Here is a 72,089-nt window from a genome sequence, read left to right on the forward strand (position 1 = left end):
CAGCAGATGGGGTGAAGGAGGACAGTCCTGGAGCCCTCAGTGGCTTCTCAGGCTTTTATTGGGATTTACCAGGTACACATCAAGCAGGGGTGCTGGGGGGCAGTGGGGGGATCCTGGCAGGCCTCCCAGCCCCCCGCAAGTCTTCACTCTGTCTGAGCGCCCCCACGTTCTCTCTGGTTCTGCTTCTGCTGGCATCCCAGGGACGCCGCCCTTATAAGCTCAGTCTCTCAGCCCAGGTGTACCCACTTACGCATGCCCACACCCTACTCCAGGGGCCCGCCATCAGGCATGCACTGGGATGGCAGGGATCCCTCATCAATCCTAATGGCGGGAGGGCAGAAACGCCGGATCTCATTGACTTACCCTACAGCTCCATCCCAGCTCTGGCCACCGCGGGGTCGCTCCTCCTTAGCAGGCGAGCAGCTTCCTCTCCTCGGTGACCTCCAGCGCGCGGGCCGCCATCTCTGCTCCGCTCTTTGTGATTGTTTCGGCATCTTTTCTTGGGAAGTTATAACTAATTCAGGGCTCATCAGCCAGCAGAAATAGTTTAAATTGCTCTTTCAAGTGGGAACCGCCTCTCGCGGGTCATTTCATTTACTGCCAGGGGTGCCCTGGCTGTGCGGGTGCCCCCCCAGCGCGTTCCTGCCCTTTTTAACTCGGTTTCTGCGTCTGCTTTGGTCCAGCCCCAGAGGGGGAGCTTACACTTGGGAGGAGCTGGTGCCCATTGGTGACCTGCCTGCCAAGCCACGAAGATGGATTTGATCGCCCTCCACCTGTGCAAGCCAAGCAGGCACCTCTGCGCTTGGGATTGTAGTAGGTTTGCCTCCGTTCAGAGGAAACCCAGGGATTTTTTACTTTACCTGAAACTTCCCAGTTTGGGTTTTTTTTGTTTTTTTTTTTTTTTGAGTTTTCATAATTCGCCACCCTGGAAAACGTTTGAGACAGGGTTCTGCCCCATTGGCTAAGTTTTTAGTTGCCCTCAATTGGCAATTGTTTAAGAGGTTTAAATATATGGATTAAGTTGTAAAATTTGACTATGGAAGATAATTAGAATATGATATTGCACTGATAAGTTTCCTGAATTTGATAGTCACCACTGAGTCATGGGGGAGAATGTTGTTATACTTGGGACATGTATGCTGAGGGATTTAGGGGTAAATGGTTTTGATGTTGGCACCTTATTTCAAATGGTTCAACATAATATATATATATAATATATATATATATTATATATATATATATAGTATACAGAAGCACACACACACACACAGAAAGATCATGCAGATACGGCAAATGTTAGTGATGGATTAGGTGAATGACCTAATGATGACGAAGGTGAGTAGTACATATTTGCAGCTTTTCTGTTGGGCTGAAGTTTAATTAGTTAATGAAGGTGAATCAATGGTGGTGCCGGAGATGCTGGCCTGGCCTGCAGTCCCCACAGTGCCCGTTGGTGTGATTTGCATTTAAGCATCTACCCTGGCCCTGGGGATGCACCTGCTCTTTCAGTCCCTGTCCCTGGTGGTCTGTGCTCTCTCTGTGAAGGATTGACACACACAGCTGACACCGGTATGAGCCAGGCACTGCTAGGGACAGGAAGGTGGGGGGTAAGCAGACGTGGTCCCCATCCTCAAGGAGCTGCCGTGTCACGGAAAAGACCCTACTCCACGGGCCCGCCTCAAAGTACTACAAAGAAATGCAGAAGGAGGCACGTTTGGGGGGCTAATCTATTTGGGGGCTCAGAGAAGCCTTCTGGGGGAAGTGGTGTTGGAACCCAGAGTTGGGGGATGGTGGGGATTAGCCCGCTAAGCTCCAGGCCAAGTCAGTGCTGGGTCAGGGCTGGTGCTGCCAGCTCAGTCCCCACCGCTGTCCTGAGGCAGGGAGCCCAGCATCAGGCCTCTGAGAGAGGAGTCTCCGTGTGCTAAGCCAGCCCGTTCCAGAATTTGTCTCCTGCAGCCACTGACACTAATTACTCTAGAAAAAAGCTAATTAAAAATACTTCTTTCCGGTGCTTTTCACGTCCATTTGAGCTGAGGGACAAGATGTCCCAAACGGGGCAGCTGGCAGCCATGGAAGGAAGGGCTCACCATGGACGTCCAGAGAACAGTGGGAGGGGCAGATTGGGTCTCATAGGCCACTCGGAAAACTCCTTTTCCTTTATCCTGAGAGCTCTGGGGAGAGCATAGAGATAATGTTATGGTTAGCTTTGCATTTTTTTTAAGTTATTTATTTATTTGTTTGTTTATTGTTTATTTATACAAGCACTGGGTACAGTCAGAAGCACGGGGGGGTGAGAGAATCCACCAGAGCCAGAGCGGGGAGCAGAACAGGCAGACTGATGAAGAAATACACTGCTGAGGGGAGCAGCGGGCGGCAGGAGAGGTCTGCGCGCCATGTGGGACCCTCCTCCAGTGGCCGGGGTGCAGCCGGGCATCGAACTGGCGCCGCAGAGGCTGTGGGCAGCTTCTCAACCCAGCGCTCAACCGCTGAGCCACCGGGGAGGCCCTAGCTTTGCATTTTTGGGGAAAAAAAAAAATCCCTGGAGTTGCAATGTAGACAATGAGTTGGGCAAAATGCAACTGGTAGTGGGGAGAGAAGCTGGTGTCTACTGGAGCAGCCTGTGAGCAGGGCTGCCCTCCTGGGCCGGTGAGGGGCTGCACCCTTAGAGAGAATTGAGTGGGTGTTAGAGGTGGGTGGGAGGTGGACAGGGCAGGAATTGGTGACTGAGTGGCCTGTCCTGTCCAATCATCCTTTTACTGAGAAACGTCACTGCTTTTCCTTATAGTTTATAGATCTGGTTCGAAAATACTTATTTTTTTCAAAAATAATTTGCAAATATGCCCACTTACATAGCAGTGACTAATTGTCTTGCTTGTGTGTGCCTAAGATGAATATTCCTTGCACCAAAACAGTAGTGGTTTATCTGATTCAGTAAAATCATGCTAATTAGAAATTGGGATCTACCCATCTCACATGTACTGAAAACTTAAGATGTGGGAGATAGAAACTAATGTCGAGTCAAAACAATGTACTGCACTGATGACATTGCATATTAGACAATAGGGTGTATATATTGGAAGGTATTAATTTCAACAAGGAAGAAGTCCTGCATGATGCAATCACAATTCTGACAAATAAATGCCGTGTACTTTTCCATGCCAAGGATGATTTACAATTATATTGATACACGGTTCTCTGTGATTTATGCCATCCTGTTAGCCGTGGAATTACTTAGCAAAATCAGTTTGGCTTGATGTAAGATTTTTTTCCTTGCCTAGAAAAAATTTTGACCTGAAGAAAAGATGACATTAATTTAGGAATAGTGGAGTTATCATTGAGTTATCAAAATAAATCTGAAGACATAAATCAATTCTACTGCACGGAGAATGCTAAATCGATAAGTCCAGAAGATTTTATTGATCCCATGGCCATCACTCAAGCCTTCTTCATTAGATTCCTCGGCCATAAGTTTAATTGAAATGATAATGTAGATAACTTTGGGTAAATCCACGAAACTTGACTTTGATACGGGGTTGTTCAAGGTAATGGAAACAATTTGGCTCTGCTGGCTCACTCTCTGTCTCAGATTCAGGAGGGTCCCCAGGGGGAGGCTTTATATCATCCTGTCTCCTGGATTTCTACTCTGGAAAGATGATGGTTCAATAGTTTTGAAGTCACTCCTTTAAAATATTACGTTAAAGACTATGAACAAACTGGTCACAATATAAAGGGAATATTAAAAAATTACTCGTCGTTAACACTACCCTAACCCTGGCAACTATCACACTGACTTGTGACTTTATTTCTGTTATTTGTCTCTCTCACTTAAAAGATTATAAGCAAACGAGGGCAAGTGTCTTTAATCTCAGTATCCCCTAAATCTTGTTAAATGTATGAGTGTTTTTCTATAGCTATCATCAGAACTCTTAACTTTTTTTAAAAAAGATTTATTTATTTATGCATACAAGAGTTGGGGTGCAGGCCAGAGATGCAGGGGGTGAGAGGATTCACCAGAGACAGAGTGGGGAACAGAACAGGTAGAATGACTGAAATACACTGCTGAGGGGAGCAGCCGGTGAGTCAGGAGAGGTCTGCTGCGCCAGGTGGGTCACCTCCCTGGCCAGGGATTGAACTCATGCTACAGTGCCTGCAGGCAGCTTCATAGTTGCGTCTTAACCCCTTGTGCCACCAGGGAGGCCCTCTGTTAGATTTTGCTGCATAACAAATACCCCCAACACTTAATAGCTGAAACAATCACCGTTTTATTTGCTCATGATTCTGTGGGTCAGAGAGGTGGTTCTGTTCTCAGCGGGGACTGGGTAGTCTAGGATGACTTCACTCACATGTGTGGCAGTTGAAATGATGACAACTGCAATAACAGCCACCTGTCTCTCATTACCCAGCAGGCAGTTTACAGGATGGCAGAAGAGTTCCACCAGCAAGAAGGGAAGCGATTATCAAGTTCTTGTGCAAGTACTTGTCAAGCTTTGCTTGTGTCGGTTTCTATCAGTCCTTTGACCAAAGCCAGTTACTTGCCAAGCCCACGTTTGAGTGTTGGAGAAATGGGCTCTACCTGTGGATAAGAGAAGCTGCAAAATATTATGGCCATTTCACTTCCCTGATAAACTGCAGAAACATAAAATTGTATTTTATGCCTTTTTGTTAGGCTATAGATACTTTCTCTTGTCACATTTTTTAAAAAAGCTAATATATTGGATATTTACAATGTGCTAATTGCTTTAGATGCACAAACCATTTAATATGCAGACAGCCCTCAAAGGTGGATAAAATAATAATCCTCATATTATCACTGAGAAAATGGAGGCTCAGAGATCTTAAGCAGCTCACTCCTGGTCACACAGCTAGTAAGTGGGGGAGTAGATATTTTAACCTGAAAGTCTTTATTCTTAACCTGAAAGTCTTAGAATTTTCATAATGGCAACTGCTTCCCTCTTGGTGGATGTTTAGACAGTGAGACTTTGTTGAAGTTGTTGGAAATATCAGGAGGAGTTCCCAAGCTGTGTGTGAGACTGGTCCTCCACTCCCATGCTTTCCTGACCCATGGCAGCCTCTAAGTCCACCAAGTAAGACATCTTTTTGGTAATTTTGATGCTCACGTTTCTCCTAAACCATGGAAGCAAAGGATAGTAAGATTCTGTCAAGCCCTAAATTAATTGCATCATTGCAACTGCTCACTCTTGCCTGCCCCCTCCTGACACGTGGGTGTGTCACCCGGAAGCCCTCTGCACCCTGCACTGCTGCGATTTTGATGGAGGTGCCAAAACATAGGAAGACGCAATCTTGAATCTTCTGCCCCTTCCTGGAGGGTGGGTGGGGGTGGGTGAGGCTGAAAGCTCCAGACTTTTAATCATGACTTGGTCTTTCTGGTGATCAGACCTTATCTAGGCGCTATCCAGGAGTTAAACAAGAGTAGCTTCATTAAAAATAAAAGGCAATTCTATTACCCAGGAAATTCCAAAGGATTTAGCTCTGTGTCAGGAACCAGAGACCAATATATATTTTCTGTCATTTCACAGCAGATGACTTCCCTCAGACCTCAAGTCCATGTACAGGAATGGCTCACATGCTGGGCTCTCAAAAAATCCAGTCACTGCAGCTGTGTTTTTGGGTACCATTTAGGGGTGTGCCAGGGCTGGTCCATGTCAGCCTGTTCATCATGCTAGCTGGTAATCAAATTTTCAGGAATTTTCTAAGCCAGTTGTTCAGCACAGACATTATTAAAAATTAAAGTATATAAACTTACAATCAAATAAATGATATTAAAAAGGTAGTAAATACTCAAAACACAGCCCTTCTCATTTATTTTGCATTCTGCTGCTTTCTGTGATCTTGAAGTTACTTATATCAATTTCACCACCAAGGTGGAAAGGTGGTACCTGGTGAGCTGTGTTTCTCCCCATGTGCAACCCACGATGTTGTACTGGTAGCTTGGAATCAGCCCCTGTGGGAGTATTCACATCCCAGAAATCTGCAAATGCTACAAATCAAGGCTTGCTTTATTGTTTTGATGATTGCCTGGATGTAGGAAGACAATGGAGAAACTGCATAATGCATATTACATATAAAAATTGTGTCACGTCTATACCTGTTAGATTGATAATAGCAAATATTGAGGAAATTCTCTTAGTATTTGAAATTATTACCTAATTCAGCGAGGAATTCCCTCTCTTTCCTTGTACTTGTTAATGTAGAGGAAAATATCATCTAACTTTCATGTGTAACTATACTCATCTGTTAATTGTAACCATAAGTTGACTATGGATCCAAGAATTGAGAAAAATCAATGAAACTGAGTCCATGGCTATGTGGAATTTATCATCAAGGGTATCGTATAATTTATTATTACCAATAACAGGCCTGTACATCCTTTATATCAATACTGTTTATATTAACTGTACATATGTAGTAGTACACATATATGTGCATATATATGCTTATAGCCATATATATCTACCTAGAGATTTATCTCTATATATATGTACACATTTTCTCCTCCAGAGAGAAGCTGCTGAACATTTACCTGCATGCCATTGGCATGCTCCACCCTTGCTTACTGCTCACATGCAAGAAGTTGAAGGATTCTCCTCTTCAGCCTGGATGCTTGAGAAAACCACTTTTCTACCTGCTTGCTCAAAGGGAAAATGGCTTCCTTATCACCAGAGGTAAGAATGTAACACAAGAGTTGAGAACAGAGTTGGCAGTTCTTGGGTCTCCGTTAAATGTAGGTCTTGGTCATCACAAAGGAGCATTTTAGGATTTTTGCATTTACGTTTATCAAAGCAACACTGACAGCAGGCACTCATATGCTTTATTATGTACAAAGCGCCGTCACGTTTATTAGCTTACTTCATAGTTCTCGAGATTTCTCTGTTTCTAGTAATTCAGGTGCAGCTGGAGGTGGGGACTATTTATCACAGCTTCAGTTGCTAGTAGCTTATTCCTCTCCAGGATGTTGTTGCACTTACCTGCTATTTCCTGTACTCTTTATTATACTCTATCTACAGAGAATTCAGGGCAGGAAACAAAGCCCTTGGAGGGGTTATTAACGTTCGAGTGGAAAGAGTAATCCTACTTGCCAAAAGTGAGGATGATGTAGTTGTCTTCGAATCTATTTCTCTCCCTGGGGTAACGGATGAAGAGGATTACAGATGGGGAGCATACAGCTGCCTCAAGCCTTATGGGGAGAATGCCTGACCATTTGCAAAATGCTGGACCTGTCTTAGCTTTCCTTACATGATAAATTAAAAAAATATTTTCCATTGTTGTGTGATCAACATCACAGCATGTGAGTTTTTTTTTTTCTGGAAAATTCTGCATAGAGTTTATATTAATTCATTCCATTGTTACTCATTTCTAATCATCCCTGCCTGTGACAGCAATTAGGCGTGTTCTCCATAGCACACGGGGCACTGGGGCTGCGGCTACTATCCAGTTAACACGACTGATTTTCAGAGCAACAAGGGTTCTTTCAGACCCGAAAATGGGGCTAAAAGAACTAATTTGATGTTCTCCGATGAACAAACTAAAATAGATTGTTATCAGAGCCTAACTTTACTTTATGCTGTGTGAGCTTGGATTGTCTACAATAGCATCCTTGGCATGCTTGGGAATGCAAAACCTCAATTTCGAAAGTAAGCACAGAGAACAAAAATAGTTGGGAGCACAGCTTATCCACAGAACTAAGTCCAAGTGATTAGGGCCAACAAATACAGCTGAAGGTTGCAGACCGAAATGCTGTTTTCTACAGTGACAGTTGCCAAATATGTTTTTTGCTTTGCTTTTCTTCTCTACTTATTGATTACCTTTGTGAAGGAGAGAATATTGACATGTGCAGAAGACCGTAACGAGTCGAAATAGTTTTAGATGGAGTATCTTTGGCAGGTCTTTGTGTTCTGATTTAAGTGGGAACCACTGTGGGTTCTGAAATAGCTTCTATAACCAGTTTCATCACAGACCTAATCATCCAAAACATCATTCCCTGTAATTTGACTGAAGAGCAGCGAGACAGCGAAAGCTTCAATTCTTGAAAAGGATTTAGCAGCCAGCAGCTTATGCTTATTAGAGGCTCTCTCCTCTCACACCCTCCCATGCCCCTTGCTTCACTCCTACCACGACTAAATAAATCCAGAGGCTGGAATCAAGATGGAGGTGGGAGGAGCAAGAGAAAGGACCAGAACAGAGCTGGAGGAAAACAGTTTGATTAAAAAAATATTAAACAAGACTTTAGTGTCCTACAGATGTTCTCCTTTCAAAAGACTGAAAACTTGAGACTTGAGTCGCTGCTTTTCAGAGGACAGGTAAGGACATGCCCTCAGGCCTGGGGCAGTGGGAAGAATCCAGTCTTCTTGGGACCTGGGTCCGGAGACCTGGCAGCCTCTTTACTGTGTTACCTCTGAAGAGACCATTAAGGTCTCTGAGCCTAGGCCCCCTTGTGTTTGCTTTTAGCCCTTTCCATGTCTGCCCCCAACCCCCAGGTAAATCCTTCCCCTTTTAAGATTAAGAGCCTTTGAAGATTTTGCTCTCACATCAGGTTGTCTTACTTTTTATGCTTTGGGTTTTAGCAAATTTATGATCTTTAGAAGCTGTTTTGGTGCTATCTACCAAGGTTGGATATCTTTGGAATCTATGAACCAAAATGCAAGGAAAGAACCATCCTTCAGTAAGTCCACACTGTCACAAGCTAGCCCTCATTTTGATTACATACACTATAGTTTAAATAATAATAATAATAATAATAATAATAATAAAAAAAGACATACAAAACCAGGTGTAGCTGCACCTGCCTCTCCTTTGCATATATTGGCTATGCATTAGTCGTTGCCTTCCTCTAAGAGATAGTTCTTGGCCTATGCCTGTGTTAACCCAGGGTGACCCCTTTCTCTTTGCTGCTCTGTCCTCACCTTCATTTGACCTCCTGGGACTGCCTTCACCTCTCCCCAGCTCCCCCATCTGCAGGAAACCATCTTTCTTCCTTCATTTCTTCAATGCACCAGTGACAAAGCCCAAATGGAGCAGATTTGCATTATGTGTTTGGAGATCTTTGGGGTCCTTATGCTGCAGGATGGACACATTAAATTCAGAAATCACATTCTTAGAAATTTATCAGTGAGCCTCTACTGTGGTGCTACATGATTATGGGGGGACCGATGACTAAATGGAGCATTTAACAGCTATTCTTTATTGCCCTCCCTCTCATTAGCTGCTGGAAGCTTAGAACAGAGATGGGGGAGGGCATTTCAGGGCCTGAAAATGGAAGGGAGGGAGTTGCCTCTGTCTCTCTTAACAATACTCCCCAACACAAAGAAGCCTTTAACAATTCCTTTGGCTTCCAACATCTGGTTAAGGCAACTGCCCTGTAACTCTAAGGCAAAGTCTTGAGGTTGCCCCCTGTTGTGCAGCCATCCCAGGCCAGGCAGGGTCACTGTTTATTTGAGCTAATGGAAAAAGAATCTTGGAGCCTTCCGTGTTTCTGACATGCCTTTAGTGCTGAAGCAGGGACAAGATACAGAAGACTAGCAGGCAGGGAGGCAGTTAGGCAGCAACCAAGCCTCCTGGTCCCTGTGACCTCCCACTTCTTGGCCAGGTATCTGGAGTCATAGGGGCACATGCCTGTGTTTGAGCTTCCAAGTGTTTTTTTGGCAATAACACAGTATCCCATGTGGATAATGCAACCTGGGAGGAAAACAAAGCTGCATGTGGCAGCTGCAGAGGCTGGTGGTAGGAGGTGAAAGAGAGCCTGAGTAACTCCATGTTCCTTACACTCCCCTTACCCCATTTTCTCCTAGTTCTTTTACTGTTTTCATAAAAGCTCTTTGGGATGTTTAATAATCTAGTGACAGATGTGGAGACTTAACCACCTTAGGCCCCTTGATTTTCTTGGAGGGATAAGGAGACTTCTCTGTTGCCACTCATCTGATCTAACTTATCTTCTGATTACACTGAAATTCCTTCTTGAGGAATTATTTAGGCCATAGTAAGAAGACAGCTTAGCCTGATTGGGGGCCCATCAGGCTCATAGAGGACCCATCAGCTTGAAGGTCTTAAGTGACACCCACCATGAGCCATGGAGCAGAACCTGGCAGGGTTAGCTGGCACATGATTATAATGACTTCGCTGAATAAACTTGCCATCATCATCTTATCGGCAGTCAAGTGGAAGCGTGCGAATCCTTGTTAGCCACAATTAGGCGATGTGGATGGTTAACAACATTTTCCATCCCACAGGAGTCATTTTCATTAAAAGTCTAAATTGATTACATTTTTTTTCAACAAGAGCGCTGGATTGACAGTGGCTTTATGGGTTTTCATGTTGATGGCTGGTTTAAAGTAAATGATTTCAATTCTTCTGCTTGATTTTACGTTGGGGTTTATGTTGGGATCTATTTCCTATATGGTTTCTAGCCTTCCAGCTTCCTCTTCTGCCTCACCTACACTTGGATCCTGCCCATCAGGCTGTCTGGGTGTTCCCCACCTTCCCCCAGAGCTACCTGTTCCCAGCACTGGTTTCTGGTCTCCCTCCCACTCAGGTCTGTAGTGGGGCCATCTTACTTCTGGCAGCGCGGGGCTTCTGGGAGGCTGGTGGGTTCTGAGCTGACTTTGAGCTCCTGTCCCCCTCCTAGGCACTGCTATTGTGTCCCCCCATATCTACCAGTTCTAGGTGCATGTCCAAGGATGTTTGAAGGATGCAAGAACGAGGGGTGAGAGACCCATATTCTAAAAACATAGGTATTGTCTTTCCTTTCTTGAGAGCTGTCTTCATCTGGGTCCTGGGAGAAGCAGAAGCTGAGAGAGGATTAAACTTCCAAGGATTTCATTAGGCCTAAGTGCAAGAAGATGGGGGGAGAGTTGGACAGGTGGAGAGCGGGGGCAGTCAGACTGTGATATCAGTGGGTAAATGAGGGAAGGCACATGGGGGTAATGTTCTAGACTGGTGTGCTGGTGACGGAGCATTCAGCAGGCTCTTGGGGAGTCTTAGAGCCAAGCCGGCCTAAGAGAGACCTGCTTTGGCATCCCCTCTGCACCCAGGCTTTGCTGAGAGCAGCTGGTAGGAAGTGTGACCTCCATGCAAAGATGGTGCCAGCTCTCTTTGTGCAGCAGCTGGTGTCCCTGGTGAGTGATGCAGCCTGGAGTTGGAGGTCTGCGAGGTGCTTTCCATGGCTGCCATTAGCCATTGACCAGAACTAAGCCAAATGGCTTAGTAGTCACTGTGCTACATTCCTCTGGGGCACAGTGATGGGATCTTCCTGCTTAGCAGAATGTTTCTATCCCCTTTAAGGATGCAGATAACATCCATGTGTGAGGAACACCCAAGGGTCATTTTAAAAGTATAAATCAATAAACCAGGAGAGAGCAACTATTCTAGGGACGGATCACTAGCCACGTGATAAACTGTCTCCAGACTGTCTGGCCCCCTCCTGGACCTGAGAATGAAGAAACCCTCCCCACGCCTATGTTGTCAAATTTCTTTCTTCATGTTGTCAAGTTCCTTTCTTCCCTGTATGACTTTCCTTCACTCACCCTTACTCACCTTTTTTTTTTTTTTTTAAAGATTTAAAAAAAATATGCACACAAGAACTGGGGTGTAAGCCAGAGGTGCAGGGGTGAGAGGATTCACCAGAGACAGAGTGGGGAGCAGAACAGGCAGATCTACTGAAATGTACTGCTGAGGGGAGCAGTGGGCGAGCCAGGAGAGGTCTGCTGCACCATGTGGGTAGCTCCCTGGCCAGAGATCAAACTCATGCCGTAGTGGCTGAAGATAGCTTGATAATGCTGAGACTTAACCCCTGTGCCACCAGGGATGCCCAGAGGAGATAGTTTCTTTAGGGTACTAACTGCTGTTCCCGCGTGGTGGCACCGCACATCAATGAATGGCTTCCCTTGTGGAAACAACCTGTGGTTTCAGAGTCTGGCATTCTAACTATGTGTGATAAGACCCAGTTAAGTAGATAACACCCTGGCTGGTGGCCCTAGTTGAAGACAATTTCCCCAATCTCATAACCCAGGAGCACCTCCAGAAAATCTGCATGACTTAGAGTCTAGCCTTAGCGCTGCCCACAAAGGGGAAGGACATCCCTGCTTTTCTCTCAACCCTGTTTACTGAGCAAATGTCCTGTTCTAGGACTGCTGGCTTTGTGAAGGTCTGTCCTTTCAGGTAGACCCCACCTGCCACTCACAGCAGTGCGGCCTCTTGTGGTTGGGGAGGGGGCCTATTCAGAACAAAATTGCCCTCCTACCTCCTACATAGACATTTGCAGGAGACCTTTCATCCACCGCACCCTGATCTCCTGTCCCTTATGGTGCTCACACTCCAGCCAGAGCTGCTGTTAAATGCACCATTGCTGGGTTTTGCTCCAGAATCCTGACTCAGCAGGCCTGAAGTGCTCCATGGATGAGTCCAATGCCGCTTAAGCCTGCAATTTGGTTTGTCAAGCTTGTGTGCCTGGCTCTATGCCTATGTTTAGAAGGATGGGCTCAAATTGGCACAGAGCTCAGCTCCCAAAGAGAAACATAGAAGCCAAGGTCAGAGATGAAGGACAATTGCAAATAGGAACATGAGACTGTGGTGTCTGCTTCCAAATTCAGGAAACTGGGGCAGATTTTGTAATGGGTTTAGAGTACTGATTGGTGTCATATTTTCCATTTGAAATCTAAATCTAAAAGTCCACAGCCTATCAAAGAAGGTTCCAGTGGGGAAAAAGGGAGATGGAATGACTTGGGGAATCAAAAGTGATATCTAAATTTTGGGGTTTTGCACCAGAATTGATATTCCCTGTACTAAAATGAATTCCTCTTAGATGATATTGAATTTATTTGGTGCAAACACATGCTAGGGAGTACACATATCCTAGGGGGTACCTAGTGTAGTATGTAGACTAACAATGATTAGCAACACCACTAAACAACCTTGTAAATTCTTTAATGCAATTAATTTATTAGTGCATTACCACCACTTTTAAATGAGACATGCTTCCATTGTTGGTGTGAACATAAAACTGTTGAAATAAGAATTTACTGTCTTTGAATTGGCATTTTGCAATGAAGTTTTTAATTAAAAATTAATTACTTTATGGAAAACATTTACTTAATTGTATTTTCTTTAGTGGGATTTTATCTGAATTATCTGGCATGCGAAGGAAAGGAACTAGGTTCTGAGTTGAGAAAAAAAGAATAATGGAGAAGTTTTCTACAATAATTTTCAAGGATTGCTTGGAGAAGACTCATCAATTTTATTCTACATCTGCTATACAGATACTTTAAAAAATAAAAATTAGATGTATACCAAATACATAGCAGTATGCTCTTCTGGATATTAAATCTGTATTTTTCTCTTTGAGGTAGAGAGGGTCAGAAAGCTACTTTGGTCATCTGAAGAAAATCAAATCTTTGACTCACTGAAATGATCATCTACCCCACCCCATGAAGAGATGTGGGGTCCCTGTAGACACTGAGAAACATGGTGAGTGATTCCATTGTCCAGACAAGGGGTGTGTGTGACCTGACATTTGGGATCAGGGTCTGGGAGGAGTAACCAGGGTTCTGGGAGGAAGTTTGGGGACAAGAATGTACCTGGGGCACTAAGGTACCAGAAACAGGAGAGCTGAGCATACTGCCTCCTGCAAAGCAGGGCTGGTTTCAGTCCAGAGAGAGGGGGAAGATGGAGCAGAGAGGGAGGGCTGTGATGATGGGCATCCTGCCACCTGGTACCGGGTTCTTGGCTTGTCCCTCCCGCCTGCTTGGGCTGTGCTCCCGGGGTTCTCTGAGGGCCCTCTGCAGGCAACAATGCCTACTAACTCAGCAGGTAGGGAGAGGGAAGCGCAGTTGGAGAGAGGGTAAAATGTGCAAGCACTCCCTGGGGCAATGAATGGTCATCCTTGTGAGGCAGAATTTTCTAATCACAAGGGGGATTCTCTTTGAGATAAAGATCACATGGACTTCCCAGGGGTCTGTGACATGTGAAAATTTCATTTGTTTGGGGTGAATTTGGTATGGTCTTGCCTGGGGCTGGGAGTGAGGGGTAGGGGGGCAAGGATGGTCAAGTATATGAAAATGAGCTCACTTCTCACACTGCCGATGATGTGTTTACTCTGCTGAATCCTGTTGGGTCTCATTGCTCCTGCTTCTAACGGATTGCAGAACTCTCTCAGGGCACATTAAAAAATACTGAAATCAGGTGCATTATTCCTTATGCTGGGTTTCATAAAAATTAATTATGGGAAAAATATGTGCTGTGACATACGTTTTTATCTCACTAAGAAAGGAATCCTTGCAGCATTTTCTCTTGTGACTAGAACTCAACAGTTCTCCTTTGTGCAGTAAAATGGTATTATAGTTGTGGTCACAAGATCGTGTGTAATTACAAGCCTGTTGAGTTCTGCATTTAAGCCCAGTTTCAGGGGGTGGAATGTGGAACTCATCTTATTTCAATCACACAGGATTAACTCGGCTTTCACATTTTGCATAAGGCTGATGCTAGTTGGTTAATGCTTATTCTGAACCCCAATGTGAAGAAATATCAGTTCCATTCAGGATAATCAGCCAACATGCACTGGTGCTGTTGGACTGATGTTTGTGGAAACGGACAGTGTCCTTTCTGAGGCCGGGCTTATGCCTGGCAGGGACACTTCCAAATCGTTTTGGTTATCAAAATAGTCTGAATATTGCCTCTGATTTACATCTTTATCTTTTCCTTCACACATAAATTGGATTGGATAAATTCGGCTCGAGTTGTGAGCCGAAAGATCTCAAAAGTCCAGTCTTGAAAATAAGTGCCAACAGCCATGTCTAAAATTTATGGGCAACTGAGGAAGTGCAATGGACTGACAAAGAACTACCTCCAGGCTTCATCTGATGAGACAACTGTGTATTGTGGAAGAAATTGATTTAGCTATAGCTCTTTAAATGGACAGACTAATGGATTGGCTACCCAACTCAAGTTGGTTGTACCTGGGTACCTGGGAACATGAATCAATAACATCCCTCATATATGACAATTTCTTCTGGGGCCATGTGGTCAACCATATCCTGGTCTCCTAATTCTGTGTTGGGCCAACTCAGTAGGCCCCTCTTGTGGAGCCTTTGAAAGGAGCACACCCTTTCCTGGCTGTCTTGGAGTCCTTAGTTCTGAATATTATATTCTACCCTGAATTTTTGAGATGTACTTTTCTGCCTAGCAGAGCTGAGAACTGGGAAGAAGATGGGATTTTTGTAAGAGGGGTGAAGTTGGAATTTGCACATCTCTTATCTAGTTTCCAGGACCGTTGAAAACTTCTTGCCTAAACAAAGCCAGTCATATGCTGTAGATCTGTACTGATCTACTATTCCTAACATATTCCATTCATATAGTTATGAATTTAATAATACTATTAATAATAATAATGATGTTAATGATAATAGCTGCCATGTAGCAGAATCCCAAATCCAGAGCAACTGGTTTCACATACAGTATTTCATTTAGTTTTTAGAACAATGCCCCTATAAGTAGGAATTATTTCCCACCTAGACAGATAAATAACCCAAATCTTTGAGAGATTTGTAACTTAGCCTAGCTCTGTCCAGTAGCTCATGACCAGCCTTGCCATCACATGGCCTCCAAAGAACCCTGTCCAGTGCATTTTCCAAAATGAGGTTGGAGTAAGTGTTTCATGTGCTCTGACTTGGCATGCAAAGTTCATATTTCCTTTGAAATTCTCTGTTCATTGCTCCAGTCCAGGTTATCTTGGACACAGAAAGTTCTTCAAATATTTAGACCACCTGTCACCCACAGAATGTTCTGAACCTTGACAGTCTCTGATGTATTCCTCTGCTCGCATGGAAACAGCTTTATCTGGCTTATAATTAGAAGTGAAATAATTTTAAATGGCTTCCACACGGTTCAGCTTTCAAAGAGGTTCCAGTTACATATAACTTCACATAAACAGATAATCAGAGGCCGAGCTGGAGAGCACAGTTCCTGCCTCCTAATTGGCATGAAACAGTGACATCTGCTCTGCATGAAGACTGGGTCAGGACGTCCCTCTCATCTGTGACCTTCTGTGGTTGGGAGGGACTCCTGGATTATATAAAGACTTCACAGGGGCATTAGAAAATGAGATGGAATCAACTTGAACAGAAAACCTAATTGGTTTGAATCCTACCTTAACCATCAGTAATTATTTTGGGATTGATTGTCTGTCTTAGAAAATAAATATTTCCCTTCTAAAGGTAGAATTTTTTGTCTTGCTGCCAAGTCTAAATGATTTCACTTAAAAGACTCCATTAGAGATGATTCTGATATGAATCTATCTACTTTTCTTATTTAAGATGAATTTTTCAGGTTGGGGAATATGGGTCATCACATATATTCAACGCATTTCAGCACAACCCTCCCTCTGTCTCCTCAGCACACACAGCCTTTATTATAATTATTTAAAATTCCAAAACTGAATAGTGGTTGTGGATGTGGGAGAATTGTGTAAACTACAAATCCTGTGTCTGAGATTCCTCTTTAGACTGTCATTGGTTTTGCGGGAGACCAAATTATTCCAAATGTACTAAAATATAAGGTCCCCACATACCTTGTTGCAGAAACGTTTCAGTTCCTGAGCTGAAGGCAACTCTAAATGAGGTCTGGGGACTAGTGTGTACTTGTGAGAGAGGCAGAGGAAGAGTCTTTTTAGAATGTTGATCTAAGTTTCTGGCATTACTGCTCATACCATATTTCTCTCCTCTTAGCAATTCTAAATTCTATCCATTTTTTGTATAATGGTTTGGGGCCTTATCTTACCCATAGATTCTGCCCAGTCCGATCTTCATGGATTTAATTAACAGTTAATTAATGCTGTCCATTTAAATTTAATATTGGACTATGCAGCTACTGAAACAAGGCCTTGGTCTAGATATGCTCTGTGGGACTGCAAAGATGAATCAGGATCTTTGCCTGGAGTTTTTAGTCTACTAAGTTAAGCTTAGTTAGTGATGGAGAGGGATACAAATAAACTGACAGAAACTATACAGTGTGTTAAGGTAAAAAGTAAGACAATGGCCTCCCTGGTGGCGCAAGGGGTCAAGCACCACACTATGAAGCAATCCACAGCCTCTGCAGCATGAGTTCTATCCCCGGCCAGCCAGGGCGCTACCCACATGGCACAGCAGACCGCTCCTGACTTGCCTGCTGCTCCCCTCAGCAGAGCATTTCAGTTAGTCTGCCTGTTCTGTTTCCTACTCTGTCTCTGATGAATCCTCTCACCCCCCACACCTCTGGCCTGTACCCAGCTCTTGTATGTATAAGCAAATAAATCTTTAAAAAAAAAAAAAGTGAGACAATACAGTGAAAGCATGGGAAGGACAGAGAACCTCCACAGGGTTCTTTCCAGTGTAAAGATTCTTCAAAATACGTATTGTTCACTTGATCTAGGAGAAATCTGTCTTGGACTTCTGTTTCTATTTCTTTCCTAGTTTTGTGGAAGAGGGCCTTCTAAAAGGATGTTGACAGCATGTTTAAAATGGGGCAGGAGGGCCTCCCTGGTGGCGCAAGGGGTTAAGCACCGCACTATGAAGCAATCCACAGCCTCTGCAGCATGAGTTTGATCCCCAGCTGGCCAGGGAGCAACCCACTTGGCACAGCAGCCCTCTCCTGTCTCACCCGCTGCTCCCCTCAGCAGTGTATTTCAGTCAGTCTGCCTGTTCTGTTCCCCACTCTGTCTCTGGTGGATCCTCATCACCTGCATCTCTGGCTTGTGCCCCAGCTCTTATATACATGAATAAATAAATCTTTAAAAAAAAATAAAATGGGGCAGGAATGCAGTCAGCCACACCTGTATGCATGACAGAAGGTTATTGGTGTTTATGGCTTCCTGCTCAAGCAGATATAAGATCCAGAGATCGGGCGCCAGTCAGAAGAGGCCTTGAGGTTTCTTGGAGCCTATGACTCGTCTTGCATTTATTATGTTTGTGACCTTCCTTTCCCGAGGTTTCCTCCTGGGGATTTAGGAATCAAGGGCAAAGCCCTACTTAGGTGAATGGGCTCAGTGTCCCTTTCTCTGTGGGCAGGAAGATGAAGCTCCAGGAGATAGGGCCAAGCCAGAGAGAAGAGCGAGGTTCTGCTGGGAAGGAAGAACCAAGAATGAAGGTGAGCAGGCAAGTCCTGGGGACAGGTAAGCAGGAATTTACCTGGTCTCAGAATAGGCAAGCTATTCTGACACAAGCAGGAGAGAGCACAGGGAGGTTCTGAGGACAAATCACTCCTGGGCTGGGGGAGCAACAAGGTTGGTTCCATGCGGAAGGTTGCATGTCATTTGAGCTCTGAGATGGTCCAGAGGTCTGCCTGTAAAATCTAAAAGAAGAGAGTTTGAGTAAAGACAGAAGGGCAGGAAAGAATGAGGTGAGACTGTAAAACAGCACATTGATGGGTTTGGATGTGAAAAGGAAAGTGGAGTAAAGGCGGAAAGCAGGCAGGAGCCAGGCCATGACAGCTAAGAAGCTTGGAGGAGGAACACTGAAACCTGTGAGGGTGCTGGGCTGTGCTGTAGGGAGGCTAATCTAGTAGTGGTTTGGAGGAGAGTTTGAATGGGGAAAGAAATCAGGAAGACATTAATCTATGGGAGATTGAGGTAGTGGCTCTACATGAGTCAGGATTAATTTTTTCCGCCTATATCAGTAACTTCAACACATTGAAAGTTTATTTCTCTCTCATGTAAAAGAAACGGTGATCAGTCGTGGAGAGTTCCAGTGTAGCTCTGTTGTCAGCAAGAGCTGGTCTACTGTGGCTCTTTGCTTTGCCATCCCTGGGATGCTGCTCTTGTTATCAATATCAATTCGAAAGCAAAGTAGAGGAAGGTTGTAGAGGAGCTTATTTTTTTAAGGAAACTTCCCAGAAGTTCACACAACACTTTTATTTACTCCCCATTGACCAAAACTTGTCACATGGCCGTACCTATTTGGAGGGGATTGTGGGAAATGGAATCTTCTAATTGGTGGCCACATATTTAACTAAAAGCAAGGATTCTTTTATGAAGAAGAAAGGGGAGAAGGAATTTTGGGGAAGGCAACTGGTAGACTCTGCCTCCATCTGGGTTTAAAGAGTGGGAAAGAGGATAGAGAGGGACTGATGATGCTTGAATTACTCAGTGACAGAATGACTGGGCTTGATAAGTGATTAGAAATGGCATAAAAATAAGAGAGATTTAGAGCCTGGGTAAAGTGAAGCTGTGGAAACCATAGTTAATATGTACCAGGCGCTGTTCTAAGTGCTTTCACATGTATTTCACATTGGTTCCTCCTAATGACCCTAGGGGGTAGGTTCTACTATTATTATCTCTATTTTGCAGATGCAGAAAATTGGGCATGGGGAGTGTTGCTTGTGCAAAGTGAAACAGTCAGTAGCAGAGACAGTTTGACCCCAGGCAGCTATTTCCAGAACCTGTGCCCTCAACCACTAGGCTTGTGGTGGCGAAAAAAAAAAACCAACAAAACAACAAAAACAAAACAGAGAGGCCTACTTAGTTTCACAGGCTCAATTCTTTTGTCCATATTGTCTCCCCTTTCTCGCGAGTATGTTGAACTGTAGTCCTCAGTGATAGATGGTAAAGAAAGCTTGTTAAATTGCTGTTTGCCTGTTGACTTGGGAGAGCATTGGGAGAGCTGACAACTTGTTCCTGTTCATTGACAAGTCCAAGCTTTGGCCTGGGGTGGGCACGGAGTACCGGCAATGCCTTGTGGGGCCCTGAGGTAGCCTTGGGGGTGGCATCCCAGGAGGTTTCCCACTTAGGCAGGAAGTAGACAGCTAAGACTTTGTTACCAATCCAATGGGACAAATGAAGAAAGAACAACCAAGAAGGAGCCTGTGGGCCTGGAGCCTTGTGAAGTTCATGCCTGGGAAAGCCAGTGTGGGGAGTCAGTGAGGGTAGATTCAGGACTGATTCAAAACAGGAGCTCCAAATATGATTTCTGGGGGAAGGGGTGGTGGGTAGCTCTGTGCTCCAAGGGCTTGGGATATAGTTCTAGACAGGACATGAGTGATTGTTTTATAGCCAAATATAACTTGGGTACAATATTCTCAACCTGCCATTTCTGTTTTGCTGAAAGTATGATTAAGGTCAAGGCCATGCCAGGGCTAAAGACCAAGAATGGAGTAATGTCTGCAGAACGAAAGGCAATTAGCAAATTCCTTAATTACAGTTGGGTTCCTATTTCTCCAGTCAATTCTAATCGCTTGTTAGGATTTAACTCAGTGCTTTAGACCTGCAGTTTGTAATCATAGAGTCCATAAAATCAGAAGCCAGTGATCATGGGATAAAGTAAGACCTGGCTTTCCCTTCTGTAAAAGGTTTATCACAAAACTTATTTCCTGAGATTATGGGATTCAAAGAATTCATATGTGAAAGTGTTGGCAAGCTCTCATTTAGTTATTTATTACATTAGTGATAATGAGTCCTTATTAGTCATTAATGCCTCCTAGTAAATGATTCTGTACTTAAATTGTATGCCATCGTTGGACTCCACTGCCTTCCATTTCTCACCAAGGTATTGCTTTGTGCTGGCACCAGTAATGACAGCTTGGAGATTTTCTTAGGCACTGAGAGATTAATCTTGACAAGATGCAGAAGTCTCAATTTTTTTCCCTCTGTTCTTACTGGGCATTAGCCATCATCGCTGGGATGTGACATTTTCTTCTTATTCTGTTGGGGATTTTAATTTAAATATATGTTTAGAAAATATCTTATGGAAAAGATGTAGTAAGTAGGAAAAATGTTTTCTCTGAACAAATCTCACATTGGCATGAACCTCGATGTTTTCAATATATAGTGTCTCTATTCTAGGTTGTTACCAAATATTTCCATCTTCTGTTCCATGTCTCCTCCCTTTCCCTCAACCAAGATTTAATTGAAAGAGACCTAACTCTTCTGTAATCATTCTGTCCTAAAGCTACAGATAGGAACAAAATGTAGCTCCAGCCTCAATAAGCTCTCCATCTGAGAGAGATGACAAACTTAAAATAAATAATCCTAATAACATGAGACAAATGCCATCAAATAAATATATACAGGGTGCAAAGGTGGCATTTCAACAGGAAGGAACAAATGCATTTGGCATTTTAACAGGAAGAAAATGCATTTTGGCATTATGCCTGTCTACCCAGAACTCATTCATCACCCAGAAAAACTGACTCTCCTTGCTGGTGTGTAATGTTGATTTAACAATGCTTTTAACTTCCGAGATTAAGAAATAATTTGGGTTTTTGTTAGTTCAGTCCCTTCCTTCTTTCATTCATTGTTCTTAACCTCGAGTTTATGTCTTTGTAATGAAAACACATTAGGTTACCCCTCCATCACATTGTCTACGATGACCTTTCTATGTGTTGTTTTTATTTTTCCATTATGAATCTTTCCTGGGCATAACTATGTTCCTTTCCTGAACATCTAACTTTGCCCCCATCAAATTTTTGAAAATTTAAAAGCTTGACAATGTGCTTGTTGGCAAGGCTATGGGGAAATGATAGATTTTTGGTGGGAATGAAAAATGGTACAACTTCTATGGAGGGGAATTTGGTAAATCCTAATAGAACTTTATGTGCATTCATCCTTTGACCCAGCAATATGACTTCTTTTGAGAATATATCCTGAAGATATTCTTCCAAAGACATGAAAATACAAATACACAAGTTAATTAAATTATAAATATAGATACTTGTATTTGTAACATTACCATATTTTACAAATATGATATTATACCCAAATATCAAAAGGTAGCACTACTGTTAATCACAAATTATTGGAAACCTCGAGTCCCAAGCATAGGAGATTGCAGCTGTACACAAGAATGAGCAAGATTCTGTCAACCAACATGGTAGGATTGCTGGGAAGTATTAAGAGAAAAAAGTGAAGTGAAAGAGAACATATGTACTAGACTACCTTTTGTTTTAGAAAGAAGGAAAATCAGAAAGAATATTTGCTAATCTTTGCAAAAGAAAACTAGGGCAGAAGAGAGATAGAAGGGGTCCTACTTCTCTGAGTACAACTCTTGGCTTAGCTGTGACCTTCAGAAGCATGTTAATGTTCTACATATTTAAAAGTAAAATTAATAAGGATGGGAAGGGGAGAAAAATCCCTAAAAGTAAAACCAAATGGAAACAAATCACCTAATTGTGTTTCAAATCAATATCATGACCACACAGAAGAGAGAGAGAAAAAATGAAATGACTAATCCAAGTTATTTATGAATGTAGTATTTGATTATATACCCTCATTCTTAGGTTGGGGCATGGTGTGTGTGTGTATAGGAGGGAAGTGCACACAAATCCTGAAGTCTTTTTAGCAGGCTTTGTAGGGAAAAGCAATTCTGAAACAGGGATTGAGCAAATGAGTGGATATATTGTTTTTGGGAGCCAGAATTCTTATAGGGAATAAGGGGGAAGGCAAAAAGGATCCTGGGAGGTATCAGTGTGGACCACATGTCTTTAAACATGTGTTTATGCACATTTGCATATATATTTGTACATATAATGCTCATTCATGCATTTATTGCCAAGTTTTGTCTTTTGAAAGGACCAAGAAGCAGTAATATCTCAGTTACACTGAGCTCACCTAGTGCCCAGATCTTGGCTTCTACACCATTCCCCTGAAAAGGAAACCAGACCTCTGGGAGAAACAGCTGATTCCAGGGCTAGGGCAGGCTGGGTGTGAGATGAACTGGAAACATTTTGCTGTGCTAGAAATCAGGAAAGTGTTCTCAAAGAGATGGGAGTAAGTCACAAGGACACAGGTGCCAGCTTGAATGGATTCCTACTGGTTAAATATGGGACAATTTGAACACTAAGATAATTAAGTACAATAATGAATCTTATACATTAAAACTGAGAAATCATGAGTCCATACAGATAAACAATGGGAGTATTAAGAATAAATATATAGGGCAGAATGCAAAGCCCTTGCTTACAATGAAACGTGGAATGCCATGTGCAAAGTGAATTGGGGGTAGGTACTGGAGTTGGAAAGTTATCATTTTGCAATCATGGTAAAGATTAGATCAAGCAAGAATCATCAAATGCTAATAAATGTAGGAGTAAATTTAGATGAGGGGCAGGATATTTGTATAGCCTTAAAGTAATCTCCACAGACAATAGATGACTAATTCCAAGGGAAAAAGATAGTAATTATACTGTGGAGAAATTTGACATTTTGATTGATTAATTAGAATTTGCATCAACAATGAAATCAGAGAGATGTCTTGTGCCTCTGGATATGATACCCTGAGAAGGACACAAGAGCACCTATTTAGGGTTCCAGCAAAGAGTGAATAACTGGAATCTTGAGGAAACATTAGATGAATTCCAAATGAGAAACACTCTATTGAAAATGGGGAGAGGGGAGCACTACACTTAAAAATGTCATTACCATGGGTGACCAAGAAAGGCTCTGGAAATGTTCCAGATTAAAGAAAAATAAAGAGATGTGACAGGTAAATGTAATTTCTGACTGAAGATTGAATTCTATAGTGGAGGGAGAATTGCTTTAAGGACATTATCAGGTCAGCTGACAAAATTGGGAGCTGGACAATATATTAAAATATTGTTCCATGTTCAATTTACTGAAGGTGAAAACCATTTTAGAGTTAGGTAAGAAAATGTTTCTATTTGTAGGAATTGCCAATTGATGCATTTAGGGGTTAAGTGGTCAGATGTATGTAACTTTCCCTAAAATGATGAAGAATGACCAAGGAAACATATACATTTCCCCCCCTCTCTATATATGGTATTATATATAAATAATGCATTAAAGGATTAAACAAATACATATGTACACACACACAGAGCGAGGTGGGGGGGAGAGAGAGTGAGAGAGAGAAAGACTGTCAGCTAATAAACAAATGGCTAAACTTAGCAATAGGTAGATCCAGGTAAAAGAAAAGCGGGCATTCTTTTACTATTTTTATTCTTGTAACTTTTCTCTAAATTCAGTTATTTCCAAGTAAAAGGTTAAAGAAGCCCAGCACTATATATCCTGCTCTGGTGCAGGAAACTTTTTCTTTTCTTTTTTTTTTTTAATATTTATTTTTTTAAAAGATTTTATTTTTATTTGTTTATTTATACAAGCACTGGGTACAGTCAGAAGTGCGGGAGGGTGAGAGAATTCACCAGAGCCAGAGCAGGGAGCAGAACAGGCAGAAGGACCGAAATACACTGCTGAGGGGAGCAGCGGGCGCAGGAGAGGTCTGCGCGCCGTGTGGGACCCTCCTCTGGTGGCCGGGGAGCAGCCGGGGACTGAACCGGCGCTGCAGAGGCTGTGGGCAGCTTCGCAACCCAGCGCTCAACCGCTGCACCACCGGGGAGGCCCAGGAAACTTTTTCTTAAGATCTGTTCATTGGTTCTGATTCCGGGCACCATGCTGTGGTCTGGCCACTTGTTAGAGTAGGTTACATCGGTGATTAAGGACAAAACCATTTTTTTTTTCAGGTCATGAAGCCCTTTCTCAGCAAATGACAGAAGGGCTCCTCCAACTGAAACACATGTGTTGGGGTGTGTTAGTGCTGATGTTTCCTTTACCTCCGTCTGCCAGATGGGTGCCCCGAGTTTCTCCAGGAACAATGGAGTTTGACAACCACTGCTCTAAATTGAACTGGGCTTGGTCCAGTTGACCTTAGTAACCCCTGAGAGAGAAGGACTATTCTCGGACTGGGTGAAAACCTCAGGATTACTTCAGAGCGGTCAGCTTGTGCTTTTGGACACATCCTAATGTGCATGACCAGCTCCTTTCCTGCCTCTCCACCAGGTCATCCTGTCTGTGGCCTGAGGGTCACACCCAACAGCTATTCAGGGGCAGGTCCCTGTATGTCAAGCCCAGTGATTGTTTCAAAGAATCTAGTTGTTTCTGAAGAACTGTGTGTGGGTAAATCATGTGCAAATCTAACCACATTTTCTCATAGCTGCTTCAAGGTCACTTGGGGGTTATTTGCAAATATCTGCAGTGCCTTGCAGATGGGATTTGTATTTATCTAATCTTTTTTTCTTTCTTTTTCTCTCAGGTGGTTAAGAGTTTTAAACACATATGATATAAAGGAACTTGGCGTTTAAAGAAATCTTTGCAAACTCTTTTGTAAAGTGACTTAAACAGCCCCCACATTAACTGCTCTAAAAATTGGAATCTGGGCCTCCCTGGTGGCGCAAGGGATTAAGCACCACACTATGAAGCAATCCACAGCATCTGCAGCACAAGTTCGATCCCCGGACGGCCAGGGAGAAACCCACATGGCGCAGCAGACCTCTCCTGTCTTGCCCACTGCTCCCCTCAGTAGTGTATTCAGTCAGTCTGCCTGTTCTGTTCCCCACTCTGTCTCTGGTGGATCCTCTCACCCCCTCATCTCTGGCCTGTACCCCAGCTCTTGTATGCATAAATAAATAAATCTTTAAAAAAAATAAAATAAAAATTGGAATCTTTGTATATTTGTACCTATTTTAAAACTCAAACCCAGTCAACTGAAATCTAAGAGTTTGGTTTTTTTTTTTTTAGCAAATCTTGGAACATTGTACATACAAATTAATTTTGTTTAAGATGTGGCCATCTTACTGACTTGCCTCAAATCCCTCAGGCTGCTACCTGCCCCATTGTTCTTGTCATAGGAAGACAATGACTGCCTCAAAATCGAGGGCAGAGATGGCCCTTGGATCTCATCTCTGTTGACTGGCAGTGCTCTCCTGGAGTACGAGGTTGAAAGGGATTCTGGGATAGCATCTGCACTTGGTGAAAATGAATGCTGTGCTTGACTTGTGATGTCTGCTTGGGGTGGAATGGGAGGTTACCCACATGCATGCTATGCAGGTAATGTTCCTGGCCTAAAGGTAACTCTCTGGGGCTGTGCTCTTGGAAAGAACATGCCTCCCCACTGGCCATGAGCCCTGGTCTGCTTATGTACTTTCTCACTAAATGAAGAACTTTGGTTATGGAGCCTGATAGTAGGTGTGGGAGGAACCAGAGACCCTTGATGATGTTTTCAGGTGTTTTCTTGTACACATATAGCAGCTGACACCACAAAAAAGTTCTAGTGGAGGGTATGTCAAAAGGCAGTGCAAAAAAATCTCTATACCTTGTTTGCATTCAATTAGTTGGCATGTTCACTTTGAAATTCTTGTCCTATACAATTCTTGTCCTGAAATTTCTTGTCCTATACAAACGCAGGGATTTTTTTTTGTAATTCAAATTGCAAAAAAAGTTGGCTATGCCTTTTCCTCATCTGTCGCTAAGGTGCTCGGTCCTTCCAAGGAAGCTAAGGCCGCGTTGGGGTGAGCCCCTCACGACCAGCACCGCGCTCGGCAGCGTCTGTCTAGCCCTCGCCCACACCATGGCTTGGGTCTTGGAGCTCGCCTGCATCTACTCGGCTCTCATCTTGCACGATGACGAGGTGACGGTCACGGAGGATAAGATCAATGCGCTCATTAAAGCAGCGGGTGTAAATGTTGAACCTTTCTGCCTGGCTTGTTTGCAAAGGCCCTGGCCAATGTCAACACTGGAAGTCTCATCTGCAATGTAGGGGCTGGTGGGCCTGCCCCAGCTGCAGGGGCTGCCCCTGCAGGTGGTCCTGCTCCTTCCGCTGCTGCTGCTGCTCCAGCTGAGGAGAAGAAAGTAGAGGCAAAGAAAGAAGAATCTGAGGAGTCTGATGATGACATGGGCTTTGGTCTTTTTGACTAAAGGTCTTTTGTAACACGATCAATATAAATTTTAACTCTTAAAAAAAAAAAAAAAAAAAAGTTGGCTATGGCAGGGTCCAAACTCTCCCGGAACCTTCCTCAACACTGAGGCCTGGGAAGCAGAACAGAATTTAGATTCAGTTCCTCTGTGGAGCTATGTGCCTGATCTTCACAGATGGGTGGGGAATTCTCCTTTAAACCCCACAGTGTTTGTACCTCTCTTGTTAGCTAAGCAGTGCTGTGCCTCCTTCCTGCTGAGATGCCCCTGAGCCAACACCACCCCCTCCCACCCCATGATAAGAACCTTTCAATAAACCTCTAATCAGTAAACATTTTTGAAGGCCAGTTATTATGTCTTTCTATTGTTTCCTCACAGTTGCTGGCAGTGTTGCAGAGCCTCTAATACCCCAGTATGTGTCTGCAAAGTGAATTGGTTCAAAAAGAGTTGGTTTTGGAACTATTTTTCAGGATAAGAATAAACAGCCTGCTGAGTGCTGTTAATCCAGGCAGTTGGGATGGAACTGCTTTCTCCAGCCTGCTGAGCCTTTCCCCACTTCTTTCTGGTGCTCTGGGATTCCAGTTACGTTTGGAAATCTGCAAAGACAACTTCCTGTAGCTGACTAGTTGGAGGTGTCCTTAGTACTGGAAGGCAGGTATTAAAGGCAACACTCAGAAGGGCTCAATGCCAGTTTTATTCACAAACAGCCCTGAATAAAGAAGACTTTGTGTGAATGTTGTCATATTTCCCAGTAACAGGCTGGAGGGAGCCAGTGTGGCCCTCCCTTCCCTAAGGCAGAACATAGCTCCCCCTTTATATACTCAGACCCTGTTTACACCCACACTTGTCTGGGTATGGTCTAGATTTGGGGCCAGACAAGTAAACATGAGCATGGAGGCGAACATGGCTACATTGAAAGAAGTTGTGGGTGCAAGTGGGCCCTACGTGGGAGCGGTGGAAGGTGCGGGCAACAGAGAAAGGGAGGTTTGAGCCACACTATTGAGGGTGGAGAAGGGGGGAGGGTCCTCATTCTTATTTTAAAAATGATATTAAATGACTCCTTCATGCTAACCCCTCCTGCATCCTTTTTCTTTTTCCTTTGCTAAGGAATTTGTGAAGCTATTGTAATCAAAAAGTTGAAAATAGAAGAAAAAATACTACATTGACTTGGATAGATACTTTCTTTGATGAAAATAAATTGGAAACACTAAAATTTGAGTTACAGAGAATTTTTTTGTTGTTTGTTTTTTTTTAAAAAGATTTATTTATTTATTTATACAAGCACTGGGTACAGTCAGAAGCATGGGAGGGTGAGAGAATTCACCAGAGCCAGAGGGGGAACAGAAAGGGTAGACTGACGAAATACACTGCTGAGGGGAGCAGCGGGCATGACAGGAGAGGTCTGTGCGCCATGTGGGATCGAACCTGTGCTGCAGAGGCTGTGGGCAGCTTCATAGCCCAGCGTTCAACCGCTGCGCCACCAGAGAGGCCTGAGTTACAGAGAATTTTCATGTGATTCTTCCTTCTACCTATTGTCCCAATTTATTCTATTGAGGCAGGTTATCTTGACAGGACTACGATTTGAGACCAGTAAGTCCTCATTTAACCTTGACCTCAGATTCTTGGAAATTGCAACTTTAAGTAAAACAATGTGTAACAAAAGTGGGTCATCTTTTCATTCATTCAATGTTGGGTGGATTGCTTTTTTTCTCATCAACATTATAAGCTGTTGAACTTAATGATATAATTTGGGGACCGATGTGCCTTGAAGAGTTGAAGAGAATAATTTTCTTGTTTCTGGGAGATGTAAAAAAAAAAAAAAAAACCAACAAAACAAACCTAGGTATTTAATAATTTTGAATCCAGATAACTTAAGGATAATAATCAACTGGACCCTGAATTCAGAAATCATGTACCGAACTTTACATGTTTCAACCCTGTCTGCCCCCCCAAACTCACATCCACCCTCTTTCCCCCTCACTCATCGGGCTCCAGGCCTTAAACAGACTATGCACTTCCCCACCTCAGGGGCACCTGGAGTGCTGGTCCCTGTCCAGGAAGGCTGTTCCCTTCTGACCCCTGCAGGCACCAGGCTGGCTTCTCCAGCTTAAATGTCATCTGACCCAGGCCTTCCTGGCTCACTCCCCTGGAGGGTGAGCAGGACTAAGAATCTCCTTTTTTGTTTCCCTCAGAACAGGCACCAAAATTTATAACTCACACACGTTATCTTCTAGTGTTTGGTTTTCTTGGAATGTAACCTCTTTGAAGGCTGGGACTCAACTTCACCAGCGTGGTCTGCCCTGGATACTGTTGAAGACACGCCCTTGTGCGGGGTGGAGCGTGTGCATGGCGGAGCTGGCAGGAACAGAGCACAGGGGCATTTGCAGCCAGAGGCGCCGGGGAGCCAGGCTGGCACCTGGGGGGTTTCTGTCAACAGTCTTCCCGCCCCCGCCGTCAGCCAGGCTGGGTGGAAAACCCAAGAAGCAAGACCAAGCTCCTTTGACTCTGGTGCTCTCCACGTTTTAGTGGCGAGGTCATGCCAGTCAGTGAGGCACAGGCTTCACGCTGTGTCTTTTCTGGCAAAATGTGGGAATGCGTGTCCTCATTACTTTTAATGCTCAGAGTACAGCTTGGAGTATTTCCCGGGAAAGGCGGCCTTTTATAGCAGACACTCAGCAAACCGTGAAGGTGCCTTCTCCGCGAGGTGTGGTGCTGGAGCAGAGGCACAGGGATAAAGGGGAAGGCTGTCGGCATGGGGACCAGGAGGTAAACAGTTCTGATACCGGGTGACAAGCTGCTCCCCAGGAAGCCACATGCTGTGTGGGGAGGACAGTGCCCGTGGGATGAGCCGGGAGGGATTTCCAGGAGGCTGCTGTCAGGCTACTTCCTTAAAAGAGGATTTGGTGACCTCTACTGGGGATGTGCCCTCCAGCCTGGCCTGAGCGAGTTGGTGCAGGAGAGGGGAGATTTGCACAGAGCCAGGGAGGCTCTTGAAAGTGAAATATTGATTCTGAGAGAGGAAGCTTGAAGGAGATTTGATTAAAGGTGAAGGGATTTGGATGACCAGTAGCTGGAAACAACTTAATGACCAGACCAGAGAGTGGAGCAGGCGGGTGGGATAGGGATGGGGACAGGCGAGGAGGGGGCAGCTTCCTGGAGTGGTCAGGGGAGGCCGGGCATAGCTGGTCAGTGGCTGGGGTTTGGATGGAGCACGTCCAGGGTTCAGAGTGTTCTCAGGAGCCAGGCACGCATGTGCAAAGCCATCTAGCCCTTCACTTACAGTCAGCACTGGAGTAGCTAAACAGGGGGGTCGATGAATTAATTTAAGACATCCCCAGAACATGACGGGGCCATTAAATGTGACGGCATAGTGTTTTTTTTTTTTTTTTTTAAGATTTATTTTATTTATTTATTTATGCAAGCACTGGGTACAGTCAGAAGCGCGGGAGGGCGAGAGAATTCACCAGAGCCAGAGCAGGGAGCAGAGCAGGCAGAAGGACCGAAGGACACCGCTGAGGGGAGCAGCGGGCGGCAGGAGAGGTCTGCGCGCCATGTGGGACCCTCCTCCGGTGGCCGGGGAGCAGCCGGGGATTGAACTGGCACTGCAGAGACCGAGGGCAGCTTCGCAACCCAGTGCTCAACCGCTGCGCCACCGGGGAGGCCCGGCATAGTGTTATTTATCTTGAGCTGGAAAGACATTTGAGAGATATTGATGGGTAGGAAATCAGATTAAGAAATAATACTGAAAATGCACAAAGGTTCAGAAGTTAACACAAAGTGCTCACAGTGGGGAGAGGATTAAGAACCCCACTCCCCCATCTTTATCTTTTATGTGTTGCATTAAAATGGCAACTAGAAAATCAGTCCAATTGTTTCTATTTTGGAAGGAAAAATCCAGAGTTATTAAAGAGAAGGTCAGGGCTAGAACCCCAGTCAGGTGAGTAGCTTAGGCAATGGCATGTTGCCCATTCGCGACTTTCCAAGGATGCTTCTGAGAAGTGGGGTTTTGGGTCTTGTGAGTTTGACTCTATGTGGGGAGATAAACTCTTCTTGGGGTTTGCGCCTCAATGCTGAGCCAAGGGTGGGGTGACTCCCCCTTTTGTGGCTCTACAATAGGCCTGGCAAGAGGAAGCAACCTCCTGGGTCCTCTGAGTTGGTAACTCTCTATCTGGGCTGCAGTTCCTCCCTACGGGAGCTTAAAATAACCCCTGTGCCCAGGTGCGACCTGTCAGACCAATAAATGCCACGTGTCTGGGGGGAAGCTGGGGTAGAGGGCCAGGGTGCTGCTGTTCTGCCTTCTAGGTTTGGCACCAACTGATTAGTGGATACTAAATGAAAAATAGGCAGCATCATAAATTTGGAAGTATTCTTAAGTCCTGCCAGGCCTGAGTGTTGATATTTGAAAGAGAGTATCCCTCATTCATCGGCTTCCACTTCTAGGGATGTCTCTAAGCACAGAGCACACAAAGGATCTGGAAGGCCTGGACTTGATTTATTTCACCTGGTGTTGCCAGTCCTCTCCAGTCATGGAAATCTCTTGCCGTGGGTGACCTTTTATCTTGGGTTACAGCCTCTGGCACGAGAAGCCTGGATCTTTCTTGCATGCCATAGTTTAGCCTCCCTGTGGAGACACTTGGTGATGTCCCTAGGTCACAGTTAAGGCCTAGGCACACCTCTGGGCAAACAGCTGTGTAGGTGAAGGGGAGGCACCCCTAATCTAGAACTTGGGGGTAAGCCTAGTGCGTGACATGGGACAGTGGGGAGGGGACCCCCCGGGCTACAGAGTCTGGTGTATGTAGAGCAAAAGGAGGTCCAAAGCACAAACTGGGTAGGGCCCCAAGAAGACTAAAATCCAAACTTTCTGTCTCTCAGTCAGAACCCCCCCAAATCTCCCTATTCTCCCCCTCACCCCCAGTCAAAGACATTACCTCAGGCATTTTACGATCTTTGAATAAAGGAGCATTGCCATGATTAATGGGAAGCTCTGACCTCCTTATCCCATTTTCTGTTCCTATCTCCATCAGCTAAGAAGACACCCAGAGCTCTAAATATCATTTGGTCGTAAGGAATGTTTAGAATTGAAGAGCGGGTTTGACACAATTAAAAGCTTCCAGAAGGCTGTTATGGCGCCAATTATTTACTTAGCGATAGCAAGCTATTTAAATTTCATTATGGAGTAGAAACTAGGGAGATAAGAACAAAATATGGTCAGGCTGACTGTGACCTCAAAACTCCTGCTCCTTTGGTTCATAAAAGATAACAGAAGCAGAACATTCTGGTTCAAGGATCGTTTTGCTAAAATGTGCATTCTCTTAAATGGAATTGTTTCTTAATCTCTTTGTGGGCTGCTAATGGGGCATTTATCTGGACATTCCAAGGCAAAGTAAATCTGGCACAAATAGAATTGCTGATTTGGGGAAGGGTCTCCCCCAATTTTGCAGGTGATTGGATGATGACTCAGTCACTCCCCACCTTGAATGAAATGGGATTTACAGTTGTAAAATCAAAAACATGCCCCATCTCCAAAGCAAAGAAGCAATGTTCAAAGAAGTGCAAGAAAGCAAGCAAGCAGTGGTCTCTCCTTCCTTACACACACACACACACACTTCTAATAGAGGAATATGTTACATACAGCAAAACTTATCCTTCTTAGTGTTTAATTTTTTGGAGTACAGTTGTAAAACTACCACTAAAATCAACATGTACAACAATTTCCATCACTCCAAAGAGTTCCCCAGTGTCCTTTTATTGTCAATTTCTTCCTTCTACCCAGTTCCTGGCAACTACTGATGGGCTTTTGTCTCCATAGTGCCGCCTTTTACAGAAAATCCTCTGAGTTGGGCGTCTCTCACTCAGCATCATACATTTGAGGTCCACCCCCATTGATGCATTGTTCTTGCTGAGTAGTATTTCCTGGCATGGGGGGCTGGAGTCTGTTCACCCATTCAGTTAGAGGAGGTTGGAGTTGTTTCCAGTTCTTGCCAATTATGAATAAAACTGTCATTAGCACTCATATGTAGGTTTTTGTGTGGATATGTTTTCATTTCTTTTGGATAAACACCTACAAGTCGTATTGTTGGGTCACATAGTAAATTTAGGTACAACTTTCTAAGAACTTTATGTTTAATGTGATTGAAATTTATCCATAACTTAAACTTTGTATCTTTAACCTTATAAATAAGCTGTTTTATATTTTAATTTGTTTTTGATTTAAACCATTAAATAAAATAAACTGTTTTTTGACTTTATAAAAGGATGTCATGCTTAAGCAATCTTCTGGGGATTATTCCCCAACTTTGTTCCCATTAAGATTTATCCCTATGGTGACATCTAGCTAGGAATGAAACATTCTGGTAGGTTAATACACCATGGTATATTCATCCCTTCTCTTCTGATGGGCATTTGGTTATTTCTAGATATTTTAAAATTGTTTTGTAGCACTACTGACAGGATTGTGTATGTCTCCTGTTGTATTATCTATTGTTGTGTAACAATATTATAAAAACTGTAGTGAATTAAATAACAGATTCACTATCTCAGTTTCTGTGGGAGTCTAGGCATGGCTGAGCTGAGCCTTCCCCTTCAAGTCCTTTTAACACTGCAGTCAAGGAGTGGCCCAGGACTGTGGGCTAATCTGAGGCTCAACTGGGGAGGGAGTCACTTTCAAACTCATTCGGTTGCTGGACTGAGGGCTTCCATTTTCTGCTAGCTATCAGCCAGAGCTCACTCTCAACTCCTTTACATGTGGGTTTCTCCAATAGGGTGAGTTTCTTCACCAAAATTAGCAAGAGAGAAATCTGCTAGCTTGACAAATGTTCTAATTTTATGTAACATAATCACAGAAGTGACATCCTGTCACCTTTGCCATATTCTATTGGTTAGAAGCAAGTCTTGTCTCTACTCAAGAGGAGGAGGTTGCTGGGGGTGTGAATACCAGGAGGGAGGGATAGATTTGTCTGCCTCACTTGGTACACATGTGTACAATTTTCTCTTAGGTTTATACATAGATGTGGAATTGCAAGGTCTTAGGGAACACTTTCTATTCTGAATAATGCTCTTTATTTAAAGCCTTTTTTTTGGGAGGGGTAAATATAGTTAAGTCAGCATTCTCTTGGTTAATATTTGCCTAGTATGTTTTTTTTAATAAATGATTTAATTCCTGTTTTTTTTTAAAAAAAGATTTATTCATTTTTATACAAGAGCTGGGGTAGGTCAGAGGTGCAGGAGGGTGAGAGGATTCACCAGAGACAAAGCGGGGAGCAGAACAGGAGGATGACTGAAATACACTGCTGAGGGGAGCAGTGGGCATGACAGGAAAGTTCTGCCGAGCCATGTGGGATTCTCACTGGCTGGCCGGGATTGAACCCGTGCTGCAGAGGCCACCGAGAGCTTCACAGCGCTGTGCTCAACCTGCTGCGCCACCTGGGAGGCCCTGCCTACTGGGTCTTTTTCTATTCTGTTGCTTTCAACCTTTGCATATCCTTGTTTCTGAAGCATGTCCCTTGTAAAGAATACATATCAGAATTAAAAAAAAAAAATCCAATGTCAGTTCTTGTCTTTTAAGTGGTGAGCTCAATCCATTTACCTTTGCTATAAGAAGTGACACATGTAGACCTATTTTTATCATTGTAATTTTTCTGCTGGTGCCACTTTTCCAATGCCTTCCTTTAATCTTTCTTACTTTTATTTTAAATAATATATCTGTATCTCTGTAATTTTTTGCCTAAGGTAAAAATTTAGTATTTCCTGCTCTCTCATTCATCTATCCCTATCAGGTTGATACAGCATAGGCTTTTAATTCTGATTGATGTAGATATAATTTTTCCTTTTCTTAGTCTTTAGCTTTCCCTTTCTTTTTAAAAAATATTTATTTATTTATGCATACAAGAATTGGATGTAAGCCAGAGGTGGGAGGGGTGGTGAGAGGATTCATCAGAGAGAGTAGGGAGCAGAACAGGTGGATCTACTGAGAAATACACTGCTGAGGGGAGCAGCAGGTAAGGTAGGAGAGGACTGCTGTGCCATGTGGGTAGCTCCCTGGCCCACAGGGGTTGGAACTTGTGGCTGAGGATAGCTTGTTTTTAACTCCTGCACCACCAGGGAGGCCCCATTTTCCCCTTTTTTAAGCAATGAGAAAGTTTGTCAGGTGTTTGATTATCCTTGTTCCACAAATAACTTGTCGAGTTTCCTGGATTTTTCTTTTCCATAATACTTCAACTGAAAGTACTTGCAGTGCATATCTTTCTGCAGCATAACTTCTTGTATGCTTGAGAATAATTTTATTTGTTCCTAATATTTGAATTTTTTTGCATCTAATATTGCTGATGTCAAACCGACTCTTGTTCTTTCATCTGTGATCTGTCCTTTCCGTGAATGCTTTTAGAACTCAAGTATTTTTTTCTTAACTTTTATTATAATATACCTAGGGGTGTGCTTTTCTGATTACATATGTATTTATTAGATAACAAATTATGTATACATTTTATTATTTACAAATTATTATGTATAGTTTATTATATACTTTATGTTACATATATTATGTATACATACAATATGTAATCAGAAAAGCATACACATAGATGTACCGATACATGTGTGTGCATGTGCAGAAAAATGAATTTTCATTATGTCCTCAAATATTTCTTCCTTTCCATTTTTATCTCTTTTTCATTGAGCGCCTTTGAGCTAATATTATTAATTTTGTTTTTAAATCTTTTTTAAAAAATATATTTTTTAATTTTTTATATATTTTTATATCATTCTTCATTTTTTTTTACAATGTATGCTTTCTCATATCAGTTATAGTCCTTGTGAAATTCCCACCACCAATTCACCTGTGCACCATCTCCATACCCCTTGTGCTCTTCCCACCCCTCTTTTGATCCTACTCTCTCCTTTCCCTCTACAGAATGTCTCTGGTTTATAGCTGCCTGGTGATTTTGATTTTGACTTTGACTTTATTATAATTACTTTTTCCCCCTGATTCCTTATTTGGACCCCCTACATTCCCCCTATAATTGAAACCATGCAGTATTTTTCTTGTTCTCTCTGGCTTATTTCACTGAGCATAATCCCTACCAGCTCCATCCATGTTGCTGTGAATGGCATGAGTTTATTTTTTTCATTGCTAAATTATATTCCATGGTGTATATGTACCACATCTTCTTGATCCAGTCATCTATTTTCGGGCCTTTAGGTTGTTTCCATAGCTTACCCATTGTAAATAGTGCTGCAATAAACACAGAGGTGCAGGTATCCTTTTGAATTAATGTTTTTGTGTCCTTTGGGGAGATACCTAGGTGTGGAATTGCTGGATCATATGGAAGCTCCATGTTTAGCAGTTTGAGGAACCTCCACGAGGCTCTCCATAGTGGTTGGACCAGTTTGCACTCCCACCAACAGTGCAGGAGAGTTCCTTTTTCTCCACATCCTTGCCAACATTTGTAGTTGCTAGTTTTTTTGATATGTGCCATTCTCAGTGGTGTGAAGTTGTGGTTTTGATTTGCCTTTTCCTGATTACAAGTGATGTTGAACATTTTTTCATATGCCTGCTGACCATTTGCATTTCCTCTTTGGAGAAGTGTCTTTTTAGCTCTTCTGCCCATTTTTTGACTGGGCTGTTTATTTTATTTTTGTTGAGTTTTGTCAGCTCTTTGTAGATCTTTGTGATCAGTGCCTTATCATTAGCATTGTGTGCAAAGATTTCTCCCAATAAGTGGGGTGTCTCTTTGTTTTGGTTAATGTCTTTTTTGCTGTTTAGAAGCTCTTTAATTTGATGTAGTCCCATCTGTTTATCCTTTCCTTCACTATCTTTGCTTTGGGTGATGTGTCTTTAAAGATGTTAATATTACTAATTTTGTGTCTATCTTCTTTATATCTTAGTTTTTCGTTTATTTTGTCATTTCTTGAAACTTTTCTTCTTCTTTCTGGGACATTTCTTCACTCTGGTCTCCTAGTGTGTTCTTGAACAGTGTCAACTCTGCTTTTTATTTCTATCATATTTTTATTACCAACATTCTGTTTGGTTCTCGCTGTTTGTTTCTTCTTATTAGGCCTTTTCCACATCTTTTAATATATTTACCAGTTTGATTAAAAATACTTGGTCCAGATGTTTTACTATCTCAGCTTCTGTTGGTATCTGTAATCCGGGTTCTTTTCACTTTGAAATGCCTGTGTTCTTCAAATATCTTGTTATTTGATTTGTGTTCTCATTTCCCGCCCCCAGGACACCGACTACTCAGCCTGGCAGGGCTTATGGGGAATGGCAGACCCCAGTGAACTCAAGGGTTAGGGATAGATGAGTTCCAGGGGCTGGAGCTGTGACCCCAGAAAATTATCTTCATGTTGCTTCTTAGCCCCACCCCCTCCTCAAATAGGTCTCATCCTCTGACCCTAGAGAGAAGGACTCACGAGAGACTCAGAATCCTGAGGTTCTCAATTTTGGGTGCACACCCAAATCACTTGGAAAGTTTTTAAAATCCTGATGCCCAGGCCACACTCTAGACCAACTTAGTTGGAATCTCTGGAGGTGGAATACAAGCAGCAGTGCTGTTGAAGCCCTCCAGGTGATTTCAATATGCAACCAAACTGGAGACCCACCATCAGGATTAGATTGTAATTCTCCAGCCCTGGGAACTTGGAGACAGGATCTAGAAATAAATTCCAGAGGTCAGTTGGTCTGCCTTGAGTTTTCTTTCACTGAGGATGTCTGGAGCAGGTCTCTATGTTTTGATGGGAGGGTGGCAGGCTCTGTCTGCCACAAGGTGATAGGAGGGAAGGGCTGGGGAAGCAAGGGCAGAATTCCACCAATTTTTTCTCTTTTATTTTCCCATGGCCTGGCTGGGCTGTGTCTGCTTCACACCACCACACAAACACCAGTCCAAATGGCCCTGGAAACTCAGGAGCCTCTCTCAGTGGCCTCTTTGTGACTCTTCTTGTGAGGGCTCCTGGGGTTGGGGAGGTGGGAGTGGGAGACAACAGTCCTGCTAGTTTAGTGCTTTGGCCTGAAATAGAGCTACTCAGGATGTGATCCATGGCCCTCATCTGGGAAACTGGAAGGAAATGCAGATTCCTAGGCCCACCCTGGACCCCGAGGTTCACAATCTGTATTTGAACAGGGTCCCCAGGTAATTCACCTGCATATGAAAGTTTAGAAACACTGCTTTACACAGCATAGAGCTGAACAAATATATTTAAATTGAATCGAACCCCTGTTTGACCCAGAACCTTAGAGTTTGCTTGGTCATGTTGCGCCTGTAAAATGTTGATTTTGGTTCTTTGATTTGAGCTTGGTCTGCTCTAGGCCAGAATTCAACAATGCTGGATTTACCTACTATGTAGATGGATTTTTCACAGAATTCTTTAAGAAAAACCACGCTCTTGTAGCTCCATCTACCTCCAGGTTGTAGCACTCATCGCTGCTGTAATTTTCTATTTATTGGTGTGAAGAGTTGATTGATGTCTGGCTCCTGCCTGCTATCGTAAGATCCAGAAGGATGAGGAAGGTGTCTGGCTTTATTAACCTATGTCTCCCTAATGTCCAGCACAGTGTGTGGCCTATAGCAGGTACTTAATAAATATTAATCAAATGAGAGAAACGATCGAGCCCTTGTGGAAAGTTACTTAATTGATAGCTATCTATTGAATTACAATATCGATTAAAGCACTGTAAAGTGCTCTTTTGTTAAGAAATACACATAATTTTTGAAAGATGTTTCTTCCATTACTATTTCTTGTCACTGATATTAAATCCAACTACTGAAATTTTAGACCCTTAATGTTCACTAAAAAATAATCAAATAAAAATGTGCATGCTTATTGGTATTTATTTTTTTAAAGATTTATTTATTTATGCATACAAGAACTGGGGTGTAGGCCAGAGAGAGGTGCAGGGGTTGAGAGGATTCACCAGAGACGGAGCGGGGAGCAGAACAGGCAGACTGACTGAAATAAACTGCTGCGGGGAGAAGTGGGCGAGTCAGGAGAGGTCTGCCGCACCATGTGGGTTTCTCCCTGGCCGACTGCAGATCGAATTCATGCTGCAGAGGCTGCAGCCTGCCCCATAGTGCAGTGCCTAACCCCTTGCGCCACTAGGGAAGCCCCTTATTGGCATTTAAATTTAACGTTTAGTAGTTGGTAATTTCTTTTTTTTTTTTTTTAAAGATTTATTTCTACAAGCACTGGGTACAGTCAGAAGCACGGGAAGGTGAGAGAATTCACCAGAGCCAGAGCCAGAGCGGGGAACAGAACAGGCAGACTGACGAAATACACTGCTGAGGGGAGCAGCGGGCACGGCAGGAGAGGTCTGTGCGCCATGTGGGACCCGAACCCGGCAGCCAGGGATCGAACCAGTGCTGCAGAGGCTGTGGGCAACTTCGCAGCCCAGCGCTCAACCGCTGTGCCACCGGGGAGGTCCAGTAGTTGGTAATTTGTTAACTCTATGTCTACTTTCTTTTCACAAAACAAAACAAAAAACATCACCTTCAAGGAATTCCCCATCTTTTTGGTATTCTTAGGAAAAAGTAAATACATTTATTATATGATATAAAATGTTGAGGCACAGGGTCCTGGCATGTGCTGGGAAAGAACCTGTTTGAACTATTCCTACTACTAATCCCCTCCTCCATCCCCACCCCAGTTTGCGCCCAGGACAGTGGCCCAGCCAATAGCTATTGTCTCTTCTTTCCTTCTGTGTCCTCTCTGCCAGATTTCCAGGAGGTGCTGACCGTGAAATAGTCTGGCCTCTCATCAGACCGGGAGAAGTGGGAGGGAAATGCTTACTGGCTTATGGAAAGCATCTGACGAAAATCCATTTTTTATTATGTAAAGCGGATAACATGCATTTAAATAAACGCTTTATTTAATTTGAATATTAGATTATATTGGTAAAGATAGAGCCTGGTTTCCATTAGATAGGGTACTGATGTATTTTATTGTTATGTTTCCCCAAAGATCTATGATTCCCCCCAAATATAGCCCAGCTGATAGAAGTCTGAGTGGGGCTCCAATTCCGCTTTCCCCTGTGTGTCCCCTCTGCTCTTCCTGCCCGCAACAGGCCCCACTACACATACATAATCATGACATGAGTGGCTGCATTAGACAATTAAAAAAAATTAGGATTTTAAAAAGATGTTGGCCAGCTGTTCTCTGGAAAACTTGAAATGAACTATTTTGCTTTATACTTGGCTAAGCTAAAGACCAAAGTGATGCCTCTGATCAGGGCGAGTCTGACTAATCACTGCATGTTATTAGCGCCGGTAGCATGCACTTGCCTTTGCTCGTCAAAGGTGATGAAAGGTTTTTAGAGGGTCAAAACCCAGCAACAGCTCAAGAGAGGCATGGAAATGGTTTTGTTTTGAGCGTTGCTGAGTTTTAAAGCAAAGGAACTTAAGTTTTTCATAAAACACTGAATTGTGCAATGTAGAGCCTATTTGGAAGTACTTAATTTTTAATTCCTAAAATGTGCATTTAGCTAACATGGAAGCCTCGGTGAGACATTTGGGGCTGTGTTTTCCCTTATTCTAATTAGCTCCTTCATTTTAAAACTGATTGTACATATTTAATGTGATTATGGAAATGTCGAAAAAGAAGGAAGATAAAGCAAACGATTATTTTTTTTTTATAAAGACATGTCAAAGACAGTCACTGACTTAATTTTTTTTATTTTTATTTTTTAAAGATTTATTTATTTATACAAGCACCGGGTACAGTCAGAAGCGTGGGAGAGTGAGAGAATTTACCAGAGCCAGAGCAGGGAACAGAACAGGCAGACTGACTGAAACACACTGCTGAGGGGAGCAGCGGGCGAGACAGGAGAGGTCTACTGCGCTATGTGGGTAGCTCCCTGGCCGGGGATCAAACTGGTGCTGCAGAGGCTGCGGGCAGCTTCGCAGCCCAGTGTTCAACCGCTGTGCCACCAGGAGAGGCCCAATTGAGTATTTTTTTCTAGAGAATAATTGTTAAACACAACAAAATCCTCACGGAATCACATTTCTAAACATCACTAAAGCATTCATGAACCAAACAATGACCTTTTTGCTGCAGAGTTCGCAAAAAATACTAGTGTGGAAAAACAGCCATTTGTCCCAGGGAAGACATGGTCATACTCTTTTTTTTTTTTATATATTATTATTTTTTAATTTTTTTACATCATTGTTCATTTTTAAACAAAATTTGTTTTCCCCCACCCCCTCAGGTGTAGTCCCTCTAGAGTTTCCTTCACCAATGCACCTGTGCACCATCAGACATGGTCATACTCTTTCTCTCTGCTCATTTTTTTTTTTTTTCTTGGCGGAGCTGGGAAAAATAGCCAATTTAAAAAACCTCATCTCCCCAGCAGAGGTCACTCTTTCTCCTTTATCGTTCCTTTTCCCAATAAATGGCTTCTTAGCTGTGATTCCTTAGATCAAGAAAATGCAGGGTTTTCAGCTGGAAGCAAGGCCAGAGGGTTGCTGGAAATATATGCACCATTCACATGGGCTGCATCTTCTTACGTGTGCGCTGTGAACCACATCTACCTGGACTTGTCAATGGACAACTTGCCCACACACACTGAGAGCCATTAGGTTATGTGTAATAATCCTAGTCTTTTGTCAATCCATTTCATTGAGTATTCTTCAGTGCTTACTGGTGCCAGCTCAAATTCTGCCCAGTTCTCTGAGTCCTGGGCTGAGGAGTAGGTTGTCACAGCCACCTGGAGGTGACCGGCACCAGCCCTCAGAGAGGATTCCCTGGTGGATTTCTGCAGGGGGAAGAGGAAGAAGAGACAGCACGAGGGTGTGTTGAACACTGACCAAGCTTGAAACCCAGTGCCGGGTCATGGGGGGTGGGGTAAGCCTGAGAGGTGTACAACCAGGTCCTGGCTCCTGCTTATGGTTTTATTTTAGAAGCAGAGGCATGTTTGTAGTTCATTTGATGACTAACATTGGACTACAGAACGAAGTCCTAAGTGGATCATCCATGAATGTCCGGAGTCTTATCCGTCCATAAGCATCATCTATAGAAGGTCGGTGAGGGGGTGGGGTGGTGATGGAATTGTACCGGTCCTGTTGCATTGGGCCAGGGTTGGGGTGAGGAGAATTGGGGGTGATCCTCAGCTATGTCTGACCAAATCCAAACAAGAATTTCAGGGATTCCTTTTCCCTTCCTTCCTTTATGGGGGAACTAATAGGCATTTCTTATGGTCCCTGGGAAAATTGGGTTTATGGGTTTCACAATGTTTGGTGAAGATCTTTTCTAAATGAAATTCCTTTCTTTTCTTTTTCCTGTAAATCACAGTGCATTTTGACATTTTAGAAGTTTAAAAAGGTGTTGGGTTTTGGGGTGTCTCTGTGGCTACTGCTGTTCCTTAGGGTTTCAGATAGCATCCTAAATACCAGACATATACTTTTCCCTTTTGGGAAGTAGGGTATCTGGATGACAATGACAGTAGACTTGTCAGTGGTTGTGAGGTGAGGTACCCCACACTGGAGAGGGAAATCTGCCCATGTCCTTGACATCACCCTTGACCTCATCCTCCTTTTCCCGGTCCCTGGACCTTCCCAGCTAGGTCTGTGCCAGGGAACTTGCTACCTGCCCACCCAATATGCCTTGTGTATCAACTGTTTGCCAGGGACTATGGAAAATGAGGCAGGTTGATATTAAAATGAGGCAAATTGATATTAAAGCATTGGTTGCTTGAAACCAGCTCTGGTGGGAATATTTACAACACAGAAATTGGCAAATGTGACAAGCCTGCAGCTCAGCAGATGCCACAGTTTATATGCCCCTTTTAGAACCAGCTGAAACCCACCTACATCACTTTAGTTTAACACCCTATGGATTTTTTTTTTTATGCAGATATTAGGACAAAGCGAAAAATGGCCTTGCTTCCTTCTCCCTTGAAAGCTTGTAAAAGAATAAAAATTCTTATCCTGTGCATATTTCTGTTCTTTATTTTAACCAGTTTGTTCAAAAGACAGGCAAGTGGTCCCCTCTTTCAGACTTCAGCTCCTCTGGCTTCCTGACTGTCCCCCCGCAGTCCTTACCCCACGGCATCAGACCTCTTCACAGGTCCTTTTTGGCCTAAGAAGCCATTTGTAGTACGTGGCTCCCATGGGCTGCTGCCCCTCAGGCTTGTTTGTGAGGGGCGATGGCTGTTTCCAATTTCTTCACAGCTCCATCCTCTTATTTCTCAGCAGGCCAAATCTGGACTCACAGGCATTGTCCCTGGAGAGAGAGGAAAGATGTTCGTCCTCACCCAGGAAATGAGCACTCCCCTCCCTGCTCTGAGGAAGGCCCAGTGCGGTGGGTCTGGAGACTGCTTGTTAGAAAAAGGAAGTGGAGCCTAGAAATCAGGGGCTGGAGGTATTGTGAGGAGGCTGCCCCACTCCCTGTGGCATTTTTACTGCCATAAACCAGTGCCTGGAAAAGTAGTTAATCCCCATTTGTTGACTGACCCAGTTTTTCTCCCTCCCTTAGGCAGGCACGTACTAGTCTGCTTGGGCTGCCCTATCAAGGGACCACGGATTGGGTGGCTTAAGTATTTTCTCACAATTCTGGAGGCTAGACCTCCAAGAGCAAGGGGCTGGAAAATCCGGTTTTTGGGGCTATCTCTCTTCCTGCCTTGTAAATGGCTGCCGTCTCGCTGTGTCCTCACATGGCCTCTTTTCTGTGTGCACAAAACCTCTGGTGTTTCTTCCTCTCCTTAAAAGGATCCCAGTCCTAGACCACCCTTACAACTCATTTTAATCACTTCCTCATAGATCCTGTCTCCAAATACAGCCATGTTGGGGGGTGGGGGTGAGGTTTTCCCACATGAACTAAGGGGAGGGCATGATTCAGTCCTTACCAAATGGGAACTGATTCTGTTTAAAAAACACTTGGAAAAGAAATGTTCTCACAAACATTAAAGGATCTACTCTAATTTCTCTTCTTCAGATTCAACAACTCTCTCTTCAGGAACGGCTTCCCTGTGGCCTAGAGCCTGCTGGATGCAGGGTGAAGCCATTTTGTCTTTTCTGGCCTCCGTGGGGGAGGGCCAAGAATGAATCCGAATTCTGTATATCTGTGGTTTTCATCTGTGTAGCTACACTTATCCCTCAGAATTTCTCCACTCAAAATTCAGTTTTATTCATTCAAATTTAAATAATAAACATGTGCAGGAATTTAAGGAGAGGCACACATAGCCAAGTCAAATACACAGTGATGGGGCTTTACAACTCTCAGAAGTGAGAACTTTTATTCCTTAAAAACCCTAATAACACAGCGGGTTTGAAAATCACCATGACATTATCCCTTATCCTTCTCTTTCTCTCCAAATAATTCCTTCTCCAATTCTTGTTTCTCTCACTAAGTTGTTGAGGACATTAACTAAATCGAGGTGGACAGCAGAGCGCATGCCTGTCTACTCCTCATTTCTATTTAGCTTTTCTTTCATAAATTTGGGTTTCACATCTCTCTTTTTGTGGGAGAACTTCTGGTGTTTCTCAGATTTTTTGGAGGGGGTGGGGCGCTGGAGAATGGCAACAGCAGCTGGTGTTAGTGTTGAGAAAGTGGTACTGAGAAAAAAGTCTGTGTCTGGGTACATGTTACTCTCTGTGCATGTTTGCATTTACAGGAAACTTCTGGAAACAAGATGCCTGAGTGCAGAGAAGCTGAGAGCTGAGGATGAAGATTTAAGGTGGGTGTGTGAGGGAGTATTTTGTGGGCTGTTGGGGACTTTCTTCAAATCACATCACACAATAGAGACAAGCCTCTGCCTCTCCCCTTCAGGAAAGAGTGATCTAGAGTTGGGACCTAGGAGTGACACTCACCATGGAGAGGTGTGGGAGGTGTGATTCCATTTGTCTTTCTCTCTCTCTCTCTCACACACACACACACACACACACACACACACACACACACACTCCCTAGTCTCCAAGTGGGTTGTGGATTTGGGGTTAGTCTATGTGTGGCCCCAGGTGCACAGACTTGAAAGAAGCTGGACCTGGGCCATGTTGGGGGTGGGACTGGCAGGTAGCAAACGCAGGGTGGGGTCTCCCTTCCCTCAGTGGAATCCTGATTCTCAGGACTTCAGATCTGAGAGGCACCTTGGAAACCCAGGGAATGTAAGTCTTTCGTTTCACAGATGAAGTCACTGAGGACCCAGAGGACTCCACCCTCTTTCTGGGCTTGTCAGAGGCACTTAAGAAATACATGTTGACTTGACATGACCTGCTGTGAAATAGGCGTGACAAAACTCCCCACATGGCAGCTGGATTAGGCTGCCAGCAGCTGGGAATGATTCTACCTCTGTTGGTTAAGCCCAAATGGTGGGGGAGTAGCAGAGGTGCATTCTGGGAAGTTTGGATGGTACAACCTGAGTGGAGGTTCAAAGTCTCCTTTCACAAATAAACTGAGTTTAACAGAATGTCAGAGCTTATGTGTCATGAAGATCAACTCAAATAAGGATACACATGAGTAAATATGAGTAAACTGAGGTGCAGAGAGGGGAAATAATTTGGCTGGTGAATTGCAGGAAGACATGGGCCTTGAACCCTGCACTCTGGCTGCTGATTTAGGGCCTCCCTGCTGTGGCACAGGGCCTCTGTCAGCATGTAGCAAATTTGAGATTGACTGAATTGTTTGGATTTGGAGAATTGTGAGATGTAATGAGCAAGGCGTGGTGAGACCTGACCTGGATTTCTCCTATGCCGCCATTTTGTGACTTAAGATGGAGAGAGACTTAGTTTCTTAGCAGTGAAATGGAGTCATATAAATTAAACTAGCAATGAACTGTCTGCTGAAGGTGTGAACAAGGCCGATAAATCCCTGGGAGCTTAGGAAACATCTGCTCTTTACCTCGAAGGCAGAAACTTTACCATAAAGCAGAAAAAACCAGGCCTGGAATCTTGAACTCTTTCTGAAGGGATAGAGATGGGGCCCAACCTTCAGATAAGCTCCATCCTCTTATTTCTCAGCATTGTGAACCAATGGTGAACACCTCCTTTTTGCTATTTTAGAGTAGAATTTTTCCACTTCACCTTGCCTATCTCTGTTCTTCAGCGACCTTGTGCTCTTTTCATGCAAGCATGGAAGGGAATCTTGACCAGGTCGAGCCGCTTTCTGTGGACCCCAGAATGGTTGGGTAAATTTGAGGGGAGGGAATGATGAGAAGGCTGCCCAGCAGAACAGGAATCAGGAATTGGAGGAGATTGTCATATTCAGGTCAGAATCCCTGGGCAGAGGCCAGGGTCTGAAGAAGGGTGTGGGGCCCTGGTAACAGGGAAGGGGCAAATAGCAGCCCAGAATTGAGGACAGGACACCAAGAGATCAAAATTGAGTTGCTAATCTAGTAGAGAAATCTTGGAATCAGAGAAGTTTGAGGAAGCACCCTCTTTTAGACCAAACTTGTGAAATGCTGATTTCCAGCAAGATGAAATGGTCTAAAATACAAGGATGGCAAATAGGTGACATCTTATGTGCTAGTCTGACTGCATGGTGGTGACCACTTGAAGTGTATTGAGGAGGCTAGTTTGTGTGTCCCCGACTAGTTTGACAGATGCTATGTCCATTAATGATGTTTGCTATGGGCAGGTCAAAGACCAGATATGTGAGGCCACATATTTTCTCGTTAATTGATGGACACTTCTAATATTTCCATCCTTCCTAGCCCTGGTTTGCAGCTTATACCTAGTGCCCTGTCCACCCATAACCTTTCAGTGTTATGAACAGGTGTCATGGGAATCCTTGAAGATGACAACATCTTTTAATTTTTCTCCCTGGGGTGAGGAGTCTAACATTTGTCCTCTTTATATACTATTAATTTAATTATACTATTAGTTTTAATTAATTAATTAGTTTAATTAGCATTGCATGTCTAAAATCTTTTTTTTTTGTTAAACATTTCTCTCTTGAGGTCTAGCAGTATATTCAATTTTATTATTATTATTATTTTTTTTTTTTGCAGAGAAGAACTGGGGTGTAGACCAGAGGTGTGGGGGATGAGAGGATTCACCAGAGACAGAGTGGGGAGCAGAACAGGTGGACTTACTGAAATATACTGCTAAGGGGAGCAGCAGTTGAGACAGGAGAGGTCTGCTGCACCATAGGTGGGTCAGCTTCCTGGCCGGGCTCAAACTCAGACTGTAGCGGTGATAGCACTGAGCCTTAATCCCTAGGCCACCAGGGAGGCCCTGCATGTCTAAAATCTTTTAGATAGAAAATAAAAGGGAGCTTTAATATGGAGAGGCTGTGCTTAAACATTAACCACCATCTTTGTCCACATGGCCCTGGGACTCATCTCTCACATTCTTTCAGGGGAGTGTGAGCAGCCTGGCAATCTCGGGGATGTGATCGTGAGGAAGCAAGATGGTCCATGCCATACTTCAGGCTTTGCCCTGGGATAAACTCTTCTTTTTCCGGAATGATTAGGAGTGGATCCTTGATGTACACTTGGTAGGTGAAATCAACTATTCTAAGCACAACATGTTGTCATGGGGTAAGTATGGTCCAGCCCTGTCCGCCAGGGGCATCTTCTCTAGGGGCTCATGTTGGGAGGAGCCATAGCAGGAATCTTTAGTTAATAATAACTAGGGTAGCTGGTGAGAAGGGCCAGCACAGTGGACTACTTACTAGTTCTTTTGGTAGCGGTCATATGGGTATAGTTGTGGTTGGTTGGAGTGGGAGTGGGAGCAGGGAGGGTAAAATCCATCGCGCCTTCCATTTCATCTGCACGCCTGAGACTGATCAGAGTTGCAACTTTGAACTTTTTGGTATTTCTCCAGGGGTAGATGTCAAAACCTATCCCCTCATCTAGGAACCAGTGTGTGAGATAAGCACCTGGGATGAGACCTGGGTGTTTCTCTAACTGCATCATTGTTAAGAGTTCAGTGAATTACTTGATCTCTTTGAAATTCAGTTTCTTCTTTTTTTTAAGTCTGTAAGGTGAGGTAATAATGCCGGTTTTACCATCTAATGGGATTAAAACATATTAATAGATATGAAAAGTGGTTTATAAATTATAAAACCTTGGAAAAATGCAAGGGTTTATTATGACATTAAACATGAATAATTGATAGGTACAAGATTCCTACCTATTGCATTAAAATAGGAAAAATTGAACCTCTTTTGCATGGGATGTTCACTCCATATTTTATTTAACTAGTTAAAGAATCCTTAGTAGCACCTGCCACTCTTTGATGATGCTCAGCTCCCAATCAATAGTGAAAACCATTGAGCAATTTTAGCAAGGCTGGAGAATTTTCCTCCTCTCTTCCATGGGCAGGTTGCTCCATAGGAAGAGGGGACTGACATTTGAAGATGAGTAAGGGAGAGGTGCAATCTTGGAGTGAAAACTCAGGCAGAGTGTAGGGTGAACAAAGTGAATAAGGCTTTTTGCACCCTCTCGCCTTTAGCCTTTACAGCTGTCACCTGTAATCTGCACGCCCAAGTTGCCTGGATGCCGGGGACCGAGAGGTGTGGGTGCGAGGCATGTGTGCCTGTGATCATGGGCACAGGCATGGGCATGTGTGTGTATGAGGGCACCTGGGTCAAGAGGCGAAGGATAAAGTGATGGCGTCACTCTGAGGCGAGACAGTGAGACTGAGAGGGAGAATGCCAGAGAGATCACCAAGATTGCTGTCATCCTGCCGGCTGGTCTGTCCCCTGACTTAGCATTAAAGGCCTGTAAGATCCACAAAGACGCCAAGATTCTTGTAGGGTAAGTAAAGTTTTAGGTTTTTCTGCCTTCCCACAATTAGGATAGATGATGGATCCTTGCGGTCCTGAATGCATGCCTGATGGCGGGCACCTGGAGTAGGGTGTGGGCATAGGTAGATGGGATTCACCTGGGCTGAGACTGGGCTTTTAAGGGCGGGGTCACGAAGATGCCAGGAGAGAGTAGAACCACGAGAGAAGCAGAGAGAATGCCAGGGAACGCCGGAGAGCCCAGAAAGGCCTGCCAGCCTCCCAGCCCCCCAGCACCCCTGCCTGCTGTGTACCTGGTAAATCCAAATAAAAGCCTCCAGAAGTCACCGAGAGCTCCAGGACTCTCTCCTTTACCCCATCTGCTCGGATCATAGAAAACCTGCCCTGTGTCCTCCTGCCCTTACAATTCTCTTTTCATCTGCAAGAATCAGTGATGAACCTGCCTGGCCTGGGGTGCAGCACAACACAGAGCTGACTGGCCCACAGAGGCCTCAGTCTTTGGTAAGCCAATTGGGCAAAGGAATGACTATAGACACTAGGATAAGAATTGAGATTGGTTGTTTGGAGCAACCGATTCCCTTCCCTGAAGCTTGCCAGGACTCAGGTTTTTGTTGCTAGCAGACTTTAGATTAGGGAGTTTCATTGCAAATTCTATTTTGCTAATTTGGGCAGAGAAAGGTATTGTCCCATTTGAATTCAAGATGCTGAAATTTGGTGCAAGCATATTTTGAGCTCAGCATATCAAATGCTATGCTACTAACTTGTTTTAACTTTTGTTTCCTACACATAGAAGAAAAAAATGATTAGCTCCAGTGAGGAATTCTGTCTGTGGTTATTTCCTTCCCAGGTTAACTCACTGGAGCCTGTGTATTTGATCACCAAAATGGCCTCCTTTTTTTTTTTTTTTACCGTGTTAATAACCTCATTGAATAGAAATACAGCTTTGATTTCTTTCTAGGCTAGGTTATTATTTTTCTGGCACTGAGAAGTGTTGGTTTAAGATTCTGCCACATTAAAGACATGGCAGATTCCATCTTGGAAATCTCCAAGCTTGGGACTGCTCAAAACGATGGGACCAGAATAAATACTCTTGGCCCACCTGTGGGAAGCAGTTTGTTTAGATCAGAAAGAACCAAAAAGGTGGGCTGATGTGGAAACTCTAAACCTGTCCCATGTGTTTTAGGCACTTCTGAAAAAACAAACAGCTCCATATTTGCAATTACAAGGTCAAAGAGTCACACGTTGGCCCCAGTGCCAATTTAGCTGAGTCCTCAAGCAGTCAGCACTGTTAAGAGTATGTGCACACTTAATCTCTGCACCTGGAAAAAATAAAAATACAACAAGGAAGCAAGCACAGTGCATTTGAAGCCAGATTGGGCTGTAGTGACAGTGTTCAAATTCAGAGCTCCTGAGCTGTGTGTACACTCCAGATTTGGAGGAATATTTGGAAAGCGTGCATCTTGATGGGCCCATCTCCTTAATCCCTATCTCAGGGGCAAGATGAGTGCTGTGCAAAGCCCAGGATGGACCTGGCTTCCTGGAACTCTATTCCCACGAAAAGGGTCCCATTGACCACATCATCTTTCTATTTCTTAAGCCAGCTGGTTTATCTCCTGAAATTCAATCTGCTACCCCTCTTTTTTCCCCCAGATATGTCAGTGCACAAAAGAGGCTCGTGAAAAGAAACAGCTGCACGATACCAGCAGGAGCTGCTGCAGCTACAGATTTGAGGTATGCACCTGCGTGGCGTTGGGTGACGGGAGCTTTGTCAGGGAAGAGGGTATCATGGACCGTAGGGACTCTACAGCCAGAGGGGGTGGATGCTCTGGGGGTGGCAAATTGGATACCCCACTGCTCACCTGGAGGTCATGGGATCACACCTGACTTGAATTAGTCAAAAGGATTCCAGGATGAGGGTTAGTTGGTTGTTTATGAATGAAATGATTAGCTAGTTGCAACAGTCCTAATAAACAGATTGTCCATATCAATGGCATCTATTCAGTGAGCCCCGAGTGGACAGTTTCATCTTGGTAACCCTCAGGCAAGAGAGGCAGGACTGACGAGACATGGGATCCTGTCAAGAGTCTGTCCTGTGTCAGTGAGTTGGCTAGGAGCTACTAGAGGATTTTGACCTGAGGATGACATGATCTCACCCAGACTGCTGTGTTGGGGATAGACTGTAATTGAGTAAGAAATTGTGGTTGCTGGAGTAGGAGGGTATTCCTGAAAGCAGGGAGAAGTTATGGGGTATATTTTGAAGGTTTAAGTGTAAGAGTCAGTGAAAGAAAGGGAGTAGAGAGAGGATGACTCTGAGGGTTTGACTTGCGAAACCAGGATGGCTGAGTTTCCAGCTACTGATGTGAGAAAAACAAATTTTGGGGGTGGGAGAGAGTCAGGATAGCAGTATCAGTTGTGTCTATTAGACATCCAAGTGGAGAGAGTGAGTAGACATTTGGACCTGACCCAGAAGCTCAGAGAGAAGGTCTAGCTAGAGATAACAAGCTGGGAGTCCTCAGCAGGTGATTGAAATAACAGGGACTGAATGAGATTGCTGGGGAGTGGAGCAAGCAGAGAAGAGACCCAGGCATGAGCCCTGGGTCCTCCAGTATGAGCAGGTTGGGGAGATCAGAGGTGCACCTGGAGGAGATGAGAAGGAATGCCAAGAAGTAGGAGGAAATCTGGAAGCGCGTGGTGGTCTGGAAACCGAGGAGCAGAGTATCCTAAGGGGGAGGAAGCGAGCAGCCATGTCCAAGGATGGGCACTGACCCCTGAATTTAGCTGCATGGATGTCACTGGTGACACTGACAAGAGCTATTCTGGCAGCATGATGGGGGTCTCATCTGATTGGGGTGAGTGCAAGCGAAAGGATTTGGCAAAGGAGAACTGGCAACTCATACAAGGAGTTTTCTAGAAATAGGAAAGCAGAGAAATGGGGTGGCATTAGAGGGAAAGTAGAGTGAGGAGGGGTGTGTGTGTGTGCGTGTGCACACCCACATGAGCATGTGTGCATGATGGGGAAACTATCAGGCCAATGGGAATAAACCAGTGGTGAAGGGAGCTTTTGATAAGAGAGGTGAGAGAGGGGTGGGTTGTTGGAACTATGTTCTTGAGTGGGATCCAGGGTTTAAATTGGGAGGCTGGCCTTCTCTGGGGGCAAGAGTGGCCCCTCCACAGTAAGGGTGGGGCAGGGTAGAGTTTATGGGAGCTGAGGCTGGTGGGTGGGTAGAGGCAGAGGCAGAGGTGGGAGACTAGAGCAGTTGTTTTCTGGATGCTTCTATTTTCTCAGTGAGGCAGGAAGCAAGGTCAGCAGCTGAGAGTGGGGATGGGAGAGCTGGTGCTGGAGACAGAGGGTGCTGGAGGGGAGAGGATGATGATCTAGGATTGGGGCAGGGTGAGTGGAAGAGGGAAAGAGGTGTGATGTCCAGGAGTCATAAGGACCTACAGCTCAGATGAAGTTATGGAAATGAATTTCATGGAGACTAATGGGATCTATGTTTTTTTGCTGGCCATGTTCGGCTGGGGTGCAGTGGAGAGCAGGTGAAGCGTTGGATTTCTGGGGTTTCTAAAGGAATTCTACAAAGCAGGAGAGGTACCTTCAAAGATATCTCTTCTTTTTTCATTAATATACATACTGGTATGGGCCTATCAATCAAACTACCTAACAAAATATTGTTAGTGGGTCATTACCCACAGTTTGAAAATCACTGATCTAAATATGGATTTTTTATGTTTTCTTACTACTTGACTTAATATAGACTTAGCCCTCAGTGAGGATTTATCTGAAAACCCACCACATAATTATTGAGTGCCCCTGAGGGACCTAGCACAGTTTTTAGTGCCATTAGGGGAGACAGAAGAGGGAGAAGACATAGTATGAGTCAGCTGTGGGTTGGTAGACTCATCAACTGCTTCTCCATCATTAAACCCCTTGGGTCAGCTTTCGATACTTGAAGATGATGCCACATTGTTTTGTTACTTCCCAAATAGTCGACTGGATGCCAGGGGGCCTGACACCCAAGATGTCCACCTTCACATCAATCTGAGAACCTCTGTTCTCTACATGTGATCACATCACCTGACACTAAGATTGTCACCTCCTTTAACATGAACAGTAAACTCTATTAATGCATCCTAGGATAGTATCCACTTTTTATGCAACCTTGGCAAATTGTTAGTTCATGCTGAATTTATGGCTTGAGACTTTAAAATGTCTTAGTTTTCATCCTTTTAAAAATTATATATTTAATTATTTTGGGGAGGGGGGAGTATGGAGTAAATGAAATGCCCTTTCTATAGGAGGTTGGGGACTGTATGTTTTGGAACTGTAGATACATGCTGAGTGGGGATCAAGTTAGGGCATTGGTTCCCTCAAATTTTGGTTCAACTCAGAACACACTGGAAACTGTGGGCAAGAGTCTAATGCAAAAAGAAAACACTTTGTTTCTTCATCTTTTTGTTCTGTTTTTGGTCTTTGATTTAAAGGGAAAATCAGTGAGAACAAAGGTGATGCGTTTTACCCCATCTTCTAACTACATTTTAATTTGGTATAAAAGTTCATTTCTCTTGGTGACATTCCATGTTTACAGGGCCAGACGTGGCATTTGCATTTTGTTAATGGCCGGTTGCTTTGTGCTAACGTACTTGCCACGATGCAGTGGGGCTTGCCTTTCCAGGCAACAGTTAAACCAGCAGGAGACCACTTGTGTGCAATTTGTTGGAATGAAATCTACATTTTGGGATTAGATTACTTAGGAGTGTCATTTTGCATTGAGTCGACTTTGTGGGTGGTCTCCCATAAACCCTGCATGTACAGCAAGTGTCAGCCCTGATTATCTCCAAGCAAGCCTGTAATGACTGCACAGCGTGGTGTTTACAAGAAGAAACCAGCTTCCCTTAACTTTTAATTCAGGGAGTGCAGGGGCATGGATGAACCCTCAACAAAGATGGCAAAGGGTCCATGGTGTAACCATTCTTGAAGGGATGCTCTTAACTTTGTCCTTTCTAGAGTTCAGGATATTAGATGCCAGTGTCATGGGGTGCAGCAGTTAGGACATTTGTTTTTAGTGATGACTAAAGGAACTGTTTTATCTCCAAATATCTAAGGACGGACCGAAGGGCTAGGAAGAGGACCGATCGGTGAGTGAACTGTACGGTTGGCTGACGCATGACTATATGCAGGAAGTAGTCATGTCCTGGGGCCTCCACCATGTCATTCTGATGGAAGAAGTAGTTCTCAATCAAGGGTGATTTGCCCTCCAGGGGATGACTGTCAAAGACTGGAGATGGTTTTGCTGCCATAACCAAGAGGGTGCTCCTGCATCTAATGGGGAAAAGTCAGGGATGTTGCTGACCAGCCTGGGATGAGCAGACTGCTCTCTTGTCCTCCATCGAAGAATGATTGTGCCCAAAGTTTCCATGGTGCTGAGGCTGAGGGATCCTGCTTCAGGGGACTGGGCTGTGAGGGTAGTGCATCCTGCCCTCTCCCAATCTTCCTCAACCTGTTCCATCCACTGGTCTTTCCTGCCTCCCTGCTGTGTGGAATCCTCACAGTCCTGGTGCTACAGTATCCCAGAGCCCAGCTGATGGAGTTTGACAGATCTAGGTTAGATCCCAGCCTCATGCCTTCATCTTGGGTAACCTTGGAGGCAAATCACATAATCCCTCTGAGCCTCCTTTACAAAAATCTGAAATACCAGGGGCTGCAGTTTTTGGTGGAAAGGATTAAATTTGGGTAAATTTATCAGTATTTGGTCTGCTAGGGAATAAATACTTCACAACATTTTTATCATTGCACATTGTTGCTTGTAATTACTAAAGTTTAGTTTTCCCACCTTTAAATATTCCAGCAATCTCTTCTTACTGTGCAAAATTTATAAAAAAGATAAATAAGCAGGAGAAAAATGAAAATAACTGCAATGTCTGGTGATAACTACTACTATTTCTTATTCTTTCTCTGTCTTATGCCATGTATACTATTTAGTGACTTGCTTTTTAGGTTTAATGATGTATTAGGAACATCCCTCCATGCCAATAAATATAGATCTAAATCATCTACATCGTGGTTTTAAAAAGCAGCCTAGTATTTTATTGTATCGATGAACCATGATTTACTCAATCAATCCCTTATATTCTTGGACATGGAGATCGCTACGGTTAGTCTTCAAAGCCCAGAGCCTGGCTTGCTGAGTTGTACAGAGTTCATGGTTGTGTTCTAGAAAGCCGCCCATTCCGTGCTCACTGGCTGTGTCCCTAGGTCATTGCCTCAGGATATGTCCCACTCCTGCTCTGTGAGGGAGGTAGTGAAATTTGTGCTCTTTTCTTTTTGTGATACGACATCATACAGTGGTTCAGTGCTCAGGCCTGGGTTCAGATTCCAGCTCCTCTGCTTGAGTGAGTAATCTTACCCCCCCAGCCTCAGTTTCCACATCTGCATAATGGTGAGGCCAGTTGGGAGCGTACCACAGAGCTATTCTGGGGATGAACCGAAGTAGGATATGCAAAGGTCTGGTCTGTCATCCTCCCTCAGTATATTCTGACTTGTATCAGCCAGGAATGGAAGTTTCTAGAAGTTTTTCTCCTTTACTCAGAGTTCCATGCTGCTCTGTGTCAATTATCTAACACTATCAAGCAGCTCCCCACTCTCCTCAGACAGCAGCAGCTGGAGTTGGAGATTTCTACTTGCTGCCTTTCTGGCGCTCTAGCCTTTAACTACTGTGTATTAGTTTCCTATTGCAGCTGTAACAAATAGCCACCAAACTATTTGACTATAACAAATTAGCTATCAGTGGCTTAGCATAATACAAATTTACTATCTTAGAGTCCTGGAGGACAGAAGACCAAAATCAGTTCTTTTTGTGGGGATTTATTTTATTTAAATTTGAATTTTGGGGTTATATTTTTGCTCCGCCACATGTGCACATGTTCCACTCACCCTCTACTAAACCACCTGTGCCAATACCCCTTCGGCCTCCCTCCTGCACCCCCTTCTCCCTCCCCCAGCTCCCTCTGGAAACCATTAAATTCTTTCACTAAGACCAAGATTTATTCCTGCTGTGTTTTACCTGTGCATGTTTTTCAAATTCAGTTTTTCTGGGCTAAAATCAACACATTGGCAAGGTCATCTCCCTCCTGGGCGCCAGGGAAGACTCGGTTCCTGCCTTTTCCAGCTTCTCTTGGCCACTGACATTGCTGAGCTCGTGGCCTTGCATCGCTGGCTTTGTCTGTTGTCATAGCTCCTCTGCCTCCCGCCCTCCTGCCTCCCACTTCCAAGGACACATGTGACTACACTGGGCCCACCACATAATCCAGGATAACCTGCCCGTTTCAATGACCCTAACCTTCCTCCCTCACATCTGCAAAGTCCCTCTCGCCCTGCGGTGTGGGGATGAGGAGGAGGACATTTAGTGAGCCTGAGTGCGCCCTTCCATGGCTCACCCTCTGGAACTTGGATGTCTCTGGGAGCTGAGAGCCTGGGGACACTCGACAGGCATGCAGCACACCTGACAGGTGTCTGAGTGCTGGGGTCCCTGCCTTGGACCAAGTCCCATGCCAGACAGTGGGAGGGCACAGGAGAACACTGCCCAGAGAGAGGTCAGCTGCCTGGGCGCTGGGCTTGTCCAGTCCCTCAGCTTCTCTCCTGACCCCCATGGTTCCTCTTTGTTCCAGAGTCCCTTGGGTTCGTGCTCTGCTGCATGTCCATTAGTTCTTACCTAGAATCTGCCGGCATGCCTCACCCCTCAGCAGGCTCCTCTGTCCTGGAGCAAGTCCTCCTGCCTGCCCCCCTCCCTTCACATGGCCTGCCTTCAGTAAGAGAACAGGGGGCACCTTCCTGATGCCAAGGGTACATTCCCAGCCTTGGACTTCCAGGCTGCTTTGTTCCCCAAAGTGTAATTCAAGGGGTCCTGTTCACTCACAGGTGCACGCTGCCTCCCCAACCAGAAATGCTGCCAAGGGTCATTCTTCCTTGACCTAGTCTAGCCCCTGCTTTCCTCTGCCCAGCTCCAAATGTCCTGCATGTCCAGTGTGGCCCCCAGAGCCCCTCCATTGCCTGCACACATGAGGTTCAGCAGGATGCCAAGATGCTCACATCATCACTGGGCCTTCGGATGTGGGTGCTCCTGGGCAAGTGTGATGTTACCCCAACATGAAGTTGACAGGTGGGATGGATGACTAGCGAGAGCTTCTGAACCTGTGGCTAGTCCAGTCCTTCCCTAGGCGCCCATTCCTAGAGACTCTCTTAGGAAAGCTTCTTGCACATGACCTTGGGTGAATGGGCCCACATCAGAGCCCCTCAAGTCCTTCCCAGGTCTTCAGCTCCCCTCACTCCCCCAGAAAGCCCTGTTCTTCTTAGTCTCCTGCCACAACTCTATTAGGGAGGATAGAAATCACCCTTTCTATTAGAACCTCAGACCCTAAGGAACATAAATTTGCCTTTCCCTAGCAGGGCAGGCTGGTTGCTTAGAAGCTTGATGCTCTGATTTTTAAGCAGCAAGAAAGCAAGTTACATTTTGATATAAAAATCAGGTTGACTATTCCTATCCTTCTAGATCGATCCTACTTTCTCACCCTCAGGCAAACAAGAATGCCTGCCTACCCTCTCCCACTTCCACACATTCTTATGTCTGTTTTTTATTTGAGTTTTTCAAGATTTGCTTGGGATTACAGAATCATTAGCTGAATATAAAGACAGAAAACATTCACCCATGACACCACTGTCATTCCTGACAAATTAAGCTATTTTTATTTTTTCCATGTTCCCTTCCAGTTTTTGTCCCCATGAACATATAATTTAAATAGCTGTAATCATAGTGTAGCTATCATTTTGTGTTCTGCATTTTTCCACTTAGCATTAATTATATCATAAGCCTTTTTTCCATGTGGCTGCAAAGTCATCGTGATTATCATTTTTAATGACTGTGTAAGAATTCATCAAGAGGGAAGCAGGTGGTTTAACCCTGTTTCTGTTGTAGGGGTATTTGTGAATCCTTTGGGGTTGCCTTGACTTCATTGTCCCTCTCCTGCCCTCTGGGCTGGCAGGGGAGAAGGAGGGAGAGAGGAGCAACCCCTGGAGAAGCAAGCAGAGGCAGTTAAAAGTGCCTGCTTTACACACATTCACAGTTAAGACTCGTAAAGAAACAGCTGGGAGGAAGCCTGGACGTTCCCCATTTGTGCCTCCTCACTAATGCCTCTTTTCGAGAATGCCTCTTGCCCTTACATTTGAAATGATTTTCAATGTCTGAGAATAGGAAACAGCATGAAAACTTAGTTTTGTAATTTGTAACTTCCCTAGCCATCCAAATCAACTCTTGCATGTTTTTCTAAATTTCACAAATATACAGTTTTGGTTAATCTAATACCTAGAGCTGACTAGTGTTAACTTGAGGGGATTTCAACTATGACAATGTTTCTCAAAGTTCCAAGAGTTCTAGGCTGACAAGATGCTCTATAAAACAAGGATTCCTTGATAAAAAATTGTTTAATATACTGCATGCTTGATCCCTTCCTGGGGTATTTATGATGCACATTAATATATTCAAGCTTCTGAGAAGTCCTGCAGGAATGAAACTATTTGAAATTGGTTGACCCAGTGTTTCCAAGGCCACAGGTTGCTTTTGTCATGTGGTATTTCTTCCCATCAGAGTCTATTTAGGAAAATGCAAACAAGCTAGGTAAGCCAGAGAGGGGCAGCCACTGAGATCTGGTTGAAATAGTGTTGGGAGAGCTGGAAAAAACTAAAAGGCTTTGTGTCCTGGAGCTTCATAAGCGTAGGAAATGGCTGCAACTGCACAGTGTGGGGGTGGTGTTACCAGAATGAGGGTCATATTTGCTTCTGCAATTCTGGGGCCAACTCACAGAAGGCTGAGCTCTGCAAGGTGATGTGGTGGAACACAGATGTCATGGGGAGATGCTTTACCCCTGTGCTGGCATGATGGAAGTGACTTGAGTGGTGAGTGTCCACAGCTCTCCCTTGGAGGGGTGTCATCCTCTGGGACAGGCAGAATTCTGATCCCTGTGATCTCTGCCCCCTGGTGTCATGCCTGTGAATACGTCATATTACTTGTGAAAGGGACTCGGCAGGTGTCATTAAGGTTACTAATCAGTGGGCCTTATATAGGAAGCTTATCCTGGATTACCTGGCGTGGACTCATATAATCTCATGGGCTTTTAAAAGTAAAAGAGAGGGGCCTCCCTGGTGGCGCAAGGGGTTAAGCACTGCACTATGATACAATCCACAGCCTCTGCAGCACGAGTTCAATCCCCGGCTGGCCAGGGAGAAACCCACATGGCGAGGCAGACCTCTCCTATCTCGCCTGCTGCTACCCTCAGCAGTGTATTTCAGTCAGTCTGCCTGTTCTGTTCCCCACTCTGTCTCTGGTGGATCCTCTCACCTCCCCCCCGCCCACATCTCTGGCCTGTACCCCAGCTCTTGTATGCATAAATAAATAAATCTTAAAAAAAAAAAGTAGAAGAGGAAGACAGGGAAATAAGAGAAATTTGGAGTATGAAAGGATTCAGTGTGTCCCTGCTGGCTTCGAAGATGGATGGAGCTGTGAATCAGGGAATGCAGGCAGCTTCTGGAAGCTGAAAACAGCAATCAATGGACAGGCGGCAAGGAAGCCTGGGATCTCAAACCTACCACCTCATGAGACTGAATTTTGTCAACAGCCTGAATGAGCCTCGAAGTAGATTCTCCCACAGAAGTTCCTCCCAAAGAGGAGCCCAGGCTGGCCAGGACTGTGATGTCTGCTGTGTGAGACTCCAGGCAGAGAACCCACCACCCTCACTGGACTTCTGACCCACAGAGCTGTAAGACAGTCCATGGGTGTTGTTTTAAACCACAGCTTAAGTTTATTGTAAACTGCTAGGGCAGAAATAGAAAATGAATGCACTCTCTCATCTTCTGTGCTTGATATTCTTTCTCATTTGTGGAGTATAATTGGAGGCCCATTGGCAAGGGGCTGTGGGAAATGTAGTTTGTGGGGTCCCAGCTCCTGCACAATTTGGCACAGAATGTGGGGGTGAAGGCGAGGAGCACAGGGTGTATCTCTGGCGCAGCACCTGTTAACATTCGGTGGGATGAAAACTAGGAAAACCACTCTGGGGAATTCTGCTCGGGATATAGCAGAGTTGGAGTTGTGAGATGGGTATTTGACCAAAGATGTTATGTTCTTGGCAATTTTATGAGGCTCCCAAAGAGGTGCAGTAGGGTGTTGTGGAGAGAACCCACAAGCAGATGGAGTCCATTTGCCCTTGGGTGGCTTGGCATGTCCTCTGCGTTTGCCTGTGTGGAGTGGAGGGCGTTCAGTAGAGCATCTTTTATTTCCTGTCCTCTCAAGCTCTAAAATTTTCCTGTGTGGAGAATCATCTTACTCTTCTAAATGAGTGTGAGTTCTAGTTAAATGCCTGTAGTCATATTTATGATTGATTTGATGCTGAATTCTTGATAAACAAATAGGACTCCCAATCATGAGGCTGTTGCTAAGGGAAATTATGATCCAATATGCAGTTGGATGCTCACCAAGATGGGAAAAATGGATAGATGCAATAATGATCATCGTTGGCCCCAAATGATAATCTTTGGCCCCAAGTAAATAAATTTTTATTGCCAGAACAACTGGTGGCTATGCTTGGGGCTCTACATGAGTGCCGTGGGGGATTAGAGCAATGAGTCATGTTGTCCCTGGCCTCAGGGAGAGTCTAGTGTAGCTGAAGAGACACAGTGGACTTGAGAACATAATTGGATCACGATAGGACCGAATAGAACCTTGTCTTAAATTATATCACAGGTTTATGTCAATTTTTTGTTACTGCCCTCCCAGAGGAGACCTTTCCTTTTATCTTTCTGGAGCACAGAGAGAGGCACACGCCTCGTAGCTGTAGTGCCTCACCGATGGGCTCCTTTGGCTTTGCATTCTCCCTGGTTTGGCAAGGGAGACTGGTCTGTGAAGCCACGGGTGGTTTTCATGAGTGCTTCCTGGTAGGGTGTGAAACACAGCTTGCCACCCACCTTGAGTAGGTTGTTTCTGGAGGCATTTGAAAGTAAAACAAAGTACCCTGCCATTAATGGAAAGCTAGAATTTTCTATGTGCTTGTACTTCTGACAGGTAGGTTGATGCTGTCACTGGCTGTGTGTGCCTTTTCAAAATGCATGTTTCTACCTTGTTATTCCTGGGTGGATTAATTCCGAATGCTCTTCTTTGGTATGTAGTGATGCCAGGGTGCAGAAGCAGCAGCCCTGCCTTCCAGGAAGCTGCACATCTGCACAGGTGGCTGGAACTGTCATTTTGCACCTGGATATTCAGAGGTCACGGAGATCTAGCCTCTGAGTCTTACACCTCTTTGATGTTAGAAACATCTTTAAATGTTGCATGTTCAATATTTCTTGTTCTTTCCTGGGAGGTTGATTGCAAAACTTACAAAATGGGACATGGAACGCATTTTGCCGTTTCTGTCACAGGGACACCGTTTCTGTATGAAAATATGGAAAAAAGGCAAGGAATTGGGGGTTGTTGCCTGGGATTGGGTCCCTATGTTTCTTTTTTTTTTTATAATTTTTTTTTTATAGAGGCATGTTTTATTTATTTATTTGTTTCTTTGTTTGTTTATACATGCACTGGGTACAGTCAGAAGCGCGGGAGGGTGAGAGAATTCACCAGAGCCAGAGCGGGGAGCAGAGCAGGCAGAAGGACCGAAGTACACTGCTGAGGGGAGCAGCGGGCGGCAGGAGAGGTCTGCGCGCCATGTGGGACCCTCCTCTGGTGGCCGGGGAGCAGCCGGGGATCGAACCGGCGCCGCAGAGGCTGCGGGCAGCTTCGCAACCCAGCGCTCAACCGCTGCGCCACCGGGGAGGCCCCTGGGTCCCTATGTTTCTTTGGACAAGTTTCTTCTGCTTTGAGACTCAGTTTTCTCATATGTGAAGTCAGAGGTAAGCAACCTGATAGGGTGCTTACATCCATTAAGTCCAAAAATGCAGGTAGAGTGTTTAACACAGTGTCTGTTATATAATAAGTGCTTAATACATGTTAGCTAACTTTATCATCACCTTCATGTGTGTGATCATCATCACCATCACCACCACCACCACCGCCATCATCAACTTCACCGTCATCATTATTATCACCACCACCACCACCATCAAGAACACCACCAGCAGCAGATTTCTCCATCAAGAATGCCACCAGCAGCAGATTCCTGCCCTCCCAGTGACTCTGTAGGTGCTTGATACACAGCAATATCTGGCGATAGGCAGACCTCCGCTCTGTCCTAGTCTTGGCTGTAGCCACTGTACCTCTAAGGACTAGTGTGAGTTTCACCTCCTCCTAACCATGATGCATGGCTGCTTCTTTGCTTTCCATCCTTTCATGGCTTTCTACTTATGTGGAGCCCTGCTGGTGTTGACCTCTTGTGGTTCAGTCACTGGCAAAGACCTGATGGTGGCATGTTTCTGAGCCTTGTGACTGCTGCCTCTTAGAATCCCAGAATTCCCTGCTTCCTACACTCATATCATTGTGAGTTTAGGCCATGCCTGTGTTGATGTTGCTCCTTAAGGCTCTAGTGGTAGGAAGTTTTGGGGACTTGATAAAAGAAAATTCATATGACCACGAGGTGGCAGTAGCACACTCAGACTGTATTTGGGGATGCTTCGACATGGTTATGTAGATGGGGGAAGTCCCTCCCAGCACAAGCCTGTCCAGGTGCTGTGCCATGGGGGTCACTACTGGGAAAAGTAGGGGACAAAGGAGCTCAGGGAATTGGTAAGGGATTTAGGTGTCTGATGATGTTGTTCAGTAGTCCGAAGGGGAGATTTTGGGTCAGAGAGCCCTTGGGACTCTTTATAGCCAAGGGACTTATCTTATCTATGGTCAGCAGACTTGTGTATGCCAAGCAGACAGGCTCTTAATGGCTAAGCATCTGCTTATTTGGGCTAAATAAACCAATTGGATGTGTTAAAATTTGAGTTTGGCACCATTGGGCTTTTGACTAATGGGTCTCAGTCTGCTATGCAGAAATAAAAAAGCAGGGGCCAATTCATAGAGCCCAGCTTCAGGGGCTCATTTATATCACAGTGGTTCATTGCTTGCCCCCTTGCACAGGTGAGACTCTGGTGAGAATGTGGATGTGGTCATTCACTCCAGCCTCGTCCCCTTAAAAATCTATTAAATAGTCATTATGTTCCAGATACTTTAATCATACTATGTTATATACTTAAAATACATCATCTTATTTAATTCTTAATTCTCACAGTCCTCTGATGCAGACACTATTAAAACTTCCATTTTATGCATATGGGAGTAGAGTCTCAGAGAAGTTAGGTGATTTTTACAAGATCTGTCTCTTGGAAGGTGCAGTGATTCAGGGTGCTCAGGTTTGGGGGGCCAATTTTCGTGGCTTACAGATGTGTCATAATTTCTTCCTGTGGGACTTGATGTTCTCCCTGGTGGCCCTCACACAAGCCAGAAGTACAAAGGAATCCATCCACAGTCACACCCGTGCTTTCTTAGCTTTCCCAATGTATCATACAACATCCTGCCACCCTTAGTCCCCTCCAGATATTTCTGAGAGCTCTGGGGGACTTCACAAATAAGTCTGGTCAGCAATGGTGGAATGGTGAGCCCAGAAAGATGCCATGATTTTCCTGGGAACTGTCACTCCTGCCAGGCCTTGCCAAGATTTTTGGGCATCAGTAGATATTTGTGCTTCTGCCTCTCATTGGGTTGTCCAACTTTCCATCTCTTGAAGTTGTCACAGATATACAGGAGCCCTAGAAGTGCCCTTCTTAGCTTGGGCTGCATAGCACAGACTGGGAGGCTTAAATGCAAACATTTATTTCTTACAGTTCTGGAGGTGGGGAAGCCCAAGATCAAGGTGCCAGAAGATCCAATCTCTGATAAGGGTTATCTTGCCAGTTGCAGATGGCATCTTATCATTGCATCCTCCAATGGCAGAGAGAGAAAAATCATCTCTCATTCACGTCTTCTTATGAGGGTACTAATTTCATTCATGGTGGATTTATGCTTGTGACCCAGACACCTCTAAAAGGCCACACCTCCAAAGACCATCACATTGGGGGTTAGGGCTTCAACATATGAATTTTGGGGGAATACATTTTGGTCTGTAGTGGTACCCACCAAATGGTGTGGTCCAGGGAGGCGAGGCTGGTAAATCCAGTGTCACGTCAGGATGGATGCCTGCCGGCCTAGCTCGTGGGACTGTTATTGGGCCAACATTTATGCCTGACTTCCTCTTAGCCCATGCCAGGAGGTTCTGTAGTACCCATGCAAGTGGGTTTCTGGTAAGATATGCCAGGCGTTTCCAAGGTGAACAAAGTTTTGGTACAAAAAACATATCACTATTCAGGCTAATCACTTTCCTGCTGTGGCGACAGAAGACCACAGTCTGAGATTCAGCACAGGAAAGCTCTGAACACTCTTCCCAGGCTGACATACACCAATTAAATCAACCCTCTGCACCGCCATTGCAGTTTACCTAACAGTAAAAGATGAAGTCCCTTAGAAATCATGAACTAGTTCAACCATTTTCACGTGGTCTAATCTGCTCTGCCCCCAGCTTTGGTTTGCCCCAACTGTTGAGCTTGGCCTTGACTCTCACTGTCTCTCTAGGATTTGGGTCTAAGATTATTCCTCCTAATTTGTCCCTTGGCCAGGCTGGATCTCTTAGTAAATTTGCACAAATACTCAAAGTAATTATTTTCTTTACTAGTTTCCCAGAGCTGCTATAATAAGGTGCCCCACATGGGGTGGCTTACACGTGGAAGTTTATTTTCTCATTTCTGGAGGTTAGAAGACTGACATCAAGGTGTCGGTAGGTTGTTCCCTCTGATGCTTCTCTCCTTAGTGTGGGTGGCTGTTCTCTCCCTCTGTCTTCACTTGGCCTCCCCCCTGGGTGTGCCAGTCCTGTTCCCATTCTCCTGTCCCTATAAGGACAGCAGTCATTGGGACTAATGACTTCACTTAACCTTAATTATTTCTTTAAAGGCCCTCTGTCCAAATAAGGTCATATTCTGAAGTATTAGAGGATTAGACATCAGCATAGGAATTTTAGGGAACATAATTTGTCCCGTAACACTGCTGTATGATTTGTTAAAGTCTACCGGGAAGTGCCCTGTACCAGGCCACGGTCATCGATGAGAACCCACTGCTCCTTTCTCCAACACGGGAGTCGGCGTGGCCCTGTTTAACTTCAGCCAGGTCATGTCATTTCTTCGGTTAGAGCAGTGCAGTGTCTTCCTATTGCATCATGGGAAAAGCCAGAGTCTTACCAGGGCCAGGGTGACTCTACATGGCTCTCCTCTTATCACTTCTGAGTAGACATTTAGTCCTCACAGTTCAGGAGATTGGAAGATCAGGGTGCCAGCATGGTGGAGCTCTCGGTGAGGCTATCTCTCTTCATGGCTCACAGGGGAGTGCCTTCTTTCTTTCTGTAGCTGCATATAACATAGGGGAGTGGGTATAGAGGGGCTATTTTGTATTCTAACAAGGGCAATAATCCCATTGTGAGTATCCCATCCTTATGGCCTCATCTAATTGCTGCCCAAAGGCCCCCCCTTCCAAATACCATCCCACCGGGCATTGGAACTTCAGCACATGAAGTTTCTGGAAGTGGACGCAAATGCTCAGTTCATAACACTTCTGATATAGAGCTTTCTTTTCCCCACCAGACACAATAAAAGGAAATATATTTTGAAAAGTGAAGAGCATTATTCCAATGGAAGAAATAATTTTTATGACCACTGTAATGCTAGCTTCCAGCTAATCACAAATAGTTTCCTATATTAGGTTTTCTTACATTGAAGCCAAGTGATGACTTGACTCCATTTTCTTCCAGCCTCTCCACTGAACAATGTCAAAGAACACCAGCAATTATACCCACATCCTCTGTCCCCTCCCCTTCTGTCTGGCGAGAGGTGGGGTGAAATCATAGGGTGTTAAGCAGGCTGTAAACATTTGAGCTGCTTTTTCTCAACTTTTGGGAGGTTTCTTTGGGATGACAGAGGGACAAAAGGTTGCAGTGTAAATCACCATGCAAATTGCTATAGTGTTTGAACTTGAGACACCTTTGCCAGCTACAACTTAATGAACTTGAGCTTCCAAGACTCCCCCTGAAGGGGAGAAGTGCAGAACCTTCCAGGGCTGAGCCAATGAACCACATAAACAGCCTCACATGCTTGATTCAGCACCTCCTCTAAACAGACTTGAGCGGCTGCCAAAAGATGACATCCTGAGAGTGTGTCTTTGGGCGCTGACCCTCCTCCCACGTTTCCTATCTAAACACCAGCCCTTGCAGGACAGCCCTGAGGCATTTGCAGTGTGATGTTATGAGGCACTGGAGACGCAGGCTCTGCCAGCCACAGCATTGCCAAAGCGTAGCTGCTGCATTGTTTTTTCCTTCGCCCACCTCCTCCTCCTCCCGCTCGGAGTCAGCCCGAAACAGAGTCCTCCTGTGGGAGTCTCTCTCACCTCCAGCGCCACAGGCACACTAGTCCCGCCCTGAGCCACTGACCAAGGGGATGGCTGCAGGATATTTCCTGGAGGGCGACCGCAGGTTCCTGCCTCCATTCTCCCTGGCTGCGTGGGCTGTGAGGAAGGATGGAGGCTGGTCCAGTGGGGGCGGCTTGATTGGCGCTCTCAACTTGTCTTTTATTTGTAGGAAATGACTCCATGAGGGCACAGCCCTAATTTAGAGACAAATAGGGAACCATAACTTATGCCCTGAGGAATTTCTATACCAGGTCAAAGGGAAGATTCTAAGGAGCTATTGGAACTGATCTTGCCCCCACTCTTCCCTCTGTTTATTGTGGTATAATTATCACTCACATTTGGAGGCAGTTTTTTTAGTATCAAAATAAAATGCATAGCTACCCCAGTTAATGCTTATTAGCCTTCTGTGCTAAACATTGTAAAATCTTATTTCATTTAAAGGGGACAACAATGCTTTAAAGGAAAGAGAGCCAAGAGAATGCATGTCTGTGTCTATTTAAATTTAATCACATACACGTACAGACACACAGAGATGTGTATGCCTGTGCACTTATACACATACAGGCATATATGCATAGATAATATATGCACACATACGTATGTGTATGAGTGTAATTATGTTTTTATTTTTTAAAGGCATGAGATCATGTGGTTTTGGGAACTAGAAAGCCTGAAATCTGTAGCACATGCTGGAAGACTGGATACCAGGGAGTTGTTGATGCTGTAGTACAAATGCACAGGCAGTCTGGGGGCAGAATTCCTTCTTTCTCGAGAAAGGAAATATTAATTTTCCTTTTCTCTCCAGGCCTTTGACTCATTGGATGAAGTCCATCCACATTATGGAGGGTAGTTTGATTTACTCAAAATCTACTGATTTCAATGTTAATCTCCTCAAAAGCATACCTTCTCAGTGGCATTCAGACAGGTATTTGACCAAATACTTGGGTTCTGTGGCCTAGCCAGATTTTACGTGATTTGACATGTAAAATCAACCATCACAGCAGGTGTCATTTTCTTTTGTAGGTGAGGAGAGCAAGTCTCAAATAAGTGAATTCACCTGTACTAGTAGCCTGGATAATGGCTCTAGCCCCACTCCCGCCCCCACATATGTCCATATCCCTAGTCCTTAGAACAGGTGCATGTTGCCTGTAGAAGTATGGCTGCAGGAACTTCATAGATGTGATTAAATTAAGGATTTTGAAATAGGGAAACCATCTGTTTGTCCCAGTGGGCCCAAGCTAGTCCAGGGCCCCCGTTAGAGGAGGGACTCTTATTTGGGGGAAGAGTCAGAAGAAAAGATAACAAGGAATGATGAACACTGAAGGTAGGAAGGGGCTGAACTCCAAGACTCTGGGTGGCTTCTAGAAGCTGGAAAAGACAAGGAAATGGATCCCTTAGAGCCTCCAGAATAAACTAGCCCTGCCAACATATTTTTTATTTAATTTTTAAAATTAAACTTTAATGTTTTCTTACATCATTGATCGTTTTTGTACAGTATTTGATTTCTCCCCTCAAGTGTCCCTGCAAATATCCCACCACCACATCACCTGTGAACTGTCACCATAATCCCTTGATCCCGCCTTCCACCTGCTATATGCCTCAGATTTATGGTTTGCCTGCAAGTTTTGTCTCTTTTTCAGGACACTTTGTTTGATTTCCCTATATTCCTTCTATAAGTGATACCATCTGCTATTTTTCTTTTTCCATCTGACTTATTTCACTGATCACAATCCCTTCCAGCTCATTCTATGATGCTGTGAATGGCATGAATTTATCTTTTTTGATTGCTGAGTAGTATTCCGTTGCTGAGTAGTATTCCATACCACATCTTCTTCATCCAGTCATCTGCGTTTAGGCATTTAGGCTGTTTCCATATCTTACCTGTTATAAATAGTGCTGCAATAAACATAGGAATGCAGGTTTCCTTTCTAATTAATGTTTTTGCGCCCTTTGGGTAGATTCTTAGGAGTAGAATTGCTGGATCATATGGTAGATCCATTTTTAGCAACTTGTGGGTCCTCCACACAGCTTTCCATAGTGGTTGGAACAGTTTGCACTCCCACCAGCAGTTTAAGAGGATTCCTTTTTCTCCACATCCTCACCAGCATTTGTTGTTGCCATTTTTTTTTTTTTTAATATGGGCCATTCTCACTGGTGTGAGGAGGTATCTCATTATGGTTTTGATTTGTATTGCCCTGATTATAAGTGATGTTGAACATTTTTCATATGCCTGTTAGCCCTGCCATCATTTTGATGTTAGCCAATGAAACTGATTTTGGACTTAATTCTAGAATGAAAGAGAATATATGTGTGTTGTGTTAAGCCACTAAATTTGTGGTCATTTGTTATAGCAGCCTCAGGGAGCTAATATGCTTGCTGTGGCCACATAGACAGTAAGTGGGAGAGGTGGAACCTAGACATTTAGTGCTATTGTCATCATTAGTCGGATTGATTTCTCCCAAAACAGAGGTCCTGGCTCCATCCCTCCTCTACACCCCACCAACCCGACCCAACAGAGCTCATCCAGACTTGAATCACCTTAAAAAACTTATAAATAACAGGGGCAAGTCAGTCATGTAAGAGAGGGACTGGGGATCAGAGACTGAGGGTGATGAAAATAAGAACCTCCGCTCATGATTACTAGATAGCAGGCTCTTTATGTATAAATGTTAGTGTGTCTTTTCCTAATGCCCCCAGGAGAGTTACTGCTGTTTTCCATATTCCATAGTTGGGGAAATAGATCCAGAGAGGTTAAATAACTTGCTCGGGTTCACACAGCCAGTGAGTGGCAGGGCTGAGTTTTAGTTCAGAGGGTGGGCACCCTGCCCGCAGCCTGGCACATGCCCCACCATGCGTGTGTCATCAGCATTTTCATCCCAGGGCAACAGTAGGAAAGGAGAGTATTGGAAAAACCTGGTGAGAACTGACGACCTGGGCTTGCTGTGTTCTTGCTTCCTGCCCCCAAAACCCCCATCTCAGGTACATGGGGCTGAAATCCAGGGCCAGGGGCCCCTACAGTGTCCTCTGCACCTTGGCCTGCTCCTCTGGTCACAGAGGCACCTCCTGTTTGGTTCCTCCCTGCTGCCGTCTCACCTTCCTCCACCTTGGCTGTCGTGTGCGCAGCACTTGCTAACTTAGCACTTGCTTATTTCCCTGTCTCCGGTCTTACTGCCACCATTTCCCCTTTATTCTTTGCTGTCAGCCACCCAGGAGGAGGGAAGGAAAGAGCAGAGCATGAGCCATGATTTCCAAAGAGATGCGAGCAGACGTCCTCTGCCTGTTTTGGGTTGGTGCACAAGTGCCGGGTGTGTGTGTGTGTGTGTGTGTGTACACACATGTGTCAGCACTCATGCCAGGTTTCGGTCCCGTCACCGGGTGAGGGGTATCAGTGACTGAAGATGAGCCCTTGCTTTCCGGGTGGCTGGAGAAAGGGTGCTGATTCTCAGCCGCGTTTATGACTTAACAAAACAGGTTATCAAAAACATTGGGCTAAAAATACCACGTTTATTTTTGAAATAACTTGTCTTGGCACTTAAACTACTCTAGAAAGCCAGCTTAGAATGTAGTCTAGCAGCTCCCAGACAACTGAACAATATTTTAGATGTGCACATGCTTTTCTATGTAGAATCCGCTATGCCATTGCCAGCCAATTCTTTGCTGTCGTGAGCAATGGACGGGAAATTAAGTGTGGGTGAAACCAGGGAAGAATCAACTTAACAGTCTAGTTGCAAACTGAGAATCTTACTTTGGGGTAGATGCTACTCCAGGGAGAATGTTCAAGGGCATTTGCTTTGCCTTCCAAGTGTCCCTTTGCAGTTGGGTAGCAGAGAACTGAAATGAATTCTCTCTCTCTCTCTCTCTCTCTCTCTCTCTCTCTCTCGTTCATACAATTATTGAGCTTCAACTTTGTGCCAGACATGTTGCTGGGTGCTGGGAACATGACAACACCAACCCTATATGCCCTTCCTCCTCAACATCAGTGTAGGATGCACTGTGGTGTAAGTAACAAGTACACAAGGAATAAATAATTACAAAATGTGATTCACACTGCAATCACTAGGAGGGAGGGGAGAGGAGATGCTGAGACAGGGCATTTCCTTGAGCAGGCAAGGTGGCTTCTCTGAGGCAGTGCCATTGCACCTGGGGCTAGAAGGCTGAGGAGCCCAGCAGGGAGTGGATGGGGCATGTTTCAAGCAAAGGAAACATGTACATCAGCAGATAAAAAGGCAGATATTTCCATAAATAAATTGCAAGGGGATGGAGGAGGAGACAGAGAGAGAGAGAAAGAAAGAGAGAGAGAATCCTATAGGTTTAAAGACACTTAAGAGATATGTCGGGCCTCCCCGGTGGCGCAGCGGTTGAGTGCTGGGTTGTGAAGCTGCCCACAGCCTCTGCAGCGCCGCTTCGATCCCCAGCTGCTCCCCAGCCATCGGAGGAGGGTCCCGCATGGCGCGCAGACCTCTCCTGCCGCCCGCTGCTCCCCTCAGCAGTGTACTTCGGTCCTTCTGCCTGCTCTGCTCCCTGCTCTGGCTCTGGTGAATTCTCTCACCCTCCCATTCTTCTGACTGTACCCAGGGCTTGTATAAATAAATAAATAAATAAATCTTTAAAAAAAATATGTCAATTGATTGCAACATGTAGATATTAATAGATCTTAATAGAATCCTGACTCAATCCATCCCTAGATGAAGATTGGTGAAATCCTCTGTAAAGCTGATGGGGAAAGAATGGCTTTGCCCTTCAGACTCTCGAGTCCTGTGGCATATACAGTTAGTTTCCTCTCCCATGGGGTCCAGATGCCCTGGGTATGGGCCCCCAACATGGGCAGTATTATTGCTGGGCTGTTCCCTGATAAAGCAAGTGATCTATCAGGTGGGTGAGCTGCAGGCTGATAGAAGGGATTGTCCACTTTCCAGTGGATTCTTCCTTTCATGCCCTGCAGGGAGCCATGACCCCTGAGGGAGGCTTGGATCTGGTTGAAATAGGAAGCCATTCAGTTGAAGCCCATTGGCTCTAAAGCTTCACCCCTGCTTAGGCACCTGCTCTGGCTGGTGAGGAGAGACGATGGGCTGGAGGCTTGGACAGACACTGGACATTGGCTGGCCTGGTCCCTGCTGTGCTATCTCTTTGCCCATTCAGCGTGAGCGGTTGTTGACAGCTGCTCCCTTAGGTCAGAGGCAAAGTGGGGAGAAGCATGGGGGTGCAGGTGTGGGGCGGGAGGACCCTGCAGGCCGTGGGAAGGAGCACGGCACCCAGAGTCAGGACTGAGTGGGAGACTGCTTTGTCCCTTAGCGCATGGTGGCCGGCCTTGCTCCTCACCCACCTGTGCTGCAGCTGCCCCATCTGGAAACGGGGCCACAACACCTGCCCCTTCCCCTCGCAGGGTTGTTGCAGCTCAGCAAAGCCTGGGAAAGCATCGGGCAGCATCTAGGTGCGCCTCAGAGCAAAACTCAGTGTGCAGAACCCACACAAGAGCCATGCCCCTTCCCTGTAATTATTCAGCAATTATTCACATAAGAAGGATTTCATTGTTATGTCTCCTGGAGTCGCACTTGATGGCCTTTTCACAGTGGCACTGAGTTTGTGTACAGAAAGGTTATTCATTTTAAGGTTTCTGGGCCTTAATTGTTATTTGCTTTGCTTGGTTCCAGGGCGCTGTAAATTAGTGATAGCCACGGAGCATGTTTGTCCTGGCACAGGGATGCATCGGCTGCGTGACGCTATTTGGCGTGGCACCGGCCTGGGTTTCCCCATCTGTTTCTGATGTTTACATTGTTAAAGGTCCGATAGACACATAGGACATGGCCACATGCAGAGAGGGAACTTTTTTCCACTCCAGTGCATCAAACGAGATCTGAGCCCATAATAAACACAGCCCAAAATTACACTTGAGCCTAAGAAGGGCCGGCAGGCGAGGGGGGATTGATTGCTCGCCCCGGGGGATTCGCTCCCAGGAATGCTTCTGCAGCTCTGCAGCTAATCTTGAGGAACAGTTTTGTTTTTTTAAAAGATTTATTTATGCATACAAGAACGGGGGTACAGGCCAAAGGTGGGGTGGTGTGTGAGAAGATTCACCAGAGACAGAGTGGGGAACAGAACAGGCAGACTGACTGAAATACACTGCTGAGGGGAGCAGCAGGCGAGACAGGAGAGGTCTGTCTCGCCATGTGGGTAGCTCCCTGGTGGGGGATCGAACTCATGCTGCAGAGGCTGTGGACAGCTTCACAGTGCTGTGCACAACTCCTTGGAAC

At 44.6% G+C, this 72,089-nt stretch overlaps 1 pseudogene across 1 annotated transcript; it reads left to right on the forward strand.

The window, feature by feature from the left end:
- The first annotated feature begins 26,330 nt into the window (after positions 1–26,330).
- LOC311168087 (large ribosomal subunit protein P1-like) lies at positions 26,331–26,954 on the forward strand (annotated as a pseudogene). Its single transcript has one exon. The product of its transcript is annotated as a large ribosomal subunit protein P1-like (transcript).
- Positions 26,955–72,089: the final 45,135 nt, after the last annotated feature.

Source organism: Talpa europaea, assembly GCF_964194135.1.
Source record: "Talpa europaea genome assembly, chromosome: 1".
Classification (NCBI taxonomy): domain Eukaryota; kingdom Metazoa; phylum Chordata; class Mammalia; order Eulipotyphla; family Talpidae; genus Talpa; species Talpa europaea.